The sequence below is a fragment of the Silene latifolia genome, chromosome Y (genome assembly GCF_048544455.1).
Source record: "Silene latifolia isolate original U9 population chromosome Y, ASM4854445v1, whole genome shotgun sequence".
In the NCBI taxonomy this organism is placed as follows: Eukaryota; Viridiplantae; Streptophyta; class Magnoliopsida; order Caryophyllales; family Caryophyllaceae; genus Silene; species Silene latifolia.
Genome location: NC_133538.1, coordinates 138,187,160 through 138,259,248, shown reverse-complemented (window position 1 = coordinate 138,259,248; position 72,089 = coordinate 138,187,160). Strand labels below are relative to the sequence as shown.

At 39.6% G+C, this 72,089-nt stretch overlaps 3 protein-coding genes across 9 annotated transcripts; 2 read left to right on the top strand and 1 right to left on the bottom strand.

Moving 5' to 3' along the window:
* The first annotated feature begins 21,155 nt into the window (after nucleotides 1-21,155).
* On the top strand, nucleotides 21,156-24,589 carry LOC141633365 (uncharacterized). Its single transcript, XM_074445856.1, has 8 exons — nucleotides 21,156-21,346; nucleotides 22,083-22,360; nucleotides 22,469-22,527; nucleotides 23,088-23,147; nucleotides 23,242-23,311; nucleotides 23,678-23,747; nucleotides 24,147-24,173; nucleotides 24,263-24,589. Exons 2-8 carry the CDS (start codon nucleotides 22,163-22,165, stop codon nucleotides 24,310-24,312), a joined length of 534 nt encoding a protein of 177 aa, XP_074301957.1. The 5' UTR covers nucleotides 21,156-21,346; nucleotides 22,083-22,162; the 3' UTR covers nucleotides 24,313-24,589.
* Nucleotides 24,590-25,174: 585 nt separating this feature from the next.
* On the top strand, nucleotides 25,175-28,509 carry LOC141633364 (uncharacterized). 7 transcript variants are annotated; one of them, XM_074445853.1, is made up of 6 exons: nucleotides 25,175-25,341; nucleotides 25,504-25,744; nucleotides 27,321-27,390; nucleotides 27,467-27,661; nucleotides 27,770-27,968; nucleotides 28,067-28,509. In XM_074445853.1, the coding sequence occupies exons 1-4, from the start codon at nucleotides 25,255-25,257 to the stop codon at nucleotides 27,504-27,506; spliced, it is 438 nt and encodes a 145-aa protein (XP_074301954.1). In that variant the 5' UTR covers nucleotides 25,175-25,254; the 3' UTR covers nucleotides 27,507-27,661; nucleotides 27,770-27,968; nucleotides 28,067-28,509. The 7 variants fall into 7 exon arrangements, 4 of the variants coding, with proteins under 4 accessions (XP_074301954.1, XP_074301955.1, XP_074301953.1 ...); XM_074445854.1 differs by having other exon boundaries at nucleotides 27,321-27,661; nucleotides 27,764-27,968; XR_012538137.1 differs by lacking the exon at nucleotides 27,321-27,390 and having other exon boundaries at nucleotides 25,224-25,341; nucleotides 27,764-27,968.
* Nucleotides 28,510-29,821: 1,312 nt separating this feature from the next.
* LOC141633363 (putative calcium-binding protein CML18) lies at nucleotides 29,822-30,882 on the bottom strand. The gene has a single exon (XM_074445851.1). The coding sequence runs from the start codon at nucleotides 30,594-30,596 to the stop codon at nucleotides 30,090-30,092; it is 507 nt and encodes a 168-aa protein (XP_074301952.1). The 5' UTR covers nucleotides 30,597-30,882; the 3' UTR covers nucleotides 29,822-30,089.
* Nucleotides 30,883-72,089: the final 41,207 nt, after the last annotated feature.

Below are 72,089 nucleotides of genomic sequence, written 5' to 3'. Positions count from 1 at the left end.
TTGTGCCTTCGTATTGCTTGTTGTTGCATTGTTGTGAACGACTCTTTGCCTTCACTTTACTAACAAGCCGTGTTTGTGGGATCGACACTAGGATCCCGACTCACACCCCGAGACCCGAGTATCGTGCTAGTGGGCGATCCCTCACTAGTACGAAGATCCTTGTCGCTTGCATCTTGCCTTGAGACGGGCAAGGGTGCGCGCCACGGTCCGGCAAAAGTAGCGGACCGTGACATTTGGTATCAGAGCCCGGTCTTCGGACGGGTTTCTGCACGCCGCATTTGTTCATCGAGATCGAGAAAATGGGCGAAACAATCGAGGACCGAGTGGATGCCTTAGAGGACGCAATCGACGTCAAACTTCCCAAACTCGAGGACATCGTTATGCGGATGGCTGCGAGCCTCGAGGAGTTGCAAAAGACGGTTTGTGACCTTGAGACGAAGGTGGACGAGATAGACACCCGCATCCAAGCGATCAGTGGTGCGATCCCCGACGATCGGGAGGAAGAGATCAATCATCTGCATCGAAAAGTCGAGATGTTAGAGAACACTTGCGCCACGCTCGTGAAAGCGGTGACCAATGACGGGAAATCTGTGGGGAGCCATAAGGTGAAGGCACCTCCACCTCGTGCCTACGATGGGGCGAGGGATTCGAAAGCGGTGGATAACTTTATCTTCGATATGGAGCAATACTTTCGAGTAAGTGGGCTCGACGAAGACGCGGAAGTTGTCACGACAAGCATGTATCTAGTCGACGATGCCAAGATGTGGTGGAGGGCTAGGTACAAGGAAATCGATGCGGGCACGATTACGGTGACATCGTGGGCCGACTTCAAGAGGATCTTGAAGGATCACTTCTACCCCGAGAACACGGAGTTTGTTGCTCGGAAGAAGTTGAAGGAAATCAAGCACACCAAATCAATCCGAGAATATGTGAGGGAATTCTCAGCGTGCATGCTCGAGATTACCGAAATGTCCGAGACGGATAGGACATTCGAATTCATTGACGGGTTGAAGAGGTGGGCACAACAGGAGGTCATGAGGCAGAATCCCATAACTCTGTCCTCGGCCATATCAGCTGCGGAACGCCTGCTCGACTTTCACGGGGAGCGAGAGGCACCAAGAGTGGTGGCACCAACGGGGAATACTGGTGCGTCACAGAGTGGGTACAATGGACAAAGGCCACAAAACAGCGCCATTTCAGTTGGGAACAGTCGGTTCCGCTCGCAAGGAAGTCAAGCCCAATCGGCGAGCACTACAAACTCGCCCTCAAGCTCGTCTTCGAAGGCGGGAAACTCTCTTGCTTCTTCAAACGAAGAGACCGTTCGCGTGTTTTGTGTGCAAGGGTCCTCACAAGATGGCCGATTGTCCGAACAAAGCGGAATTCAATGCCATGTTCAAGCAGATGCCGAAAGGGGCTCAAGAACGTCTTGATGGGGCGTTGGCCGACTATCACCAAGAGTGTAACGAAGACTCGAGTGATGGGGAAGACCAACCACGGATGGGCTCACTTCAAAGGATCAGCGCGATGGGGAAGTACAAAGATTCCTCCGCCAAGAAATCCAACGGGCTCATGTACGTGGACTTGATGGTGAATGGGAAGCAAGCACGAGCCTTGATCGACTCGGGCGCCTCCCACAACTTTGTTACGAAAGAGGAAGCTGATCGGTTGGGGCTAGTTCTCATGGGATGCTAACAAGCTTCTGGCCAATGGGAAAATGAGACGCGTCCAAGGAGTGGCTAAGAAGGTCGCGGTCCAAGTGGGTGAGTGGGCAGGGGAGCTCGACTTCACCACCGTGTAACACCCCCATACTCCAAGTGCCTTACCAGGACCACTCAGGTATAAGGATACTACCATCTCGGTTGCCCGAGGTACTGAATATCATAAGACAATAAAGAAACGTACTTTTAAAGTAATTATAGATTAAGTGATTACATGTTTAAACCAAAACTAATAAAAGGAATTACAAGGTTCTCATAGGTCTACAGCTAAAACTATCAAAGCTACTAGACTTCGTCGACACAATGAAGACTTCTAACCGCCACGTGATGACTCATCCCTATCCCATACGCGTCATATCACACCTGCTCAATAACTGCTCACCACCCCCGAATGGATCACCACAGTTTTTAAAACATTTAAACGGGGTCAGTACTAATCACACAATTCAATACATATATCAACAATAAGATAAACAGACAGCTGAACTGTCACACACACACACACACACACACCACCAACTCCCATCGTCTCAATACTGACTGTCCACTGGACCAGCCCTGCCAGTGGGGGACCGCAGCCGTTCCCACCTAAGCCCCGCTCATCGTACGAGCGATAACCCTGTCCCATTAATGTGCACATCCCCTTCCGTGGCGGGTTCCACGAAGGGCGAAACTAGGGCGTGAAGTCACTCCCGCAAGTGACCCCACTCAGCCGAGAACGCATCTTGAGAACCATCAACAACCAATCACAATCACAATCACAATCACAATCATCATATCAAACAACTAACTACAGCACATCACCAATATCCCATTATGGGACTAATACTGAGTAGGAAATCCTACCTGGAAAGCACAACACGCAGACGGTATCTACAGCTGTATCAAAACGGCTCCTCTACGAATTCTCCTCCTATCATACAGCACATAAAGACTACACATCACAAACTACACACCAAAACCCCCAATTCCTAAATTAGGGTTTAACCAATCTTAACAAAACATTATAAAAACTATATTAAAAGCTTACCCTCGACGCAAGGAATCCAACGACACGAAAAACGACAAGAACCGACCGTCTGAACTCCGGGAATTGCTAAGAATGCGATTAGGAAGATGAACTTGTTGCTTTCTCTCTTAAACAGGGATTTAGGTTTTGTAAAAGTGATTTAAAACAATGACGACGAAACTTAAATACCTTAATCGCATAATTAACAAAACCCAAGAAAACTCCCCGTAAAACCGGACACTCGATCGAGTACCCGAGGTACTCGATCGAGTACCCCCTTACTCGATCGAGTGCCCCAGCTACTCGATCGAGTACCCAACAGGTCAGAAACTATTTTATTTCGCAACTTGCTCTTACTCGACAGAGTAAGGGCTACTCGATAGAGTACCCCAAGACTTATAAATACGGAGTATTACAGTCTTCCCTCCTTAAAAAGAACTTCGTCCCCGAAGTTCAACCCATACATAAAAAAAAACAACCATACTGACTCGACCAAGACACAACAACTTAGCTAAGGACTCAAGAACTCGACCGAACATAGAACATGAACTCTTAACACCCACTCCACCAACTATGTTTACTTCCACAACATGACTCACTATACCGTATCTACCACATATATATCTCTCACGATACCAACTCCATACATAACCAACTACCATCCTCTAATGCTGCTAGTTCCATAATATCATCAACTATCAAATCCAATACCAAGACACTCATAGACATCAAACGGAATGTTACATTCTACCACTCTTAAAAGGAACTTCGTCCTCGAAGTTTACTCACACTCGTAACCTCATCATCCAACTGTCAATACTAGCGAAATATTCTCACACTCCTAAACATCACGCTACTACAAGCACGGTCATGACCTTTAATAAAATCACCCACAACACGAATCGATCTTTTATTCTACATCAAGACTCAACTTCCGAATATATTACCATATGTATAGCCATCAAAATCTGTTTTATCGCATCCTACTCCTCTTAAGACAAATGTTACGTCCTCGTAACTCACTAATACCAAACCATATCTATATCTCATTACCCTCTGTACCACCACATGTCAAAGATAACCGTCTATAACCCAAACACTCACCATTCTTATATCCAAGGCTCCCATACATAAACATTTCCCATTCCTCAACTCATTCGGCAAACAAGACCTAACCTATACCATAAACTCGTAGCAAATCACCATACCCACTCTTCATTATTACTGCCAAACAACATACCTCTCTACGTAAGGCACTTATCTCCCAGAAGCATAACTCACGATCCGCACTCGTTACGTACACGCACACTAGATCCTCAAATTCTTTCTTTCATTACCGCAAAATTCATACACAACTTAACATGACACTAATTTCCCCAACACCCTACACTCACTGTCTCAACAAAAGATTATGAACTACCTGCCGCTTTCAGCTCATTACAACACATGTTCCACGAATCCTTTCCCATTATCATGTCTACCGATGTCTCATCTGCAAACAAGATCAAAATTACCGTAACAACCTCTCACAACCGTGTCCCATCAACAGATTATCACTATCCCATGACAACAACGAAACATATACAACTCTATTTCACATCATACTCTACCTCATTCCCGACTTAACCTGGTAAAGAAAACATGAATAAACAAGACAACTGTCTATCAGCACAAACTGAAACTCGCAGAGAGCAACATCAAACAAAACAACAATCTATATATAACTGGTAGGTACTTTCGAAACTCGAATCATAATCATCCCGCCTACTCCACCACAACCGGTGACGGCATCACAACACCGCCACCAATAGCCACACCGTAGTGCGAAAATACCCGCATCACAACACTAAATATCGTGCCCGGATCACCACCCGAGGCACCACAACCACACCGATAGACATCACAACGCATACAATTCCCATAAATACGACTCAAAGATAACTTCTCGAGACAAGAAAAACTTACTTAAATCCACCTTATTAAATCACCACGCAACATATTATATGGATAAACAGATAAGCATCTCATGAACATCATCTCTACCATTTCACGGAATACACATGTGTTATCAATACACATAAAATTATAACTAGCCATGTCAAATCAATTAAATTATTACCTTTTTGGATATCATTAAATTAAATTACCGTGTCCAACATATATATTACCGAACATTCATAAAACAACTTTATAATTATCTCACCGTACCACTTCTTGTGAGGTCAGAACCTCACACAAACATTTACACATATCATAGACCCATAATCACAACCAACTAGTCAATCCTGACCACGTAAGTTACCACTCGAAAAAGGTTACCTGCTGCCCGAGTTTAACTCATATGCCCCTCATGTAACACCCAGGATTTGTAGGAGCGTTGTTGACTGACCATGTTGACTAAACAGACCTTAGGAATGATGGGTGAGAGATCAGACTGGTAATAGGAGACATTTTGATTAGTTACTCGACCTAGCGGAGGCCACTCGGCCGAGTACCACCAGTACTCGACCGAGTGGAGTCTACTCGGCCGAGTATTCCTATACTCGACCGAGTATGGCGGCTGTCGACGCGTTATTATAAATGCGAGTTCGCGAGATTCATTTCTATTTTCTCATCTCCTCGACAGTTCCTCTTTCTCTAACCCTAGACCATCCCCTTATTCTATCACTCCATAGCCTCATACCTCTAAGGAGTTAGCCTAACCCCTACCATGGGAACGTCGGGACTTGCGGAGCAAGGAGGTCGTGAATGGTGGTTGTCTATGTCGTCACCGATGTGCAAGGTTAGGTAAGTTGCTGCCTTGGGTCCTTTTGAGTGATTATTTGAGTATAGTTGTGTAATAGGATATGGTTACCATTGTTAGGGTGCTTAATGGAGTTGCGCGTGGCTATGAATGGAAGTCTTTCATGCTTTGTTATGAGGTAGGGTCTCCCTACTCAGTCTACTGTTAATTGAATTGAATTTATGATTGTATTGTGAATCATGGCTATCCGCTGATCATCGGAGTATAGTGGTTGTGGTAATGTTGACGTTGTCGTGTGACAATTTGTGATGTTGTGATTGAGATTGTGGTGGAGTCACTTGCGGGAGTGGCTTCACACCCTAGTTCGCCCTCCGTGGAACCCGCCACGGGAGGGGATGTGCACATTAAGGGACGGGGATCATTAGTCGCTCGTGAGGAGCTGGACTAGGTGGGGATGGGCTGCGGTCACCCACTGGCGGCGAGGATTACCTGTTGCGATGGGTAATCTGGCAGGACTACACACTCCGTGTGTAGTCGGTGTGTATACGAGGTGGTGAGTTGGGATAGTGGATGATCAGCTATTTACTTTATTGTCTTATCTTATATTTGATTAGTCAGTACTGACCCCGTGTTGTTTTGTGGTATCTGCGGTGATCCATTCGGGGATGGTGAGCAGTTGGCTTAGCAGGTATTGTTGATTACTGCTGCTGGGATTGGAGGGATCGAGTCATCACGCTACTGGTCTAGAGATGTAGAATCACAAGTGTTGTAATTGAACTGTATTTTAGGGAAACTTGAATAGAATGGTGGTTGTAATAGATTCTCTAATGATATAATATGGTTCTTGTATTGTCTAATTTGATCTACCTCCTCGGGAAACCGAGATGGTGACATCGTCATACACTGGAATGATCCTTGGTAAGGCGTCCTGGTGTACGGGGGTGTTACAAAGTGGTATCAGAGCCGACGATTTTGGAACCTGAACTAAGGAAAATAATGAACATAGGGTGTCAATTAAAATGAACCTGGTGTATGTACGTTGGGAGCCCCAGCCGATGCTAGATTTTGGGTGAGTAGGCGCCCTCATTTCAAAATCATGGCCCCATCGGACTTAAGCCAGACACGGGAAAAGGGTAGCTAGTGTGAGTCGTGGGTTGCTAAGTGTTGCGTGCTGTGTGCATCCATTGTGTGTGTATCTATTACTAGAGTGATAGGTGTTAGTTAAATGTGTAGAAAAGTGGAAGTGAATATGGAATTGTTGCAATGTGTGATCAGTGACAACTTAATCAATTTGTTTCATTTGGAACGTGTTAGGTGTGAAATTATTGTATTACAAATGTGAATAAGGTGTATGTTTGGTGATTAGCAGAAGTGGAAATGATGTGATATAGAGCTAAACCTAGTAATTACCGTAATTGGATTGTGACATGTGCCTTAGGGGTACAAAGAAAATAGTTTCTTGGTATAGTGAGGGATAAAGTGAAAGTGATGATTGTTTGGAGATGAAGGTGCGGATATACGTGTTGTTGTGTGTTTACGTGGTAGGAATCGGCTTTAATTGTGACGAGCGGAATCCGGAACTCCGAACGATGTTATTTGATTTTGCAGGAACAGTGAAAAGTTACGACTCCTTCCTTATTTCGAAAATTAGATTGAGTAGATGCGAGTACTCGACCGAGTGGACCAAACTCGGCCGAGTGTCAGGTTACATAACCAAGTGCCCATTTTGTTAGAATAATAATCTATTCTGGTCTTCAAAACTCGACCGAGTAAGAATGGTACTCGACCGAGTACTGCACACTCGGCCGAGTATCGTAAGCACTCGACCGAGTAGTGAACACTCGGCCGAGTATTCCCAACACTCGACCGAGTGTTGCTGTAGCAGGCCAATTTCGGGTTATACAAAAACCCTAAATTCGTGCCTTTCTTTCTTATTTCCGCCTCCCATCTTCATCTTTTCTTCTCTCTAAAACTCCATACTCCTCTTCTCTCAAGCTTTTGGGTAAAATCTTGGTGTCACACTTGTCCTTAGTTGCCCTAACTCAGTTTAAGGTAAGATTTAAACTCAAATTCCTTTATTGTTTTCAAAGGCATTGTGTATTAGTATACTATACTTCGATTTCTTGTTAAAAACAATTGAAATTCAGTCTTAAACTTATTAATTGATCGAATTCGACTTCATATAGGCTTTGTGTACACTTTTGGTTGATTATCTTATGATGTAGGGTTATCAAAAACGAAATTCGCATTGTTATAAATTAGTATTCTCTGGTTTGAAGTGATTTGGAATTGGAACCATATGAACATTAAATAGTTGGTGATTTTTCTGATAAGTTGTCCTAAAAATATTGTTCTTAAATCGGTATACAAGTGAAACAGTCCGTCTTTGTGCTGAGAGTTTCCAATGTCAATCCTTTGTTAAAGATAATTTTCTTGCAGTATGGTGAAAACTAGAGGTTTACCCAACAAGAGACCTCGCGGGAATGTCCAACTCGAGGTTGGGCAAGGTAGCAGTGGACCGGTTGTACCGCCGGTGGAGGCACATCCATCGGTAATTTTTGCTAACTTCGATCATCGTAAAGCTTTTGTGGCTCTTATGCGTCGCCCTTTTCGCCCCACCCGTTGTGTCAACCCTAGTATTCTTGAGACTCTGGGGATTAAGGAAGACATAGTTCACATTTTCAAGATTTTGGGCATGGAGGGGTTGTATCACTTGAGAAAGAAATCATACCCCCACTTGACCTTGGAGTTTTTGAGCTCTTTTGTTTATGATAGGAAGGGCAAGACCGTCTCTTTTCGTCTCATGAATGAGGACCATGAGCTTACCCTTGATGAGTTGGCTGACCATTTGGGTTTAGAGGCCGAGGATGATGACTACCTTAGTGACGTAGCCAAGAACAGTGGTGCACCTCAGTACCTTCCTTATTTGACTGGCAGACCCGCCCCTACCGTCAGTGCCATGTTGATTAATGATATCCAACACGTTTCCCTTCGTATGTTTCTAAGGATGTTGACCTGTCTGCTTTACTCGAGAGAGGACGTGAGTAAGCTCAATTCTCACGAAGTCATGCTCCTTGTGTCCTACCTTAACCTCCACCGCCGGAAACCGTTTTACTACAGTGCTCCTGGTATAGTGTGCTCTAGTCTGGAGCGCATGGCACAGTCTGAGACCCGATTTGTTGCTTGCGGGGCCATAGTGACCCGCCTAGCTCAGCGACTGACCGACTTTGAGGCCCCACCTCCTGAGGGGAATGCGTATGTTGAGGTTGTACCCACCATGGACGCTCAATACTGGCGTCAGAACCGATGGTTGAGGAAGATGGATGATGGGTCGTATGCTTGGAGGGTGAGAGGTACTATGTGGATGGTGCTTCCGGACCCAGCTCACCTTCCTGTTGTTGATCATTTGGCCGAGTGGGAGCCTTGTGGCATTCCTAGACCTGAGCCCCAGACTTACCTGATTGACCCGCGGATCCTTCTGGACTTACCTGAGCCTGTCACCGTGCATGAGGGGCAGCAGCAGGCACCTCCCCCACCTAGGGAGCGTCGTGGAGTTAGGCAGCCTAGGGTAGACCCAGTTGTGTCTGAGCCCTCTTACTCTGTCCCCGACTCTTACCCTTACCACCCCTACCAGTTCTCGCCGTACCCTACGGTGCATGACCCTAGGATGCAGCCTCATGAGATGGCTGAGCGGATCTCTTCTACTTTGGTGCTCCGCAACCTTCATGAGATGACCCTTAATCAGGGCATCGGGGGCGATTGGCACGGCACACTGTCTGGTGGAGAGGACCAGGAGTGGATACGGGAGTGTTCCACAGTTATGGGGTGGACCCGAGTTTCTGGAGACCTCTAGAGGAGACCGAGTTTGGCTACCTCGCGGGACCGTGGGGAGCCAACTCCGGCGATCACCGGGAGGGGACTACTCGGCGGCGACGGGTTTTCCAGGTGCGGGGAGTTCGAGTGCGAGTACCTGCGGCGCGGTGGCGGTGATGACATGGAGGAGGGTCCTCGTTGCTGATCTTGGATGTTAGACTGATTTAGTTGATTTCTTGGATGTTAGACTCATTTGGTGGTGATAGACTTGTTTTGTTGTGTCAGATTTATTATCTCTTCTTTAGATGTTGCTTTCGGTATTTGGTATTTTTCGTTGGATGACTGTATCTGGCCATAAGGCCGTTAGTTAGCTAATTATCGTAGGCAGATGTGTGGAAGGTCGACTCTGGTTGGGATTTGTTATGTTTGTTACTGCCGCGGAAAGTATTGTGCAGGTTAATTGTGAATACTCTATGTAAAATCGTTAAAACGCCCTCTGGATATGAAAACTCGGCCGAGTATACGCCGTACTCGACCGAGTAGAGCTCACTCGGCCGAGTAAACAAATTCACTCGACCGAGTATTGCTCACTCGACCGAGTAGCCCTCATACTCGGCCGAATGTTGAGGTAACAGAAGGCACAGGTGAAGTTTATATGATAACTGTATAGAGGAGTGGTTCCTGTCGTATCACGTTATTTTATACCATAATAATCCGCATAGGTGAATGATAGTTATACCATGGATACGTGATTGAGAATGTTTTGTGTTACGACATTGCTTGGTTGTCAGGAACTTGAGTGGTTTCAGGGAGGAAGACTCGAACCATTGAAATTATGTGAAAGGTAACACCTTACGCAACCAGCGTAGTGGTTGTAATAAGTTTTATATGGAGATATGTTTGGTTACAGTGATAATTACCTCAACGATTTTCGCGTCCACTTTTGCCATTTCTCATTAATTATACGGACCGTGTCATACGTTATTAGGTTGCTGTAATGTTTTGGTCCTTATGAGTCACGAGTATGTAGTGTCATAATCTGGGGTATGCTACAAGGGTCTATGAGTAATGTCACCGTCATGGGGTGCGCGTTAGCTTTAGTTAATAGTGAACTTCGGGGACGAAGTTCCTTTAAGAGGGGAAGAGTAATGTCGCAGAATTAAGTATTTAATTATGTAAGATGTATGTTTAGTTATACCTATGATTTTGGAATCACATGTATGTAGTTAACATTCGAAATTTATGTTCATGTTTCCTTGAAGCGATAGCTTATGTCGATGTTTCCTTGACGCAATAGCTATGTGGTATTCGAGTAATATAAAGATTATACTATACACGGGGGTCTCAACTCAAGTGTTATGACAAGTATTTTATTTATGAAAGATGTATCTTAATTATGTATAAGTAGTTAATTTTATGAAATATTTAGAATCATACGTATGTTAGGTGTGCTCACATTCGGGATTACTGGTTTACAATTATGTCTTCTTTAAGCTGCATCTATGTTGTATTCAATTAATATGAAAAGTTTTATGGCGCAAGGGTATCAAGTAATATGAAGATTCGATTCAATTGATGATAAATGATATACGTGTTCGGAATGTGGTGATGGTGTATTTATGTGCTTCGCAATGGTGTATCGCTTTGCATTTGTGTATTTAATATAAACGTATGGAACGTGGTAGTACAAGTGTGTATGGTTTTCTTACATTGTGTAAAGCGTTGCAATTGCATATTTGTGTAGGTATAGGGCGAATACTGTTTTGAGAATGGGTTTATGTTTGGGAAGGTAGCTGTGATAGGTGATTGTTGTGGAGTAAGATGGCTAATGGTAATGTATGGATAGTGTGAATTTGTGTACCTTTGTGAAGGTGGTTAAGGTCATGGTACGTAATCTTGCGGGGAATGTTGTGCGGGCTGAACTTCGGGGACGAAGTTCTTTTAAGGGGGGAAGACTGTAACACCCAGGATTTGTAGGAGCGTTGTTGACTGACCATGTTGACTAAACAGACCTTAGGAATGATGGGTGAGAGATCAGACTGGTAATAGGAGACATTTTGATTAGTTACTCGACCTAGCGGAGGCCACTCGGCCGAGTACCACCAGTACTCGACCGAGTGGAGTCTACTCGGCCGAGTATTCCTATACTCGACCGAGTATGGCGGCTGTCGACGCGTTATTATAAATGCGAGTTCGCGAGATTCATTTCTATTTTCTCATCTCCTCGACAGTTCCTCTTTCTCTAACCCTAGACCATCCCCTTATTCTATCACTCCATAGCCTCATACCTCTAAGGAGTTAGCCTAACCCCTACCATGGGAACGTCGGGACTTGCGGAGCAAGGAGGTCGTGAATGGTGGTTGTCTATGTCGTCACCGATGTGCAAGGTTAGGTAAGTTGCTGCCTTGGGTCCTTTTGAGTGATTATTTGAGTATAGTTGTGTAATAGGATATGGTTACCATTGTTAGGGTGCTTAATGGAGTCGCGCGTGGCTATGAATGGAAGTCTTTCATGCTTTGTTATGAGGTAGGGTCTCCTACTCGCTCATCATTAATTGAATTGAATTTATGATTGTATTGTGAATCATGGCTATCCGCTGATCATCGGAGTATAGTGGTTGTGGTAATGTTGACGTTGTCGTGTGACAGCTGTGATGTTGTGATTGAGATTGTGGTGGAGTCACTTGCGGGAGTGGCTTCACACCCTAGTTCGCCCTCCGTGGAACCCGCCACGGGAGGGGATGTGCACATTAAGGGACAGGGACTGTTAGTCGCTCGTGAGGAGCTGGACTAGGTGGGGATGGGCTGCGGTCACCCACTGGCGGCGAGGATTACCTGTTGCGATGGGTAATCTGGCAGGACTACACACTCCGTGTGTAGTCGGTGTGTATACGAGGTGGTGAGTTGGGATAGTGGATGATCAGCTATTTACTTTATTGTCTTATCTTATATTTGATTAGTCAGTACTGACCCCGTGTTGTTTTGTGGTATCTGCGGTGATCCATTCGGGGATGGTGAGCAGTTGGCTTAGCAGGTATTGTTGATTACTGCTGCTGGGATTGGAGGGATCGAGTCATCACGCTACTGGTCTAGAGATGTAGAATCACAAGTGTTGTAATTGAACTGTATTTTAGGGAAACTTGAATAGAATGGTGGTTGTAATAGATTCTCTAATGATATAATATGGTTCTTGTATTGTCTAATTTGATCTACCTCCTCGGGAAACCGAGATGGTGACATCGTCATACACTGGAATGATCCTTGGTAAGGCGTCCTGGTGTACGGGGGTGTTACACCTCATAACATATTCCCCCATTCGCACAACCATCACTTCCTGCCAAATATAACCGTACCTTTACTATTCAACTAATAGCGTCCGCCTCATCTAACCACATCTTATACCCTCTCACAATCATACACAACAATCAGGTCCCTACCAAATCAACCTCTTTAGAATTGCTACCTATCTAATATACCATCACTCTTAACCACTAGTGATAACACCACAATGCCACCGCTGCTCGTATATCAAATCTCTTACACTCATATCAAAATAACATGGTTTTTCTCCTATTTTTGGTTAACATTGCAAATAACGAACATCAAACCCATCCACAAAATTACCTCAACATTATTCCCAATGCTATCTTATTTGTATTGTCATCCAACTCTCCACCAAATATCTCGTATCGTGCCAATACTCCACCAACTTATTACTCCCCTAATTCCTCGAAACTCATTACCAATCATGTTGTCCTGAAACTCCTATATAACCTTTAGCTAACATCCTCGTGATACCATCACATATTTCGATGATTCCTTATCTTTATATCACATAGCTCCGGTGAACATTTTCCTCAGCTTACTTTTATCCTTCTTTTCTCTTTACACTCAATAATACCAATTAATAGTTCAACTCCTTATTCCTTCTAGCTAACTCTTTAGAAATCTGGTTACCCCTTCGTTGCTCCAAAACTTAGTTCCATTATTTTCTACCGACATCATCTCACTCTTTCTTCCCATGGATCTCCTCTTATTATGCTATCACTCATACTTGCCACTAATCTATCCATAGAACCAACGTTTAATGTTCAAACAATTGCATCCCCCTTTTTACATCTCTAGAAATCAGAATTCATTTAATACCGTTAATTACCCAAGGAAATCACACAGTAGTTTCATCTTTTAATAAACCAAACCTCCCAAACTCACTCACTGTCTATAAATACACCTCGCGACATGTCTCCACAAAGTTCACTATATATTACTCTTCTCAACCCCTTTAAACGAACTTTCACTACATAAATCCATAACCCACACGACTCCTAACCATTCCCTCCTTAACTCTTTACACATCTCAAGCTGCCACTATCCACATTCTTACTTTCAATCTTTTCATTCTCACGTTCATTATACTCACATCATCCCTTGCCTATATTCACTTATTTTTACATTGCTCAACACACAATCATATCACTCATCCCGTCTCGCACAACGTGCGCCATGCCTCAATAAACTATACCAATCTTCCTTTTCTTTTTCCACCATCTATCGTAATCACATATAACTCATGACCTCCCCACCGAACTCATACTCATCATAGTGCCACTCTTTACATCATAAGATTGGGTAACTTACGCTTCAGGACCAACACATACGTAAAACAATGCATAAAGAAATAATACAACACCTTTGAATTAAACATAATATGCAACGAATGTCAAAAAGATAGACATATGACCCGAAATACGCATATGACCTGCACAGACCCCACTCGATCGAGTACCAGAACCTACTCGATCGAGTGCCCAACATGCTCGATCGAGTGCCCCGACTCCAGAACCCAAACAGACCTTCGATCTCGACTTACTCGACCGAGTAGCCCGGCTACTCGATCGAGTGACCCCATACTCGATCGAGTGCCCGAGGTACTCGATCGAGTGCCCAAAAACACGATTCTGGTCAAAATAACGACAAGTACCCACTCGATCGAATTATGCAGACTCGCGAATACTACCCGCATGTTATCTCACATACCCCAACGTACTATGCATTCATTATTATTTCAACGTTATGATTACAACTACGCATTCAAATCTGCGCGACTCCTCATACAATTAACAAAATAATCTACTTCGTGTTATCAAGTGCCACGTTATAAACATCCATCATGCTTTTCATCCAATTCGTTATATAAAACACTTATCATTGAACCTCTATTCTTCATGTTACTACTTACCAAAAGCCAAACACTACCATCTATCATGCTCATATAACATTCAACTTTCAATCATGTATTACCCGCATGTTTTAAATTTTCATAACTTTTCATAACACAAATCACACCCATACACTACAAATCCTATTTCCAGGTTGCTAATACAACAACATTACAATTCCACTTCATCACACATCATCATATACGAACTACTTTCTTTTTCTACCATATCATTCATCATTCTCATATACTTTTCCAACGATTCCAACCATCATGTCAACCAACTATCATGCAACATGCTTTCAACAAACCATATACAAGACCAATTAACATACACGTCGCACATATACACACGGACTCCACGTTCCCATACCATGTGACTGGCTTAAGTATCATGGGGCCAAGATTTTGAAGTGAGGGCGCCTACTCACCCAAAACCTAGCATCAGCCGGGGCTCCCATTACACATACACCAGGTTCATTTTATTAGACTCCCTATGTTCATTATGTTCATTTGTTACAGTTCCAAAATCGTCGCTCGATACCATTTGTAACACCCCCATACTCCAAGTGCCTTACCAGGACCACTCAGGTATAAGGATACTACCATCTCGGTTGCCGAGGTACTGAATATCATAAGACAATAAAGAAACGTACTTTTAAAGTAATTATAGATTAAGTGATTACATGTTCAAACCAAAACTAATAAAAGGAATTACAAGGTTCTCATACGGTCTACAACTAAAACTATCAAAGCTACTAGACTTCGTCTGACACAGCGGAAGACTTCTAACTGCCACGTGATGACTCATCCCAGCTATCCCATACGCGTCATATCACACCTGCTCAATAACTGCTCACCACCCCCGAATGGATCACCACGATTTTAAAACATTTAAACGGGTCAGTACTAATCACACAATTCAATACATATATCAACAATAAGATAAACAGACAAATTGACTGTCACACACACACACACACACCACCAACTCCCATCGTCTCAATCTTGACCGTCCACCGGACCAGCCACGCCGATGGGGGACCGCAGCCATTCCCACATAAGCCCCGCTCATCGTACGAGCGATAACCCCGTCCCATTAATGTGCACATCCCCTTCCGTGGCGGGTTCCACGAAGGGCGAAACTAGGGCGTGAAGTCACTCCCGCAAGTGACCCCACTCAACCGAGAACGCATCTCGAGAACCATCAACAACCAATCACAATCACAATCACAATCACAATCATCATATCAAACAACTAACTACAAACACATCACCAATATCCCATTATGGGACTAATACGAGTAGGAAATCCTACCCGAAAGCACAACACGCAGACGGTATCTACAGCTGTATCAAAATGGCTCCTCTACGAATTCTCCTCCTATCATACAACACATAAAGACTACACATCACAAACTACACACCAAAACCCCCAATTCCTAAATTAGGGTTTAACCAATCTTAACAAAACATTATAAAAACTATATTAAAAGCTTACCCTCGACGCAAGGAATCCAACGACACGAAAAACGACAAGAACCGACCGTCTGAACTCCGGGAATTGCTAAGAATGCGATTAGGAAGATGAACTTGTTGCTTTCTCTCTTAAACAGGGATTTAGGTTTTGTAAAAGTGATTTAAAACAATGACGACGAAACTTAAATACCTTAATCGCTTAATTAACAAAACCCGAGAAAACTCCCCGTAAAACCGGACACTCGATCGAGTACCCGAGGTACTCGATCGAGTACCCCCTTACTCGATCGAGTGCCCCAGCTACTCGATCGAGTACCCAACAGGTCAGAAACTATTTTATTTCGCAACTTGCTCTTACTCGACAGAGTAAGGGCTACTCGATAGAGTACCCCAAGACTTATAAATACGGAGTATTACACACCGTTCCGCTGGATGACTTCAAGTTAGTACTCGAGATGCAGTTCTTTCAGAAAGCATTGGTGGTATTGAAACCGAGTGACGGATCGATGCTACTAATGGGGTCTATCGTAGTGAAGACGGTAGGCGTGAAGACAAGGGGCAGCATCGAATTTCGGCTATGAGGGTGATACCGATGCCGAAACAAGGGATGCGACCTTGGAGAATGCCTAAAGGTTCGGTGGAGCCGAGGGCGAACAAGACCCAGGCTAACTACGATGCTAAGTGGCCTGGGGGACGAAAGAAGAGTCTACCCCCTCACCGAGGAGTAGACAATGAGGGCCGAGATGCCCAAAGAAGTAGGCCTCGTACCATCAGGGGGCCGCATCGATGTGCTGAATCGACGTCCTGGTTTGCGGGTCGATCGACCCGGAGATAGGGCCTCGTACCATCGGGGGCCGCGTCGATGTCTTTGAATCGACGTCCTGGTTTGCGGGTCGGTCGACCCAAGAGAGAAGGCCTCGTATCATCGGGGGGGCCGCGCCGAAATGCGATTCGGCGTCCGGAGATCTCACATTCCCTTGAATGCGGTCTTTGAAGTGACGAGAGACAAGATGAAGGTCCGTTGGGGCCGATGCTTGAAGGAATCCTGAGAGAGGACTTTTCAAGCAGCGGCAAAGTGGACGTTCCCGAGAGACAAGGAGCACGTGGTGAACTTGGAGAACATGATGTTCGGCAGCTTCTATGTCAAGGAACTCCAGCCTATCCTTGAGGGGACGAAGAGGCCAGTCATTGTTTGGGACGAAACGCACATTCAAGCCGAGTTGTACAAGCCAATCCCCAACACTGCATGGACAGTCAGAGCTCACCGAGGATGTCTCACTGAAGCACCATTCAAGATTTTTTGTGTTGCCGAGGGCGGCAACAGATTAGGTGGGGGAGAGTGTGACGATCCGCACACTTGAACCCTTAGATTTATTTACGCTTATGTAATTTCATTTACCTTGTACATTTGTAGTAAGTATTTTCTTAGTAGTTTTAGAATAGGTTTCCATAAATAGGTATATCGTTATTCTGAACTAAACTTGTAAAATCAATGTTTCCTGCTACCAAGATGTAAATATCAAATTTCCCTCTTTAGGGAGTACTAGTGAATGAAAATCTACTTCCTACCTTGTGCCTTCGTATTGCTTGTTGTAGCATTGTTGTGAACGACTCTTTGCCTTCACTTTACTAACAAGCCGTGTTTGTGGGATCGACACTAGGATCCCGACTCACACCCCGAGACCCGAGTATCGTGCTAGTGGGCGATCCCTCACTAGTACGAAGATCCTTGTCGCTTGCATCTTGCCTTGAGACGGGCAAGGGTGCGCGCCACGGTCCGGCAAAAGTAGCGGACCGTGACACTTAGCTATCGGTTGGGTATTCCTTTGTTTTCGATACCTGGTCCGTACTCTGCTTGCTCTCGGGTCTTCGATGGAGATATCTTCGGGGATCATGCTGTGCCGTGTGCTGGTGACGTTGGTATCAAACATCGACATAACCTGGTTCGTGACACCCTTTTCGATATCTGCTTCCGATCTGGGATCTCTGCTGGTAAGAAGGTCGATATTGGTCTGATTGATGCGCATAACCGGTCCTTGCGTCCTACTGATTTAGTGCTTTACTCTTGGGATAGGGGTCGAGATGTGTGTGTAGACCTGACTGGGTCTTCCCCTTTGACTCAATCTGGGATGTATGATTTCGTACCCGGACGTGTGGTGATTGATGCTGCTCGGCAATGCGCCAAGTATCAAGGCTTATGTTCGGCAATCGGTTATGGTTTCTTACCTTTTTCTTTCTCCTCTTTGGGGGAGTTGGAGGCGATGCCATTGCACTGCTCAAGCGGATTCAGAAATATTCTCTGTCTTAGGATGCCTGGAGCGCGCGCTGCTGCTTTTATTTTTACTAGACTTAGCTTTGTTATTGCTAAGGGAGTGTGTGCCTAGATTGTATCTCGGCTGCTCACCAATTTCTTGTAAACTTTTGATTGATTAATAAAAGTTTGCGGTTTAAAAAAAAATAAAAATAATAACAATAACAATAACAATAACAATAACAATAACAATAACAATAACAATAACAATAACAATAACAATAACAATAACAATAACAATAACAATAACAATAACAATAACAATAACAATAATAATAATAATAATAATAATAATAATAATAATAATAATAATAATATTTAAGTTAAATTAATTTAAGTTAATTTAAATTCGGATCGTGTAAGTTCAATTCAGAACCTATAAGTTCAGTTCAGATCCTATAAGTTAAGTTCAGTTTAGATCCTATAAGTTCAGTTCAGATCCTATAAGTTCAGTTCAGTTCAGATCAGATCTTATAAGTTCAGTTCAGATCCTATAAGTTCAGTTCAGTTCAAATCAAATTCATTTCAGTCCAAAAGAACAAAGCCTGGTTGCTTTGAGAAACGGGAGTATGGGACAGATGCGCAAATGGGCAAGCGTTAATGCCCAAAAGAGGGGCAAATTATATCCTACTCCCAGGAGTAGGGAGAAGTATACTCCCATAGAAGTTATAAACAAAATTAAAAAATAAAAGAAAAAGAAAAATAGTTAACTACCCAGTACATGAATAACTACCACTACTTATTCATTGTACGTTTCTTTTTCTATTCCAAATTACTCAACTTATCAATTTAAAATCATATAAAATTCATCAAATATATAGTTTCATTTGGTCGTACTCAAATTTACGAAGTTAATAGTTCATAGACATTAAATTAAACCACCATATTCATTGAAATTAAAAATGAATATAATAGGGTTATTGAGTGAATATGACATTAAATCTCTCATATTCATAAAATTGTACTATCATATTCACTGAGCTCAAAGTGAATATGATAGTGTCATATTGTGAATATGACACTACATAATACAAATTCATCAAATTACACTATCATATTCACTGAATTCAAAGTGAATATAATAGTGTCATATTGTGAATATGACATTCCATAATACATATTCATCAAATTATACTATCATATTCACTAAATTCAAATTGAATATAATAGTGTTATATGATGAATATTACATTAAATGACATGTATTCATCAAACTAAATTATCATATTCACTAAATTAAAAGTGAATATGATACTCTCATATGATGAATCACACCGCCCCAAAATCATAAAACTAACAATGAATAATTAGAGACAAAATATAAAAATCAATTCAATTAATACACTTACCTGATAAGTTAGAAGATAATCAATCAAAATACAAATCTAGGATTACAAAACTAATAGGTTTGGAAGGAAAATTAAATTTTATGCATAATTTTTTTTGTAATTATGAACGATCTAGGTATGAAAGGGGAGGAAAAAGGGTTTATACCAAGCGTTGTTAACTGCTTAATATTTTGAGTGAATTTTTTATCTTTTAATTTTATTTATTTTGTTTTTAATAGTGAGGCCCTGTTCTTTTGGACTTAAAGTTGCTGAACTTAACTTAATTTTTCTGAATTTAACTTAATTTTGCTGAACTTTTCTGAACTTAATTTTGCTGAATTTTTCTGAACTTAATTTTACTGAACTTAATTTTGCTGAACTTTTCTGAACTTAATTTTGCTGAACTTAATTTTGTTGAATTTAACTTATAATTGCTTAACTTTCTGAATTAAAAGAATCTTATTTAAATTAACTTAATTTAATTTCTTAACTACTACTACTACTACTACTACTACTACTACTACTACTACTACTACTAATAATAATAATAATAATAATAATAATAATAAAAAAATAAAGAAATATAACTTAAAACACAAGACACAAGTAAAGATAATAAAATACTTTCTTTATATAAATTAATATGTTCGTACACATTACCTAATATATAAAAATAAAAAGTAAATCACATTTTACTTTTTTTTCTTCTTCTAATCATCCAGTTCCATATTATCATCTTCCTCGTCACTTTCTTCATCTTCATTTGAGCTCACCCCGTCAAATCCATTGCCTCGTCAAATGTTTTTGACTATGTTATTTCGCACCTTGTACATAACTTTTTTCCGCTTCTAAACATGCCTGAATCTGTTGTCCCTAGAACGTTCTCATATTGAATAACAGGTATCCCAAGAGTATGCATCCGTGTAAAATTATGAAGTGTGAAAGTAGAAACAATAATGGACATTTGATACTAAGGATGACATTTGAGGCATAACTTTTAGCATCTTCCACCTTTTTTTCAATTGACCAAATGTCATTTCAACTTTCGTTCTCAATGACGAATGTTGGTAATTAAAATGCTCTAACATTCCTTCGGGCGGTCTATGTTTAAATTCAGACATATGACATCTAAGATTTGCTTTTTTATCTCGCTAATAGGAGACAAATATCCTATTGTATTCGGGGTTGAAATAAATACCTTTTTTTTTTTGAAAAAATATAGAATAATAATTAATCTCGGATTGTTTATACGATTTGAACGAAAATCGTAGCTTTTTTTAAAACTCGTCAATATTATGAAACTTATAATTTTGCTTAACTTTTCTGAACTTAATTTTGCTGAACTTTTCTGAACTTAATTTTGCTGAACTTAATTTTTCTGAACTTAACTTAACTCATAGGAGTTGAACTTTTCTGAACTTAACTTAATTTTGCTGAACTTAACTTAACTCATAGGAGCTGAACTTTTCTGAACTTAATTTAATTTTTGCTGAACTTAACTTAAAGAGAGTGACTTTAAGTCTAAGTCCAAAAAAACAGGGCCTAAGAAGTATCATACCTGGGTGAGTGGGTGTATGGTATAAGAATTGCAAAAGAGGAGAAAGGCAATGTTTAGGGGGTTTTTCTCCTGGCAATCTTTCCCACTGTTATTCTCCGGAGTATGCTCATTTTCTCAGGCGACCAACATTTCCTCCATTTTCTCTTCCAATCTTCATTAATCTCTAATTCGTAAGTCGTTTTGCTCTTTCATTACTTCATTCTGCTGCTGCTTGCTAACCTCTTACTCCCTCCGTCTCAATCATTTATTTACTTTGATTAAAATAATCCGGCTGGAGGCGAATACTATTCTCTGCAATTCCCATCGCTATATCGCCATTGCGATCTTCACTTGTTGAACCATGACTATCACCATTGTTACCTTTCTTCTAATCACTTGACCTTTATGCTCTATAGATTGCTCACTGTAACGCCTTTTTTGTTCTTTCTCCTCCAGTCCTCCATGTCATACATACTTATTTGATTGAATGATATTATTCATCGTTTCCGTTTCGCCCTAGTGGAATCGTTCTAGGTTAGCTGAAATTTATTTAATCAATACCGATCGCTTGTATCTTACGCACCCTGATGCATTATCAGTATTCATCAGTATCTTGTCAATTTTAATTCCGATTTCTAGTTCTGTTTACGTCATATTCAAGTTGATGCATTAGTTTATATCAGTATCTTGTCGATTTCGATTTCTAATTTTGTTTGTGTCATAAGCAGCCTGATGCATTTACATATAGTTACTTGTCGATTTTAATTTTTAGTTTTGTTTGTCATAGGCAGCCTGATGGATTAGTACACTTCAGTATCTTGTCAATTTCTATGCCTAATTTTGTTTGCTAATACATCAGTACCTTGTCGATTTCAAGTACTGTACTAATTTTGAGCAACTGTGGTCTGTGGGTACACCTGATTTTAGGTAGCTGCTGACGGTTTGTAGAAGCAGAGATTTGTTGCTTGTTCTTGTAGTTGTCATTTGGCAATACTTTCAACCTGATCATGTTGGACTTGACATGGCTTAGTGCACTTCTAGTTGGGGCTGGATGCCTTGCATTCGGCTACTTTATTGGTGCTCGCCGTCAAGCTCGTTTCCTTGTTTCTACTCAAGCGTCTAATAAAATTGTGAGCAAGAAGAACCGGGCCCAAGATCCCCTTGAGATTGAGAAACTTGCTGACATTATTGAAGATTTCAAAATGGTGCGCAACTATTCTTTTCGGTTGTTAATTTGTGTTGAAATGCTGCATGCTATGTTAAAATCACCTCGTTGTTTATGTGAATTTCTTCATGTTGGTGTGTCTTAAAAGGTATTGGTAGTGAGGAATGACTTGAAGATGGGTAAAGGGAAGATTGCTGCCCAATGCAGGTAGCACACTTCCTTGAATCATGCATGTTGAACACGTTTCGCTCTGATCTTTACAGAGTAGTATTGTTGATCCTCATGCTGGTACAATCAATCGTATGGTCCTCTTAATTTAGTATATTAACTCTATGCAGCCTGCAGATGCATTCATTTATATTTGTTTGTTAAAAAAGGGTAAAACCTGCAACCGCTACTTTTAGTGTGCACTTGGTAAAACTGCGTGTGTTTCGTTTCATTTTTGTAACCTCTCAGGAGTATTTTCTTTTCTTTATTAAAATCCATGCCATGTTTAGGACTTGCAGCTACAAAACATCATTCGTAGATGTACAAGGAGGGACTTCTTTTTACACTTTAAATGTCAAATGGACTACTCCAATACGCTAAAGCTAGTGTTTCCTAACAATGATTACTTTTTGTGCCAATTGTTGTCTTCTTTCCCTTCTTTGTGCATGAAAAATAATGATTTTGAGTTGTCTCCGTTTTCTTTTTTCCGTTGGTCATCCATGACCTTATTCCACGTGATTATCTGCTGGTTATTTGATTTCTTTTGTACTCTGCTTCAGCCACGCAACTCTCGGCCTCTTCAAAAAGCTTCAAAACAGAGCACCGAAAGCGTTGAATAGGTGTGCAAACTTGCTTTGATAGATTGCCCTATTAAATTCTAATTTTGCAACTATCTAGTCTACATTGTCTCTCTTTGTGTGTGTCCACATGCAGGTGGGAGATGTGTGGTCAGGTTAAAGTGGTTGTCAAAACGGAAAGTGAGGAGGATATGCTGGCTTTACAGGTGAGAACAGTAAATATATACCCTGTGTACAAAACCAATAACATTTCCGAATCTCTTGATGGCGTTCGATTAATTGAGTTCATTCAGAAGAAATGGTATTGTTTGATGAATCAAAGAAAGCAATGAGTTATCTTTCCGAATAATTACAACTTTATACAAGAATACATTATACATGTAGAAATATGGAAACATTTGTTTTGACTCTTGATCAACCAAACGCGATAATTTTGATATTTGTATCTTTAATCTTTATATCTATATGGAGAGATTAATGGTGAAAGTTGACTATCAAAGAATATCGATTTCTATTTGAATCATCGCTTGGCTTTGGGAGCTTCTATTCACTGATGTTTATTCTGGGCACAGGGGAGGGCCAAGTCTACACATTTGCCGACACATATAACAATAGACGCTGGAAGAACCCAGATAGCACCAAGTAAGCTGCTCATCTTGTTCACAACGTTATAGCCTGTAGAGTTCAAGCATATGGATATAAAATATTTCTTATTTGAAAATCAGTGCTATTTAGAATAGTTGTTTGAGACTATTACATTGGGAAAATGTTGTCAAGTCGTGTCATCATGCTTATATTATTGCCGAGTTATTCTTGAAGCTTCTCAGCTTAACATATCATTCATTTTTAAGGTTGTCTGAAGTCTTAATATTTTGAAGTGGACTAGAAGTGGAAAATGAATTATTAACAGGTTTAAAATAGTCTTCTTAATGTGGTAGACTTCTAAAGCTGTTTGTTAGCATGTTTTCCTGGTTTTTAGCTGAACCAGATGGTTTAAGGCTGTCGTGTTGCTAAAGCACATGCTTTACTCTAATTTTGCAGATTCCCGAACTGTCATGGCGATTCTTGGTATGTATCTGTCTCCATGATATGTCTTGAAGTTGGATCCATAATTTTTCTTAGGCCGTATATCTTATAATAATATTAATATATTTCAGGGCCTGCTGAAATGGTTGACGATGTCACTGGAGGGCTCAAGCTATTATGATGGTGCATTTTTTTACTGTTGGTGACGTTGAATCAAGAAATGACTTCTCAACTTTCTTCTAATATGCAATGGCAGACTGGTGGAGGCATGGTATCTTCGTGGTGCAGTGTAGTAACTGGAGGCTGGGGATGTATTTGGTGGTAATTTGGCACTTGGTTCTTGTATTAGCGGTGGTGTGGCATTTGATGTAACCCAGTACCCTAATTTATTATTTTGAAATTATGATTATGAATTCAAGATGTTCCGGGTGTAATTCCAGAGCAGTTATTTGTTACCACCCGTGCTTGTAGAATGACGTCCTTGGTTGAATCCTCCTTGCGGTCTCCTGAAACAATGAACAATTACTTGGTGAAGTATATATTGTAGAGAGATAAGGAAGATGTTACCAGATGAATAGTGATTCTTAGGTTAAATTGTGGATCCCCTCCTCAATGAGAGTTGAGGAGTATTTATGACTTTCACCTTTGTCACGTGGCCAAGTGGCCAGTGGCTAGCGGGTGGAAAGATCGATCTACCCCTCGGCCGGGGACCCATGGCGAGCCGGCGGGCCCGTTGACTCACCGCCGAGGGTCTTGGATATGAGTTCGCGGATGTGTGCCTCGGTGGCTAGTTTTCCCCGCCGAGGCACAAGAGACAGCCGACAATGGCGTCGGTTAGGGGTTTGTCTAGCGGATTGACTTTCTTTGTGGATATCTTTGACCTTTATATGTTGACTGACCAATGGGTCTGAATATCCCATCACAAGAGATTCTGCAAAATATGAATTACGCTGTTTTGTTAATTAGATTATCGTTGTTGTCGACATGTCGAGCTATACCATGTTGATGGAGTAGTTTAATTGCATAACCTTTCTATGACTAATATAATGTCATATAATAATGGTGGTGGGCAGTCCAGTTGTGATGAGATCTAACTTAATCCTGTTGTGTCAGGTCATGTTACATGTTTATTTTTTTTAATCACAGATTTGTAACGGGAAACTCGTGGTTCACGTCAAAGTACGTGATTCTCAACTCTCCAAGAAAGTTGGTGAGAGATTACTTCTCCGTTTGTCTTGTTAGTAAGCACAAGTTGACTAGTACTAGTATACTACTATAGTTAATAAATAAGAAATGTGCACCACTCATCCCTTTCCAAATACTGGTCCATTTCTATTGGAGCCCTCCTCCATTTCCCTCTCTGTCTGTGCAGGGAATCATGGCTGTCGGATATCAGAGGGCGATGATGTTTATAGTGGTGGTGATGACGATGCTGGTGCAGCGCAGTTTGCAGCTGAGATCCAGTCATCCTATGCACCAGATTGTGGATAAGGTTAACCATTGTGGTGGTCCTTACATTGGACTTGTCCTGGCTTTTCCTTATGAAGAAGTCCCTCTTCAAGCTTCTGGTCTTTTTGTGCCAAACCCCAAATTTCCAGTCGTCCATCTTTCTGGTACTGTATTTTTCTCTTTTTCTCCATATCTCTCCAATTCGATATCTAGCACTCTTATCCACTTGCCATTTCGTATCATCTATCAAATCTTTGGTATCTGTCTTGATTCCGTATGCACAGCGGTTGTGCTGCTTGCTCAAAAAGGCTGCTTTGCTCATCATTCATCAAACAAACTGTTGTATTGACAACACAAGTTTAAATTATACTCCATAGTGTTGTATGAGCTGGTTGATGTTGCTACTGTTAACATTAACATTAACATTACCCCAGTGCCTCAATGGCTCCCGCAAATTGCGGGGTAAAGGGGGGTCGGATGTAGTGTACTAGAGCTGATCAAAAGCGGGCTTGGGCCGGACATGGGCCGGGCCTAGCTGCTAAAAAAGTGTCCGGTGGGCCGTATTTAATAGCACGAGCCCGCTAAGCGGGCCATTTTCCACTGTCCGTACCCGCCCACTTCAAGAGAGCGGGCTGGCCCATGGGCCTGACTAAAATAAAATATAAAAATTAGTGTTTCTATTAAAACACGAGTTTGTTATAGCTACAATCCCCTAAATCTTAACAATTATCTTTAAAAGTTTACCCTTAAAAAAGTATACTAATTTTCAAAAGATAAGTTTACTAATTTTGGAAAAAACACAAGTTTGGCAATGCTCTACTACAAACATCAAAAGTTCATTTTTACCTCGGTATTTGTGCGGCACTGTTAGCGGTTAGTTACATACACTCCCGTGTAAATACTTGAAAGGTACTATCTTTATACGACAATCCCGTTAGCATGTCCAATCTCGGAGAATCTTTATACGACAAGTGTAAATACCGACAATCTCTCACTTATACGCAAGGCATAAGTATTCATTTGCGCTACCTAATTGATTTAGAGTGTACAAATTGCAAATGAAATGAAATGAGCAGAGAACGTCTGAGATTGAGGGTTTGAGGACTTTTATGAGGTTACTAATAATAGCGGGCCTAGCGGGCCGTCCATGGGCAATTTTGTTTAGTCCAAGCCCGTCCATTTATTCTAGCGGGCCGAATTTTCTTGTCCGTTACCCGTTTAATTTTTGTTTTTTCTTGTCCAAGCCCGCTATTTTAGCGGGCCGAACGGGTCGGCCCGCACTTGATCAGCTGTAGGATGTACGCAGCCTTACCCTTGTGTTAGCAACACAAAGAGGCTGTTTCCGAATGACCCAAGATGAAAATTGCGTGGAGAACTGCATCGAAGGACCGCCACTTCACAAAAGAAAGAAGCGCAATCACTTTAGTGAGCCATTTTGATTTATTCTATTATAATCCATAACCAAAGAGTAATGAGTCTTTGGCTCGGAAATATGGAAACATGTTGCTACTGTCTGAGTTCTAAATTGATTTTCTGGCCGTGATGTTTAGGTAGGACATTCAACATTGGGAAAATAAAAAATGTGGATGTAATCTATGTAATGACTGTCGAGCAAACGGCAAGTCCCTTCTATCATCACCTCCCTGATCATACGCTTAACTCATTTAGTTAAGCGTGTTACCTACCTTGTCGTCTATGATTTCCTCGACTTGATTGTATATCCTATTGGGGTGCTCTCAGGTAAATGCAGCTCTTACTGTACAAGCGCGTGCCATATTCTTTTGCATTTACCAGCTCCTGGAAATGGCTGGTGAGCGAAGTCACTTCACAAAGAAATCTCTACTTCAGGCATTCAGATAACATTTCATTGTTGCTGCGGTTTTCAGGAATTCGGATCAACAGAGAGGAAGGGTGAAAAGGAAATGAGATTTGGAGCTTTCAATGTTCCACGAGGAGGAGATAATTTACTATACAAGATAGAGTTCACTCCAGTGCAGCTCTACTCCAATGAGTGCGCAATGCAAGAGCTCTTCTGGTATCCAGTTGACCCTCAGTGGTATAATATCGCTAAGCAGCTCGAGGTATTACCTTTTCTATCATCAAATATAACAAGCTAGATAGTTACATGTGTTCGAACTCCGAATGCTAAGAATTGTATCTGAACGAGAGTTTACAAATGAAAGTCACAGATTTATGGACAATTGACAAGGAATGCAATTGGAAAGGTGTTTAAATGAGAGTTTGTGCGCGCCTAGAGAGCCAAAAGTAACCTTGGGTTTGAAAGGTTCAACAGCCAACATGTTTGTGGCTAACAATGCCTATTCAAACTTCCTTTTCAAAGAATTCAGCATATCAACAGCTGATGAAGAGAGTGCTGCAGTCGTATTGGTTAGTCATATGCAAACCAACCCTCGATTTTCTTTCGTAGCTTAGCTTCTTATCCCACATCTTTAGGCCATTATCGGTTTCCTGTTTTCACTTCGCAGACGTGCCTTTCGAATGCAGTGCCGTGTATTGTTTTTCGTGGCATTTCAGACGTTCCAGGTGGAGACGAACTTTCAATGGCCGGCCTTAGTTCTTTAGCAGCTATCAACGCTTTTAAGGTTGCCGTCAAGTTTATAGAGATAATTAGCAACACACACACATATACAACTAGTCAATCATAATGAGCAGCTCCCGAATGGTATGGAATAATGTAAACGGGGAACAGGTAACAAGCGATGCACATTCCAAAAACTTAAAGGGAGACCATTGTATTCGCACAACAAAGGAGACCATTGTATTCGCATGACGACTTCATTCTTTCTGATGTACATCATTTGATGATAATTACACTAATAATGATGTATGGATATATGTGTTGCAAAAACTATGAATATTAAAGGGCTAGTTAGCCCAGATCAATAATAAGCTTTGATGACGTTTCAACTTACGCCAATGTGTGAACAAAAAGTACTCGTATTGTCGTACTCAAAGTGTTTGATCATTTCAGCAGGTTCAGAAACGGACATTTTCATGTGGTGAGTATGTCATAGAAGGAAATGCAGAACCGATGATCACAGTTAAGGCAGTTGATTCCTTGCTACCAAGGTCTAGTCCACTGAAGAGAGGGGAAAACAAAGCAAGTAGGAAATCATGTTCTTTGTAGCTAATACTAACCAATAATGAGTGTATGTTCCCCATGGTTTGTTTCAAGTAAGTAAACATTTCGGAGCATTTCACATCACAAAAAGTAATGGAGAATCCTATGGCTACGCTACAAGCGTAAATATTGTAGCAGAGGGTGTTAGACTGAAATAGGATAAATATAAGGGTATCAAAGGCTCAGAGTTTCTTCAGTATATTTGACTAACAGTAAAGATCATTAACAAGAACAAGACAACCTAAGCATGATCCAATAATACCTTGATACTAAGGAGAGTCAGTTGAATTAGTTCAGAAACGGTAGAGTATTTAGATGATGACCACGAGATATCTTTGCAAAATTATTAGACAAGTTAAGCTATGATGACGCTTCGGTTACTCCAACGTGTGAATACTCGTATTCAAAGTGCTAGATCATTCAGCAGGTTTTGAAATTGGATATTTTCACGTGGTGAGTATGACCACACACCCCGGAAAATGTATGCCAATGCAGAACCGAGGATCATAAGCAAGTAGCAGATTCCTAGCTACTAAGTTCTACTAAGTTCTAGTCTAATTCAGTATATTTGACTAACCGCAAATATCAACCACAAGAACAAGACAGCCTTAGCATGGTTCATTCTACCTTGATACCAAGGAGAATCAGTAGAATTAGAATTAACACAGAGACGACCTAGAGTAGTTAGAAGATGGCTAGGAAATGTCATTGCAAAATTATTATACACAATATTGAGAAATGAGAATTGAGAGCACTACAGTAAGGCTGCGCATTCATGCAGTACTTCAAAACTAACAGTTGCGAACATGCAGAACTTGCCAGGTTTAATGTGTTACCTTTGAACCAAACGACTACTTAACTTTGGGACGGTTTCATATAGGCAGTAACTAATGCGTTGAGAAAAAGTTTACATGATCGCATATGCTACGAGTACACAATAGTTTCAGATAAATGTAGTGTCATGCTAACATGGTCGCATATGCTACGACTCCTACAAGTACACGATGGTCTCATATAATGTCAATGTTAAGTCCATGTTTTGAGAACAATGTCACATAACAAAACCATACAGCGCAACACAAACACAAAGAAACACCGATACAAACAAACATTATAAACATAATATAGTCCTCCTCAATGTTTGATCAAACAATACACCAATTAGGCAGGCAATTACACTAAAACAACGTCTTCAATAGATGCACTGATTGAATAAATAAATATACACAAAATTATAACTCCAAATAATCCATTAAACCCAAATAAACCAGAAAAAAAAAAAAAAAAAAAAAAAACAGCAACAAAACACTAAAACAAAAGAATAAATACCGGTTTTTTTTTCGACATTGAAGCCGAAAATGATTGGGTTAAGCCCAAGAATTATCAAAAGCAGCAGAAGTAATAGCCATAGAAAACTCATGAAAACTGATACAACCATCGCCATCGGTATCGGCTTCCTTAATCATACCAGTGAGTTCATCAGCGGTCAAAGCATGACCAAGTTTAGCCATTGAATGAGCCAGTTCTGCGGCGGTAATGTAACCATTATGATCCCTATCAAACATGTTGAAAAGCTGTTTAAGCTGTTGTTCAGAGTAAGGACATTTTGCAGGGATTAAGTCAGGTGCTACTAATGCTATGAATTCTGAGAATTCAATCATTCCATTGTTGTTTTTATCTGCAGCTTGTATTAATGCTTCTATTTGTTCTTCACTTGGTTTCAATCCTAATGATCTTAATAACGACCCGAGTTCCAGTTGGGTCAGTTTTCCGTCGTTGTTACGATCAAATGTTCGGAATATTTCTCGTAATTCTGAGATCTGTTCGTCGTCTAGTTTCACTCCTTCGCCGCCGGCTTGTTTGTCACTGCTCATTGTTTCGTTTTGTTTTGTTTTTCTGGGGAATTTTGGGATTTGAGAAATTGATTGATTTGGGGATTTTGATGGGTTGAAATTGATTGGATTTTGATGATGATTAATTGATTATGAGCTTAAAAATCGGATCAAAGGAGAGGGATTTCGGATCTGGGAATGTTTTTTGAGGAATCAGAAATTGGGGAAAATGAGAGGAAAGTCAGCGACAATGGCGCCTGTCTTCCATAATTGACGATTTCTTTAACATCTTTTAACCATCACAATCATAACAGTTATACTACATTAATTCTGCGGTACGTAGCGGTTACTCTCGTATAAAACCATTGTTTATACTGAAAATTCACGCGGAATTACTTAATTTTTTTTCGGGAAAAAAATTCAAGTGGTACCCTCGAACTTTGTTATTTTACATATGTTATCCAACTTTTTAAGTTTGTACACAAGATATCTTTGAGATTTGATTTTCAAGCACAATCTGCCCTTTTTATCGTTCTTAAAATATTCAATAGATCATAAAGCATACACCAGAAATTGGAATTGACTAATTTTCTTTTTAAATTGATTACCTCTTTGAGATCTATAAATTGATAAAACAAAAATGGTCATTCAGAAATTGAAGATCAAATATATGGTTGATTTAAGATTTCGTTAAAAAAAATCCTATAAAATGTCAGTCGACAATTTTTTCTCTCTCAAATCGTAGATTATGACGAGATAATCATTTTAGGAAAAAAAATTGGCCGATTCTGAATTTCGGTCTATGAATTATGCGCAATTGAGTTTTTTATAGCGACAAAAAAGGGCATGTTGTGCAAGAAAATCAAACATGGAGGGTATAAACTTAAAAAGTTGGATATCACGTGCAAAATGATAAAATTCGAGGGTATCACGTGAATTTTCCGTTTGTTTTATCCAGAAATTTTAAGAGACTATAACTCATATTCTTTTTTTTTTTTTTTTTTTTTTTTTTTTTTTAACGAGCAATATCTTTCATTAGCAGCTTAGGGCGATATACCTTTGAGAGACCAAACCTCGAGAGATACGCGACAGCACGGTAAGCTGGCACTCTCTTTTAACAGAACCTGAAGGTCCCCGTGCAATAACCGCATACTGCCCATTAGACCTGGCAAAAGCAACCCGACCCGAAAAAGCTGACCCGAGACCCGAAGTGACCAAAAGGTCCCGGACTACATCACCCGAATGTGACCCGAAAACCCAAATTGACCCGTCCCGACCCGAACATGACCCAAGCTTTCTTGACCCGAACTGGCCTGACCCGAAAATGACCCGATCCGAAACCACCAAACCCGAAAATGACCCGACAAAATATAACTCTAATTGAACCGAAAGACCTGAAATGACAATTTCTCTATTATTCATTGATCCGAAAACGACCCGACCCGAAACAACCCGACCCGCTTGACCCGGAACGGACCCGACCAACAAAATCAAAACAGACCCGAAACCGGAAATGACCCGTGCCGACCCGACTTAACCCGAAATCAATGAGAAACCCGAACTGACCCGACCCGTTGACCCATTTTGCCAGGTCTACAGTGCCCATGCAGGGAGTCGAACCCGGGAAATTACCACCATGTATTTGCATATCTTTACAAATTACAAATAACCACCACGTATTTGCATATCTTTACAAATTACCACCATGTATTTGCGTTTTTACAAATAACCCCCGAACTTCAATGTATACTCCCCAATCACCACCGTGTTTTTATTCCGAGTATCGTTTTTCTTATTTTCCGTCTTGTTAAGTGAAGATTAACACTAAATATCAAGATTACCCTCATTGAGTCCCTCTCTCGACATTTCCTTCTTTCATATGAACCCTAAATCCCTAATTTCTGAAATCCCCAATTAAAAAGATCTCTTATATGTTTCAAGTTAGATGAATGATCCAATTATTTCCGAGGAGTTATTTGTGATTCGTCCACAAGATCTTCGAAATGACTTAAATCCTTAAAAGTCACAAACATGAAAGCATATATGTAAGTTTACATCTTTAGTTATGGCCTTATGGGTACCTATGGACTATGGCTTATGTCAACTACTAAATCAACAAACCTGTAATCTTCCTCAATCAATAAATAGCACCATACACTTAAATCATTAATTTGAGGAAGCTTCCAGCAAAGAAGATGAATGTGATGTCAACCGTTGCAGGTTATGTCTTCGAGCTCCTCATGATAGCACAATGGCAAACTAGCTAGTTTTAGTTCCTAGAAGAATCGTCCCAGCCAAAAGTGGTGCCAGAGTTGCTGGTTGGGGATTATCAGTTATAGTGTATAGTAATACCTCAAATTTGAATGTCTGATATACGCAGGCTCCTCTCTTGTACTATAGATTGAAGTATGATCTTTTTTATTGGTGATTTCTGAAATTAAATTGGGGATCTAGATTTATATGAAATAAAGAACGGTTGACAGGGAGTGAGTCAATGAGGGTAATCTTGGTATTTAGCTTAAATCATTACTTAACAAGACGGAGAATAAGAAAAGCGATACTCGGATAAAAATACGGTCGTGATTTGGGAGTATACTTTGAAGTTCGGGGGTTATTTGTAAAAACGCAACTACATGGTGGTAATTTGTAAAAGTACGCAAATACGTGGTGGTTATTTGTAATTTTTCCTAATTTTTATATAAAAACTTATACCATTTGACAAAAAAACATCGTAAAAAAAGTATGAAAATTATATAATTAGATTTGCGGTAAAAAAATGTTATCATTAGAATATTGGTTTCATATCATTTGCACATATTTTAATTATGACTAAAAATAGAAAAAAAAAGTACGAATATTAAGAGATAATATAGTATTTGCTTATTATTAAATCGGGTTGGATGTCAAAGTAGGTTCGAAAATTATGGTGTATTTCTAACTTCTAAGTATATTATTCGTTCCACATTGAAAAATAATGGAGGTGTTATGATACCACATATAAATAGTTGAATTGTTCCACATCAGAAAATTATCATAAGGTGGAGTGATCTCATGATTATAAATAGGATTCATCCTTGAAACTTATTTATCAACCCAAAATATTTTGAGTCTCTCAAACATTGCTTTAGAGAGCTCTTATATATTTTAAGTCTCTCAAATATTGTCTTAGATAGCTCTTATAAGAGTTTTTATTAACGGCTTGCTTCAGTTATAACAATAACATACAAATATTAATCACGTAAATAATTATAAAGGCGATTACATATTAGTGATATTATAATAATATGATTATTTTAAGACAATCGATAGTATAAATAACTTCATTTATGTCAAAATCACAACTTAAAATAAAATGTTGCTAAATATACGTAAATTGGTTATTAATTTGTCATAAATAATGATAATCTCTACACTAAGATAGAAAATTTATAAAATAAAATAAAATCAGATGTTATTGTAACACCTCCTTCTTACCAGACCAAGGTAATTGGGAGATGTTACCATCTCGGTTTTCCGAGGCAGTGAAATTGGAATTACAATTAAGAAACTTCACTAAATAAATAACAAGTTTAGTGATTACATAAATGTAAACAAATGAATAAGGTGAACTATACAAATTACAAGTCGAATACCATCTATGTCATCTATGTTATGCTACTCGACTCCGAGTCCAAGGCACGACCCAAATCCCGATCACGTCAACAAGCAAAACATGTACTCAACCTGCTCCCCATATGATCGGAAATATCATATGGATCGACACAGACCACCCCGGAAATAGGTGACAATTACACAGACACACAAACGTCAGTTTCAATAAATGAATATAGTGTGACTCAACTCAAAGTGTGTGAGTATGCAACATGACTATAACATGAATAAGACGCTATCAAATAACAACCACTCCGGTACCGGGACACACCCAGACGTACCCACAACCACCACGGTACAAGGACACGCCCAGATATACCGACAACCACACTAGTACCGGGACATGCCCAGACATACCAACAAGCACAAATAGGTACCGGGACACGCCCAGACGTACCGAGTCCAGAAGCCAACGGGATCCCCTGCCAGACGTCGTCTCTCAACCACACGAGTCCCTCCGTAACTCAAGTCATTAATGTGCACATCCCTCTTGGAGTTGGAAGCTCCAAGAGGCGACTCAAGCGTAAAACGGTCTCCCAACCGTCTTACGTCTCCTCAATAACCAAGTAACACCACCAATGATCTCCAACACAACATAACAATGACCATACATGAAAAATGCAACACAACATCAATTATATGACTTATCATGAAATCAATCCCAGCATATCATGGATAAAACTTTCTCAAATACCAGCATGTTATCCCAATCGACTCATACATAAAAATGATGATGCAAGACACAAATATGCACAAAAAATATTGAAACCGAGTAGGATAAACCTACCTTTTAGCATTCTTCACAGCAACTCGAATCCCACATGATTCCGTCTCACAAGACCATCTTAGTCCTATACAATACCACATAATAACTATCACAAATCATCCTACATTATAACATAATACAAAATCCCTTATTATTACCCACTAATTATCCTTATTATTCATATTAATTACTAACTAATTAACCCAAGTGAAAACCTCCAAAATTAGGGTTAAAACTTAAACAAAGAGGAGTGAGAATCAACTTACAAAGTGTAGATGATGAAGAAAAAGATGAGAGGGTTTTAGAGAGAAGGGAGAGGATTTGGAGTGATAAGGAAGAAGATAGAATGAATGAAGATAAGGGGATAAGATATCTTTATCCCGTGTTTTGATTCAGCGCCACTCGATCGAGTGGCAAGTCCACTCGGTCGAGTGTCACTTACTCGATCGAGTGCCGAGTCCACTCGGTCGAGTGACTTTCACTCGGTCGAGTGCAACGCAGTTCTCAACAATGACCAGTTTTCGTAAAATAGTCATATCTCACTTGTTTCTTGGTCATTTTGGGCGTGTGACCTACCGTTGTAATCGTAAGAGAACAAGCTATCACCTCCAATTTGAATCACATCAATACCATGTCTATATCTAAAGTTATGATAGTTTTAAGACGACTCTTCTATAGGCGGACATTATAACAACTCCACTAAATCTAGTATAGGTTATACTCGGTCCCCTTTATAGTTACTCCTTCCATACCACACCAATGGTAACATGGACCCACTTTTCTCCTCACAAAAAGTGCGTCCATGTTACCATTGGTGTGGTATGGAGGGAGTATAATTCACTCCCGAGTGGTCTCTCGTCTAGCATAAGATCTTATCACGCATCCCAAGATTTCTTTGCGGGTCTCAAAATATCCGGGTGTTACAGTTATATAAAAAGATCGTGAATACACAAATAAATTAATAATTAGCTTTTTACTTTGATAAATAGTAGAACTAAATCTTTTTAACTTTTAAATATAGGTAATTATTATACCTCATAATGTAACACCCCACGGTAATTGAAGAGGTCCAGTAATAGGCTTAAATGACTAGTGCTTAAGAGGATTGGAAGTACTACTCATATCAACAAAGTGCACTTTCTTTTATGGTCATCCATGCAAAAGAACTCCATAGTTAAGCGTGCTTGGCTGAGAGTAATCTTAGGATGGGTGACCTCCTGGGAAGGTTCCCGGGATGCGCATGAATGAGGACAAAATGCGCTATAAAGGACCTGTGTTGATATGTGGGCCATGTACACAGCCTGGTGAGCTATCATAAGTAACCGCTCCCGACCCGGTTTGGGCCGGGGTGTTACAAGTGGTATCAGAGCAACCCTGCGACCGTGTGGTGATCGGAGGCAGTTGTTATACGCTCCTGGAGGCAGTGGTTATACGCTCCATTGTAATCACACACCTAGCGGGGGAGGATTCTGGGTTAGCGGTTATGCTCCCAGGCGCAACGAGGACGTTGTGTCCTTCAAGTGGGGTGATTGTAACACCCTACGGTAATTGAAGAGGTCCAGTGATAGGCTTAAATGACTAGTGCTTAAAAGGATTGGAAGTACTACTCATATTAACAAAGTGCACTTTCTTTTATGGTCATCCATGCAAAAGAACTCCATAGTTAAGCGTGCTTGGCTGAGAGTAGTCTTAGGATGGGTGACCTCCTGGGAAGGTTCCCGGGATGCGCATGAGTGAGGACACAATGCGCTATAAAGAACCCGTGTTGATCCGTGGGCCATGTACACAGCCTGGTGAGCTATCATATGTAACCGCTCCCGACTCGTTTTGGGCCGGGGTGTTACACATAACATTTGAGTAAGACTAAAACACAACGTTATTTTTAACCATTTATCGAAATCGCACGAGAAAAAAAAATATTTTACATTTATTTATACATTTTATTGATTCCTCCTTTTCATATTAAAATTCGTGGTAGGAAAAATAAATAAACATATGTAACTAAAATAATTAGATTAGTAAAAATACTTATTCTATATTCCCAAAGATCAATAATTGCATAAGCTAGGTGGGTGATCCTATGATATAGTTAAAAAAAATATGAAAATAATATAATTAAATTTATGGTAAAAAATTGTTATCATTAAAGTATATAATTCATATTATTTGCGCATATTACAGATGATATACTTCTTAGTATGTTATATATCCTAAATTGAACGTATAAATAATAGAATTGTCCCACATTGAAAGATTAGTATAAGGTGGATGATCCTATGATTATAAATAGAATGCATCCTTGAAACTTAGGTATCAACCCAAAATATTTTGAGTCTCTCAAGTATTGTCTCAGAGACCTCTTACAATATGATATAAAAAATAATGTGGAGAATGTTTTAATTATTATAATACACAATTCTTATATTATATTTAAGTGATGTTTATAATTTTTATATAAACACTTATACATTTCATTTGACAAACAAATATCGTAAAAAACAAAAATTATGGAAATTATATAATTAGATCCGTGGTAAAAAAAAATGCTACCATTAGAGTATATATTTCTTATTATTTACACATATTTTAATTATGATAAAAAAAATAGAAAAAAAAAACGTACGAACATAGTATGTTATATGTCCCACATTGAAAAATAATATAGATATGGTAATACCATTAGAGTATATATCGTCCCAAACGTACGAACAAACCCTAAGGGACGATAAAACCCAAGAACCCTTGGCTCAGAATACAATGCAATATTAGTAATACCCTTTTGCAATAACTCCTCAACAATCCTCTCTATTATAGCTTTACCGAGCCCAATTCCTTGGAAAGTAGGGTCCACAACCACATCCCATATAATAGCATTGAACACCCCATCACCCGTGGCTCGTCCGAAGGCCACGGGTTTTTCTGTCTTCAAGTACTCCACCCACAGCAAAGAATCCGTGTGTGCCAACGCCACTCGTATCTTGTCTGTGTCACGCCGCGGGAATCCCACTGCTGCAAAAACTGTGTTCAGGTGGTCCAGGTTCAGCCCGTCAATGGTGCGCCGGATAGCAAATCCTCGTGACTCAAGCTCGCTGTCGGGGACTGCGTAGGAGGTGATGGTGGTGGGGAGTTGAGCTGATATGGTGATTCTTTGAGTATGTGGACGTAGGTGTGTTTTTGTTTGGATGAGGAAGGGTGTAGATAATATGCTATGAGTATGACCAATCATTTTTTGCTGCTTTTTTTTTGGACTGGTAAAGGGAGATGTGGCTCAGGCCTCAGTGTATATGTCCCAAGACTCTAGTCCCAATCACACATTTCAGTCGGGTTACTTGGTTAATGGGGCGGGTACAAGTTTAGATATTGAATTTTACACAAATTTTTGTTTCAAATGGATCATTTTCGTCTTTTTAAAAGGACGGGATTTTGTCACCATTTTAATTTTATAGTCAAATGTAACCACCACAATTCAGCTAGTTTTACGGCATATAATAACTTATTTTTCAAAAGTGGTCACATTTGGCATTAAGTGTGTGTTTGGTGATAGAGAAAGAGACTAGGTCGTTAAATGCTAGAATTAACCTATCAAATTAACAATTTATAAACCAAACTCAACTCTACGCTATGCAATTAAGAATAGTAGTAAAGGAAAGTAAGGGTCAAACCCAAGAGAAGGGATTTAAGACTAAAAACTTGAATTTAGACTAATGAAAATGAACAAAGCACAAGACTATGCACAAACTATGGGTATTAACAATGAACAACAAAAGAGAGACATATATGAAGAATTGGCATGGAGAAAACAAGTAACAAAATGTAAGAGATGTGATTTTTCCTATGAAACAAGGTAACAAACACTTGGTATGCAAGTAACAATTATAAGAGGTGAGAACTTGGTATAATCCTACAAGTTTCAACTTTTCTCAAAGCAAGACTCTTTTCTCTCCAATTTCATTTACCCAACAACAATCCTCAAGCAAATGATTACCACTATCTAAGCCAACAATGATAATCCTACTTAAACTACAAATTCTAACATTAAACCATGTAGGAATTGTAGCCAAGAGCATGAAGAGCAAACCAAGAGGAAAGTAAATGGGATATCACAAAGATATGTCCAAGCCAACAAATCCAATGATATAATCAATTTCTACTCACAAAGGTTGATACATTAAACCAAGATATCAATAATTATGAGATGCTTCAACAAGTTATCACAAAAGCAAGGAACTTTGCAATAAACAAGCAATAGATGAACATTAAAGAGGCAAGGGTAATTACTTCTCACAACAAAACATTCATCATGGCATTAAAACTTAGAAATTGAAATAAATGAAAGAGTAGAGATTAAGGAGTCAATACAATGATAAAGATGAAAGCTTGCAATGGATTACACCAAGTAGGGAAGGATTTAGCCTTCCATAGTCTTCATAAACCCAACAACTAAGCAAAGATTACAACTTTGAATGAAAATTGTCTTCTAAATTATTACAAGATTAGAACCCTAAATATGAGATTAGATGAGATGATAGGATGGTAGGTGAATCCTTTAGGTCTTCAAACTCTCGGGTATATATATGGCTTCACGAAAACCTAGAAAGATCTCCAATTAAGAAGCCCAAAGAGAAGATTAGAAAACCCGTATAGCAGAGCTGCGCATGCTGCGCAAGAACTGTTCTTGCTTGCGCAATCGTGCGCACCTGCTCACCCTGTTTGCGCAGGCTGCGCACATGCTCGCATTTTTGGACTTCTATTTTCCAAGAGCTAGACCTCTTCAAATGCTTTCATTTCTTCTAATCTTCATTTCTACTTCTCCCAACTGGTTTTCGGGTTACAAGTGATCCTCTCGTGCCTTGTCTTGACCTTTGAAAGGTGCTCTATTGCCTCTCGGGTTCCGTGCATTAAGATCGAGTGTCCAACCGAGGTAAAGTGCACAAGTTACCACATCATACCCAATTGCCAAATGCTAGGAAAAGCATACTAAAAGACCCATATTAAAAGACATGAGGGTGATAAAATCACCCTCTTAGACCGACACAAAACATTACTATCAAACTCCCCCACACTTAGAATTTTGCTAGTCCCGAGCAAAACCCGAAACAAGCAAACATGAATTCTATAAGAGAGTGTAGGAGTGAATGATCACTCTTCCCTTTCCTCTTCCTCCTTATATTTCCCTCAAAACACAACCACCAATTAAAAAGAAAAGAATTTGACTCAAATTTGACACAACTCTTCACTCACTCCCCCGCCTTATGTCTCCCTCAAACAAGGACACGACACACCACCAACTCCGACTTATCACGCAACTCCACCCTTCTTATATCACCAAAGTAGAAGTGGTCACTCTTGCCTTATCCCAAGGCAATAGCAAAGTGACCTAAACAATCCTCCAAATCATTCATCTTCCCCTTATATCACCCCATTATCACTCCAAGCAATGCAAGTTATGCTACTAAGTTGGCCAAACACCAATAAAGATCAACAACCACTACTACAAATCCAGGCAACTACAACGCCCCTTTAACAACGATTATTCACGAAAATCACAATAGACGTTGTAGAATGTATGGCACGAATTTTACTAAAATAAATTACAACGGGTATGGTTATAAAAACCGTTGTTATAAGTTTTAACAACGGGTAACACATGCACAACCGTTGTTAATAATTTGGCGCAAAATTGACGCAAAGTTAGTGAAAAGTAATCACAACGGTTACTTTTGAAACCCGTTGTTGTTTAATAACCGTTGTCAATACCTTCCATACTATAAACCACACAAACACAAGTCTGCTACAGCCACAAAACACAAACCTTAATACACAAACACAAACACAGCAGACAAACACAAACACAAACACAAACACAAACACAAAACACACACTTTCTCTCTTTCTCATCGTCTCTTTCTCTCTTTATCATCGTCGCTTTATCTTCTCACCGTCACTGTTGATTTCATCGTCTAATTATCAGGTAAATCTCGCCGTCACTGTTGGTTTCATCGTCTTTCATAGTCATTATTTTCTTTTTCTAATTATTTCATTTGCATGTGTATGTGTTTTTATCGACCATTATATTATTTCTTTAAGTATTATTCGCTTAATTAGCTAGTAAAACAAATTAAATAAACTAAAACAAAGAAGAAGCAAGATGATAGAGATGAATGCATATATATATATATATATATATATATATATATATATATATATATATATATATATATATATATATATATATATATATATATATATATATATATATATATATATATATATATATAGTGATAAGTTCTTCTAAGTCCTTAATATCTTTTGAGTCCCTAAGTCTTTATTAGGGCCCTTGGATTAGGAGAATGGAGAGTGGAGATTTGCCTACTTTAAGCCCATTATAGGCGTGAAAAAAAAAAAGGAAATAGGGTGAGCGGGAGAGAGAAGGGATGTGTCGACAATTGGCTATTACCCACTGTGCACACACAAACACATGCATAATCACTCAAGAACCTTCCTCAACACATTTCTAAACATACTCCACCAAAACACAATTTGAAAAAAACTCATCGATCGGGCGAAAATTGAGAGCAAATCCAACTTTCTTCATTTCCCATCTTCCTTTATCAGCTTGCATTATCAGCTTCCTTGATCATCTTCCATTATTATCCTCGAAGCTCAGAAACAAACAACAAGACCAACGTCCAACGTAAAAAATGACGGATTTGCAAATGGTTCCATTTGGCCATGGTAATTATTGGATTGTTTTTTTATTTTCTTCATGTTAGTTTATATATCATATTTTTATGAAAACATTAGGTTAGATATTAACAGTTCTTTAAATATGATGAGGAAGTGTGTTTTAGGTTATTTTTTAAGCTTGTTTTTTATTATGTAAAATCTGTAAATCCACTCTTTTAACATGAACTCCATCATTATGGAGTTCAATATCAACTCTGTGAATAATAAGTTAAACTTCTCCATGATGGAAGTTAAACTCTGTGAATAATAAGTTCAACATCATAGTGTCAGGCTTGAAATTTATAACAGTGAATTCGATGAAATTGTAATTTTAACTCGCAAAAAGGTGTGATTTTAAGCCACCAAAGTATTATTGTAATTATTATGGTAGAATTGAATTTCAAAAGTGTAATATTTGTATCTTAAATTGAAATTGTCAATATCGTAAGTATAACTTATAAAAGTGTAATTATATCGATAAAAGTATAATTTTAACAGTAAAAGTGTTATTGTAAGAGACAAAATATGACATTTTCAAACTCAGTAATTGTTATAATTACAAGTATAATTGTAACAGAACAAAAAAGTGTAATTATAACAACCAAATGGTTTATTGTAATGAAAAAGCAAGTTTTGAAACTGTAATTGTAATAATAAAAAGTATAATTCTAACAGATTGGACTGTAATTTTAACAGGTTAAATTGTTATTATAACAGGCAAAAGTTCTAAATTTGTAAACATTAATTCTTACTAGTAAAAGTGTGATTGCAAAAGACAATTTCTGTAAGTTTTCAAACTGTAATTCTAATAGAAACAAGTATAATTGTAACACGAAAAAGTGTAATTTTAACAACCAAAGGGTTGATTGTAATGAAAAAAGTCAAGTTTATAAACTAGAATTTTAATAGTAGAAAGTATAATTCTAACAGGAAAAAGTGTAATTATAACTACGAAAAGTGTAATTTTAAGAAATATATAATTTGAACAAATATATGGGTTACTTTAAGTTGTTATGAAAACAATTGATAATAATTACGCTATTGTCAGATAATATTGAGCACAATGGAAAACGAAAGCCGAACGAAGAAGAATTTTGCAAAGATGTTGAAGCTAAGTTCACCCCCTATGTTGGTCAGGAATTCCTGGAAATAGAGGAAGCAAGACATTTTATAGGATTTATCTTTGTTGCTTGTGGTTTTGATGTGCGTAAGTACACGACTAAGAGATGGCGTGGAGGGGAGATCAAATCTAAACTGTTGGTTTGCAACCGGGAGGGGTTCAAACAGAAGGGACAATTGGAGTGTAGTGGCGGCCAGGACTCAGGTAGGAGACACAAAGTCAGGCGTGTTGGTTGCAAAGCGAGGATTAGGCTGTTCTTGATGAAGGGGGAATTACGAATTGACAGATTCCACAGTGGGCACAACCATGAACTCGTATCAGCCAGAGATAGAGAGTTCCAAAAGTTGGCATGCAACATAACAAACTATCACAAAATGATAATCCTTTATAATTCAAGGGTGAGTTAATTAAAATTACACTTGTTTTGATTAAAATTACACTTGTTTATGTTATAATTTCACTTTAATTTGTTAGAATTACACTTTTGTCAACTAAAATGACACTTTTTGCGTCTACAATTACATTTTTTCTTGTTAAAAGAACACTTTTCTTTTTTTGAACTTATACATTTGTATCTGTTTTCTCTATCAGCCAGAGATAGAGAGTTTCAAAAGTTGGCATGCAACATAACAGACTATCACAAAATGATAATCCTTTATAATTCAAGGCTGAGTTGATTGGAATTACACTTTTCTTGATAGTCAATTACACTTGTTTATGTTATAATTTCACTTTATTTTGTTAGAATTACACTTTTGTCATCTAAAATGACACTTTTTGAGTCTACAATTACATTTTCTATTGTTAAAACAACACTTTTCTTTATTTGAACTGATATATTTGTATCTGTTTTAATTATGTTTTTGATGATTAAAATCCGTACATCTAAAAGATTGTCAATAATCAACAGCTGAAGATAGGAGCTACGAAGACTTACAAAATTCTGAAAGAACATGTTAATGGGTTTGAAAACATCGGTGCTAGTTTGAATTCTTTTAAGAACTTTCACAGGGATGTGAAATGCTACATTCATGAACGGGACGGTCAGATGTTCGTGGACCACTTTAAGGAATTGGCTGTTACTAGACCAGGGTTCTTCTTTGACTATGATGTTGATTATGACGGTAGCCTTAGTAAAGCTATATGGGCCGACGGGATCGCTAGAAGGAACTACTCGATTTTGGGGATGCGGTGTCATTCGACCCGACGTATTCCACCAATAAGTATGACATGTCATTCACACCTTTCACGGGGTTGATAATCATAAACGGTCAGTCACTTTACGGGAGCGCTTGTTGCTCATGAAGATGCGGACTCGTTTAAATGGGTGTTCACCCGTTTTAAGGTGCGATGGGTGGCAAAGAGCCTAAGTACATTATCACCGATCGGATGCTTTGGTATTCTTAAAGCGGTGCCATTGGTGTTCAAGACAAATGACGCCACCGCTATTGTATGTGGCATATCATGAACAAGGTTCCAAGCAAGTATGGAATGGCGAGAGATGATTATTCAAAGGTTTCTAAAGAAATTGAATGCCATAATATGGGATGAAGACATTGAAGCGGCAGAGTTCGATGCAAAATAGGAAGAAATTGGCAGGGAACACAATGTTAATAACATTGACTGGTTCCAAGAAATGTACGCTAAAAGGAAGCAGTGGGTTATGGCTCATTGTAGGGACCTAGATATGGGAGGTGTTATGAGGACAACCCAAAGATCAGAGAGCGAAAATAGTTTTTTTAAGAGATTTGAGAGTAAGTCAGAACATTAGTTGAGTTTACGATGCGTTTTTTGACAGCGATGGACCAAAAAGACACACACACAAACAGATTGACAACCGTAATGATACGCTTTCCTGAAATATCAACGCATCTAGCTATTGAAGTGCACGGGGCGGAAGTGTACAGTCATAAAGTATTCGAGGAATTTAAAGAAGAGGCCAAGTGCTCAATTGGTACTTGTAAAAGTAGAGGATTCACTGAGTGTGGCTCTTTAGAAGTGACCACTGTAAGAGATGCAAACAGGGAGAGAAATTATGAGGTCACATACTGCCCATGTATCATTATGTAGCATTTGTTTACTAAAATTATACTTTTATCCGTTAAAATTATACTTTTGTTGATTAGATTTACACCTAGGGTTGTTAGAATTATACGTTGGGTTGTTAAAATAATACTTTGGTTTGCTAAAGTTATACTTTAATCCGTTAAAATTACACTTTTATTGACTAGTATTACACTTTGGGTAGTTAAAATTATAAATTGATTAAAGTTATACTTTTATCCGTTACAATCACACTTTTATTGATTAAAATGCTACTTTTGTGTATTACAGTCACACTTTCATCTGACTGATTGAACTAACATATTACTCTATATTGTTGAACTAGATACATTGAAAGCCACTTGTAGCTGCAGAATGCTTGAGAGGAAAGGCATTATTTGCCGGCATGTCATATGGATTTACTCATCAAACGGAGTGAAGATTATTCCAGAACAATGTATTGTTAAAAGATGGTGTAAAGATGCAAGGTTGTCTAAAATGTTCGATTGTAATGATGAAGCAACTGAGGACGTTGACATAATAGATGGAAAACAGATTGCGATGTCAGTAATGTGGTCGGAGATTCATCAGACAGTTGGGTTGCTCATGGGCAAATTGAAGAATGATGTCGAGAACTTCTCTAGTCTAATTAGACAGTTTAAGGAGAAACTCTCACCATTAGTGATACCCGTCGCTGTGAGTACCAAAGATAAAATTTATAATCTCCTATTAAGACTAACCTAGGCTAGTGGTAACAGGGTCAAACCACAAGGAGGCAGTTGTAAATTCTAGTTGTTTTATGATCAGTCCGAGGTAACTATTATGGGGGTTGATTTGAATTGTTCTATAGCTAAAAACAATAAAAGGAAAATAAACTAAAAATATGATTTAAACAGATAAAAGAAGGGTACTAGGATGGTCGGGTCATTACGACTTTTCGGCAGCAAAGAAACTAAGTCGGTCTGAATTAAACACGGGTAAGGCGGGAAATAAGAGGTCCTCTCGGTCCACTCCTAACAAATAGCATCTCTCGATCTCGCTATAGGTCCCTAATGTCACTAATACTAACTTTCGTCCTGAAAAGTGACTAACGGTCTAAACTTTACCTATCTTTCGATCTCAGCATAGTTTAGTCATTTTAATTGATGGTCAAATAACTTTCCCTATCTTTCGATCTAATGGGTCACCACAAAAAAAAGGTATCTAACTCGGTCGCATGCATTCGATTTGTTAAATACAAGATTAAAGACAATTAAAACGAGGGATAACCTTACAAGGTCAATCGATCGACCAACAAGGTCGATCGATCGATCGACACGCTGTTCAGGCCGTGTCTAATCTAGTGCCGCCTATGCCATAAATCGCCTACACCCTAGCACTAAAGATTTAGCTACTCATGCTAAAGATGAAGACAACAATGAAACTAATAACAACTACTGAATTCATGCTTTAAAATAAATAACAACGATGATAAGACGATAATTGGCTTTGGGGCACTTAACTATCAAACCTATACTGACAATAAAAGCAAAACAATAAACTCAATACTAGGGCAGAAGAAATACCGAGATTCAAGAGGAAAGATTAAGAACAATGGCAGAATTTCCAATGCTAAAATTGATAACCCAAAACCCTAACTCGGAAATAAGCTAAATTATTGTGATGTGAAACTTAATGTATTCTCTGATATATTATTCGATACCAAAACTAGATGCTGGTGTTACGTTATATAGCAATCAACGCAACAACTTATTTCTAAAACCTAAACTTCACGGGCTTTCTAAATCTCGTCTGGAATCGAAATCTGGTCGATCGACTGAAGAGGCTGGTCGATCGACTGCTCCTCAGCAACAGTAGCTTCTGGAACCCGAGCCTTGGTCGATCGACCGACAAGGCTGGTCGGTCGACTGGCTAAGCTGCTACTTGACTTCTTTTAACTCGTGGACTTGTCTTTCGGGCCTTGGATTGCGCACCAAGCTCGTTCCTTAAGCAATTCCTTTACGTCATTTGCAATGCAGATTACTCGGGGACGGATTTGGCTCGATTTCCGCTCAATTCTTCACATTTCTGCAATAAAGTACAAAAACACGAAAGTAGAGGAAAATAGGGAAATATAGGCATATATTGCACATTTGAGCTCTGAAATGCGTGTAGAAAAGAGTGTGAAACATCGTATTTTAGACACGCATCAAATCTCCCCAAACCAAACCTTGCTTGTCCCCAAGCAAGAACTAGACTCGATCTAACGACCTAATGGAACGAGTTCAATCTCAGAGCGATTTGCAAACTGTTAAACCTAAACCGATTTAATGCACAACCAACAATCAACTAGTAATGTGAATCATGCAAACGAGTAATAAAGTCGTCAAAAACTGCTGCACCCTTGACTATAGAGACTTACCAAATTGGACTCTCACGGGTCGCTCAAATCACTCAATTAAGCACAGGTGATATAAATGTAAGATAGAAAGAATTAATTTTGTAGTGACCCTCACCTAACTACGACCTATGAGGACATGCCAGCAATAAAATATGAAAACGACCTCTACAACCGTACATATGCATTCCAACCGAACAGATGACCAATGACACATGCCGAGGTATATATGGGATATGTGAGGTATGGGTAAGAAGAGGCAAAACATTTTATGGTAGAGTGGAGGTACAGGTGATCAAGCTAGTACCAAAACGGAACCAAAGGACAATATCCAACTTCTTTCTCATAATCAAGTGAAACGGTGCTATAACAAGCACAAAACTCACAATCTCCAAACTATCAAATCAATAAAACTCCCCATAGAATATAAACGAAACATGGGAGCAAAAATCGCCAAAAGATAAGGATTAAATTATGCGAATTGACTTTTTTTTCTTTTTTTTTCCCTTCGAACTGCAGTCGATCGACTATATTGGGCAGTCGATCGACCCATTTGAACAGTACAGAACCTCTTTTCTTTTTCGAATCTTTTTTTTTTTCATCTTCTTTTTTTTTTCTTTTTGTTTCTTTCTTTCCTTTTTCTTTCATTTCATTTCCCAACTATCGTCTCAACAGAGCATATGCTACCAAAAACTGAGTAACAATCCCAAAAACACAGACTACTAGCTTGACAAGGGACAGGCTATGTGTAGGATGTAGTAAATAGGACAAAAAGGATATTTTTGGCATAGTGACGCTTATGGGTAAAATGAGAAAAGGAAACCTCTACCAAATGTGTCAATAAACCACAAACCGAATGCATGCAGGTATTAAGTAGATCAAATTCATATTCATGCAAATTAAGGAAACATGTCTCATAAGGAGTACTACTCACATTCCTAAATGAACTGGTCATGAATGTCACCATTATAGGCTCTAAAAACTCGTAAATATGATGTAGCTTGCCAATTTTCAAAGTCAAGTCTCAAGTTAAGCAAGAAATGTAACGAAAACTCGTAGATATGCATTTATGATTCTGCTAATAACATGTAAGTCAAGCAAGGCTCAGGCAAAACAGGTGCAAATGCAAAATCATCCTTGAAATACTACCGTTCCGACTCGACCTATATGCTAAAATAAACGTGCATTTTATGGAAATTTTTGAAATTTTTCAATTTTTATTTGAATTTTTGATATATGTGAAAATGAAATAAACAATGCAAACCAAAATTTAAACGTGAATGCAAACAAATGAATGAAGTGCGACGCAAAACCCTTCCCCAAACCAAATCGCACAATGTCCCCATTGTGCAAAATCATATGATGAAAGCAAAGAGAAATGGGAATTTGCGAGAAAAAGGAAATAAAAACACAATGACAGAAAGTAAAGACTTGGGAACTCACAAGACTTTAAGCGCAGCAAAGGAAACCTCCCCAAACCAGCGTGAGCTAGGAGGTTTCAGTAGCCAGCAGTGCTACCAACAAGAGTGCCTGAAAGACAGAAAACACCACGCATAAGACCGAAGAAAGCAATTTTGAAGCGTAAGTATTGTGCGCTAATGAGACAAAAGAAGAAATAGATAATTCGACGGAAAATAAAGTAGAGTAGAAAACTCCCTTAGATCCGCATATCGACCAAACACAAATAGGGAGAGGTCGTGAACGAATATAGCAACAGCAGTGGTCGATCGACTTAAAGAGGCAGTCGATCGACCAGGTGGCGAGAACAGTAGCTCCTGTAAACCTGCAATTCAGTCGATCGACCAATGGTGCCAGTCGATCGACTGAAAACACTGCTGCAGTGTCTTTTTTCTTCGTAATTGCTCAATGATTTGAGCTAATAAGCTCTAAATACCTGCAAAAACACAATAGTACGTGCCAAAAATTGCGCAAAACCCAGAACGAAGTCTAAAACACTTGAAAATCCTAAGCAAACGAAATAAAAGCGAAGTTTTCGCGCACACAAAAGCAATAGAAAATAGTTCGAAAGCAATAAAATGAAGTTTATAACGAACTTGATCAACTAATAGTTGATCAAAAAGGACCACGGTATGGCCCATTTCGTTGGCTTCTGGCTACTATAGGTAGCCTCAATGGTGCTCATATTATCAGTTGCACCTTTCTTAGCTTCGACAGCCGGAGAACTCAATGGATCAATCTCGTCATCTCCCCAATCAAGGGCTCCCTCGGAATCGTCGGAATCAAGATCAGCCCATCTCACCTTGGCTGGCTCATCTTCCACTTCCTCATCAGTCCCATAGCTTAGGCATCCAAGACCTCCTCTTTGAACGATAGGTTTTGTCGCAGATGGAGTATCCAACGGCTCTTCCTTCCCCAAACCAGCTCCTGCATTATCTAAAATAATAGATTCTTCCTCCTTCTTGCTCCCAATCTGGGGCGGAGGGGTTAATACAGCAGTAGTAATAGGGACAGTCGATTCAGGAAGAACAAAGTACGATCTCTTTTCAGAGACCGTATTACAAGTAACAGGCCACATGGCGTCCTTCTTTTTAGCAGGTTGGGCAAAAATGATAGAATGTTTCCCAACCTTGAAGGTCAAGGTTCCTAAACCGACATCAATAACTGCACCAGCAGTGTGCAGAAACGGCCTACCCAAAATGATGGGAATATGGTCATCCTCAGGCATATCAAGGACAACAAAGTCGACAGGGAAGAAAAACTTCCCTATCTGGACGGGTATGTCCTCTAGGACTCCTATGGGCTCGACCGCAGATCGGTCAGCCATCTGAACTGTCATTTCTGTGATAGCAAACCGGGTCAACTTGAGTTTCCTAGCTAAACTCAAGGGCATGACACTTATACTGGCCCCTAAGTCGCACAATGCCTTCTCACTTGAGAAGGTACCTATTTTGCAAGGGACAGAAAAGCTGCCCGGGTCCTCTAACTTAAGGGGCGCAGTGTGAGACAGATAAGAACAAGACTCCTTGGTGAGTGCGACAGTATGCACTGTTTCAAGTGACCGCTTTTTTGACAACAGTTGCTTCATAAATTTAGTGTAGGCGGGTACTTGGTTAACTAACTCAAGGAAGGGGACTTGCACATTCAAACTACGGATAACTTTCTCAAACTTATTGAAAGATACCTGTTCTTTGGTCGGCACGAGTCTCTCCGGATATGGGGCTGTAAGGAGCACCTTAGCCCTCTCTTCTAAGTCGCGTGTGCCGGTATCCTTGGACTTAGGCTGAAAGTCCGTCACTTTCTCTTTGTTGAAGCTAGATCCCTCCTCGCACTGACCGTCTCAAATGAGACCCATTGACCGTCATTGGATCGAACTTGGAGCCGGATCGACCCATCAACTCGGTCTTCCCTAAAATCTTCGGATCGTAGTACCCCGAAACAAGTGATCTCGTAGATTAGTTGGCATTAAAGGACGAAACTCTTCAACATCAGCGGTGATATTGGTCGATCGACCTCCCTCCTCGCCGATCGATCAAGGTTTGCCTGATTCGAAGCTCACGGAACCGTGTTTCGATCGATCGACTAGGTACTTGATCGATCGCTTTTCTGGCGACGTCTTGTTCTTTGAATTGTTCGTTGAAGCTTTCTCTTGGCTTGTTTCTGGCTCATCTTTCTCGACAGCATCCTCAACCATGGCAGGACCATCAAGGGTGGACCCGCTCCTCAAGGTGATGGCATTTAGGATCTCCTTTTGTTCGGGTTGAGTGGGTAAGTGTCCGGGAGCTCGAGTGTTGCTTTTACTAGCCCGTTGAGCAATTTGGCTCTCAAGTAACTTCATCCCTACCTCTCTTGCTTGGGACTCCTTTAGCAACAAATTCTTAAGCTCGGAGAACTCAGAGTTTTGTGATTGTTGTTGTTGCGGCACATAAGGAGGCTTCGGTATTCTTGTTGCTTTTGATGAGGCGGCACATATGGTTGTTCTTTGTGGCGGAGGTTGAGTTGGGTTTTGGACATTCTGGCTCCTCCAACTCAAGTTCGGATGCGGTGGCTCGTAGTAGGTGTTGTTCGCCTATAGTGTTGAAAGGCGACAAGAAGATTCAAAGGGACTAGGGCGTTCTTGAGACATGGCCCTCAACTCCACACCTTTCACAAAGGAAGGGACCGTCGACACAAAGATTGACTTGGTATATCCCACCCTTAGAGGCTCCTCCTAGCTCATACTTGTCAAATCTCGCGGTGAGAGCCTCAAGTGCAGCAACAGAGGAAGATTCAGCAGCTCTCCTCTGGTTCCCTCTCGAATTCCCATACTCGGCCTTGTGGGTAGCTAGATCGTCAATGATCTTCCACCCCTTGGTTGCTCCCAAATTTTCAGCGAATCTTCCATTGGCGTGACAGATCCAAAATGGCCCTCTGATCATCGTACAACCCATTGTAGAAATGATTGCACAAACTCCACTTAGCAAACCCATGGTGCGGTATGGTTCGCACCAACTTCTTGAATCGGACCCATGCCTCATGGAAATTTTCATCTGGCCCTTGCTTAAAACCCGTGATTTGGGCTCTAATAGCGATCGTTCTTGAAGCAGAGAAGTACTTCTTGTAGAACGCCAATGCCAATGTATTCCAATCGGTGATCTCCCGAGCGGCTCGGTCCCGGATCTCTATACCATTCCCTTGCGATCGCGAAGGTAGAAGATGAACATTGTCTCCTTGATCTGGTCCCGGGTCACGCCACCGGTGGGGGAATGGAGCAGCGAGAGTCTATGAAGGTCTCCATGTGCTTAGCTGCATCTTCGTTTCCAGCTCCCCAAACCGATTTCTCTCAACCATAGTGATGTAGGCGGGCTTTGGTTCGAATTTTCTGCATCTCCCGTGGTTCGAACCCCTTGTATAAGTTGTCGGCTGTCGGCTCGAAAAACTAGCTATACTTGCCTCCTCGGCCATGACTGGAATTTCTGGGAAAATAACTGTTTCGGCTGAAGAGGTGGGTGAAGACTGTTGGTCTTCCTCAAACAGATCGTGCTCAAGATAGCTTGACAGAGTACTCAGCTCTTCCTCTGTCGACAATATCCTTCGTGCTCGTCTCAACCCGCGCAAGGATTTCTCTATCTCAAAGTCAAATGGTAATAATTCTCCACCCTGTGACCTGCGCATAAGATGAAACTACAACAAGAATATAAGAAAAGTTTAAGGAACAAAAGTCCCTTAAACTGAGAAAGACTGAAAATAAAAACAACTAAAATTAGGACTATTGCCTCCCCGGCAACGGCGCCAAAATTTGATACCCGTCGCTGTGAGTACCAAAGATAAAATTTATAATCTTCTATTAAGACTAACCTAGGCTAGTGGTAACAGGGTCGAACCACAAGGAGGCAGTTGTAAATTCTAGTTGTTTTATGATCAGTCCGAGGTAACTATTATGGGGGTTGATTTGAATTGTTCTATAGCTAAAAACAATAAAAGGAAAATAAACTAAAAATATGATTTAAACAGATAAAAGAAGGGTACTAGGATGGTCGGGTCATTACTGACTTCTAAGGAAAAACTAAGTCGGTCTGAATTAAACACGGGTAAGGCAGGAAATAAGAGGTCCTCTCGGTCCACTCCTAACAAATAGCATCTCTCGATCTCGCTATAGGTCCCTAATGTCACTAATACTAACTTTCGTCCTGAAAAGTGACTAACGGTCTAAACTTTACCTATCTTTCGATCTCAGCATAGTTTAGTCATTTTAATTGATGGTCAAATAACTTTCCCTATCTTTCGATCTAATGGGTCAGTCACAAAAAAAAGGTATCTAACTGGTCGCATGCATTCGATTTGTTAAATACAAGATTAAAGACAATTAAAACGAGGGATAACCTTACAAGGTCAGTCGATCGACCAACAAGGTCGATCGATCGACCGACACGCGGTTCAGGCCGTGTCTAATCTAGTGCCGCCTATGCCATAAATCGCCTACATCCTAGCACTAAAGATTTAGCTACTCATGCTAAAGATGAAGACAACAATGAAACTAATAACAACTACTGAATTCATGCTTTAAAATAAATAACAACGATGATAAGACGATAATTGGCTTTGGGGCACTTAACTATCAAACCTATACTGACAATAAAAGCAAAACAATAAACTCAATACTAGGGCAGAAGAAATACCGAGATTCAAGAGGAAAGATTAAGAACAATGGCAGAATTTCCAATGCTAAAATTGATAACCCAAAACCCTAACTCGGAAATAAGCTAAATTATTGTGATGTGAAACTTAATGTATTCTCTGATATATTATTCGATACCAAAACTAGATGCTGGTGTTACGTTATATAGCAATCAACGCAACAACTTATTTCTAAAACCTAAACTTCACGGGCTTTCTAAATCTCGTCTGGAATCGAAATCGTCGATCGATCAAGAGGTCGGTCGATCGATCGCTCCTCAAAGAATACAAGTAGCTTCTGGAACCCGAGCCTTGGTCGATCGACCGACAAGGCTGGTCGGTCGACTGGCTAAGCTGCTACTTGACTTCTTTTAACTCGTGGACTTGTCTTTCGGGCCTTGGATTGCGCACCAAGCTCGTTCCTTAAGCAATTCCTTTACGTCATTTGCAATGCAGATTACTCGGGGACGGATTTGGCTCGATTTCCGCTCAATTCTTCACATTTCTGCAATAAAGTACAAAAACACGAAAGTAGAGGAAAATAGGGAAATATAGGCATATATTGCACATTTGAGCTCTGAAATGCGTGTAGAAAAGAGTGTGAAACATCGTATTTTAGACACGCATCAATTAGGATCACAATTGAATAAACGACAACAGTTGGAGAAAATTCTTGGATGTTCTCCTAGTGAGGAGATAACCATTTTGCCGCCCAAGAAATCCAAGAACAAAGGGAGCGGAAAGAGAATGTTGTCGAAGAAGGAAAAAGCAGTTGCTTTGGCAAGGAAGCCAAAACGTATGTGTAAAAATTGCAAGCGATTAGCTAACCATGACAAAAGGAACTGCCCTAACCCATTCGCAGAGCACCCGCCAGTGTCGCAATCATCAGAAACCTCGTCGGAAGAAGAAGAAGATGGAGAAGACGAAGAAGAAGGAGAAGAAGACGAAGAAGAAGAAGAAGAAGGCATCTTAGAATAATCAATTTAATACGTAATAAGTAGTGCAATTTTTTGGGATGTCTACACAAAATACGAGGTACAACATGATGTTTCGTATTGTGTTTAGACATCAAACTGCCAGGAAGACAACTGGTCGCCATTGGTATTACAATGTATTTTGATGAAGTATTTTTTATTAGACGACACAGTTATAATGTGCAAATTCAGAACGTTGAAATTTTCACTCTTGGCTATTATGACAAATTATGTTCTTCAAAGTACACATAGTTATTATTGCTCCATCTTTCAGATAGGTAAAACAACATTACTATCTTTTCATAAATAAAACTACTAAAATGACACTTTTGCCTTTTAAAATTACATTTATATTTTATGTAATGTAAGGTCTATCTGTCACTGCTATGGCCTGTTAGAATTACACTTCTGACGGTTAGAATTACACTTTTGTGTATTACAGTCACACTTTCTTCTGACTGATTTAACTAACATATTACTCTATATTGTTGAAGTAGATACATTGAAAGACAGTTGTGGCTGCATCTTGCTTGAGAGGAAAAGGCATTCTTTTATAGAATGTTATAAGATTATTTACACAAAAACTAACTGTCTATATTAAGGTTGCTAACATCTGCAAATAATACCAAGTATGAAATAAGTGTTTACATAGCCAAGGGAATATTCCCACAAAAATAGAACTACTAAATTAAGGTTGTTATTTTTTCACATTGGCACGGGGTCATCTACGCTTCGTTGTAATACCTTCCACAATTTGTCCTTCGTGCTAACAAAAGCTTTGACCTTCTCGAGCACACCTTCGCGCAAAATGTTCATGTCTGCCAGAACGAGGGTAGCTACTAGCTGGATCACCAAATAGCGCCGTGATTTCTTCTTCTCGAGGTCTTCATGCTGAAAAGGAAGACCCTCGTATAAGAGCATCGCCATCATGGTGAACAGACCCGACTCTGGTTGGTTGAGAGTTGGTGACATCCCGCTGAAAGGTATCTGGCGCAACACATAATTAGGAATTTCCCGTGCCCTAGTGTTCTTCTTTTCCTTATCCCGTGATTCTAAATAATCACTCACTGCGCTAGACCGCAAAATGTACATAATTACCTTATAAAAACGATTGAACAAAAAGATAGCATTCGGAAGAAAGCGATCGACAATAACTTACAATTAAACGCGCTGCTTTTTGCCAAATCTGCGACTTTTTCAAGTCGAATGCCTTTGCCCGTCCAGCAAAGTCAATCGTATTTGATTTGTGATTGATACATACGCATGCAAAATGGTCGTCAATGCGAACGGGACAAATAGCAAGTCTTTTTCAAGTTAACGGTGCGATCATCATTGCGACGATGAAGGTGTCCCAGATCTGGTACATGTCGTCATAGTTGCTGTCTGATTGAGTGCCTGGTTGCTCAAACGTCCCGAGCATACGCAACAGTAAATCCTTGAAAAGGCAATAGTGAACATGATTAATGTGGTTACATTGTCACCCAAAATTACACTATTGTCCCTTAAAATTACACTTCACACGGTTAGAATGACACTTTTGTGGATTAAAAGAACTAAAGTGAAACATTCACATAATAACACTGTAATTAAGAAAAGTGTCATTCTAAGTAACAAAGGTGTAATAGAAGTGGACATAAATATTATGCAATGATAAATGGAATTACCATGTGACGTATACCAAAGAATGACATCCTCATTTGGTCGCCATATTCCTCCTTCTCCAAATGGTTCATCGAATCGACCAAAGACTCGATCACATTTAACGACATAAGGTTTTCGTGCATCAAGGACATAATGTCTTTTCTCCGGCGTTGCGTGACGGGTGTACCTGCATCACCACTGCTCACCGACTCCGTAATATTAAAGAAGTCGTTAATTAAAGTAAAATAAATGCGAAAAATAAACTGAGTATCCTTGATTAAAGAAGTAGTCAATTAAGCCGATTGACATGACCGTTCATCAAAAGTGTGGTCATCTAACAAGCAATAGCGGCAACATGCTTCCTCCGTTTTTAATATCCTTTATTAACGCTTGGTTGCCCAGAGCGACTTCGACACCACATTTGTGTTGAGACCACCTCTACCACGATCGAGAGAGCAGCCCAACCCGTCCCCCTTTCCACGGGGATGGCTCTTAACGAGGATAGCGCTTTAACGATGGAATGCGCATGGCAACAAAGCGTCGCCTCCATAACGGGCTCTTCAAATTCAGATTCGCGAGCACGTTTTGTGGACTCCGCCCTATGTCACCATCTGTTTTCCTCTTAACAAAGATTCAACTTTCTTGTCAACGGATGTCCAGCGATCGTTTTGAAAAAACCAACCCTCGTCGGGATATCTTCTCTCGATATCGTTAATGTCACAGAGGACGAGTGTTGCGGCAATCTCAAAGACGGTACAAACTCATAGCATCCTCTTTCCCGAGGTCACATTGAAAAGGGCTTCCGCGGTAGAACATCATATGTAGCATCATGAAAACGCCACGCCTTTTCTCGAATACCCTCGACCTTGCACAATGAACTCAATGTTGACAATCTTGAACCCGCCGACCTTTGCCCCTTAGACACCCTTTAGACACCAAATACTTCCCCATTATATTTGCCTGAACATGAAAAAACGTCAGTGTGTTAACGTAGTATGACCCATGTAAATTGGTTGACTTCTGGATATCGGACACTTAACGAAATACGCGCTATCCCTCCGTAAGGGAGCGTTTCTATTGGGTCATCGTACTTGCGGTTGTCGAGGTAGTCAATCTGCTCGGTGAGAAAGTTGATGCACACGCAGCTGTAGTGATCACCGTCGCCAGATAACACGGGCAGAAAGATCTGCACCGTGTGCCGCTAAGATCAGAACAAGGAAAACTTAAAAACCATGAGACAAGATTACATGTTTTGTTACCTACCATGTCCGTATCAAGCTGGAATGGTGCACGACAGGTTTCAGCCCAGGCATCCCAGCCACCATAAATGTCTTCGTCTTTGTTCAACACTTTCCCAAGCTTTTGAGCGTTCCAAATATACCTTGCGGGGTCCTTTAATTTGAAAAGTGTTAAATGCGTGAACAGATAATTAAAAGAGCTATTTTATAAAAATAAAGTGAACCTTTAACCAAAAAAAGTGTTAGAATAAACTCAGAAGGGAGATGTTAAAAGTATAATTTAAACAATCAAAAGTGTAATTCTAACGGCAAAAAGTATCATTTTAACGGACAAATGTGCAATTTTAACATACAAACCAACTTTTTAACTTTAAAAAGTATTATTCTAACGGACAAATGTGTAATTTTAACACACAAAGGTAACATTTTAACTTACAGTGTGACTTAGTCCAAAGAAAGAACGGGATATGTCTGAAGGTTTCATGATGTGGTTGAGTAGCAAGCACCAACCATCAATAACACTTGTCATGATTTGCTCCCGAGGGTTCAAAGTTGCAATATCTTCCCGGGTAATGAAATAAAACTCGCTGAATTGGACCAATCATTCCCTACAACAACAAAATGTAATTAGCCATCAAATATATATATAATTAGGAATGTTAAGGGCCTCTTGTAAAGAATAATACACTTACAACTCGTTAAACGCGTCTGACTGATTGAACGCATAGTCAATCACATATTTCCCGTCATCGAACATTGGCACTAGAGCTCCCGATCAATGCTAGGTTTCTCATCGCAAAGCACAAATCGTGGATTAGGTGCCCCACAATCAATAGAACACCCAAGGTTCTCAATGACGTGATCCATGCATGGTAAGGGCTCACTCGAGTGAAGTAAAAAAGGATGGTAGCTCGGATCACCGTGAGGGACGTACGGGGCCGGACAAGAATGTCGGCGTTCTCGCCTCTGTACTACGTCACCAAGTTACCTCTCTTCTCTCGATAGTCCCTTCCGAAGACTTCCAAGAACATCCTCAATCGCCGCATCCGTAATAAAAATAGTGTTATTTCATCATCGGTAAGTAAGTGTAATCGTGGCGAGAAGAAGAAAGTATAATTTAGTAGACAAAATTATAATTCAAACAAAATAGAGTGTTATTTTATCACAAATAAGTGTAATTTTAACTAAAAATAGTCTAATTCTAGAAGACAAAAGTGTAATTGTAAGCTACAAAAGTATAATTTTAACTTAAAAAAGTGTAGTTTTAGTAGAGAAAATTGTAATTCTAACTGAATAAAGTGTGATTTTAACTAACAATTGTCTAATTGCAGCAGAGAAAAGTGTCATTCTAAGCCAAAAAAGTGTTACTGTAAATAACAAAAGTGTAACTTTAAAAGAGAAAAATTTAATTCTAACTAAATAACTTCATCCACGGCATTACCTCCGTGATCCTTCAGTGCAGCCCCATCCACCACCTTCTCTACCACCTGTCCGAGAACTTATATCCAAATTTGGCTCATCATTATTCCAACCCTCCTCATTTTCAATGCACGATATATTGGGTGCTCCTGAATAACGTTTACGTCCGCGAGAAGAATATACAAGACTTGTCCATTCTACGTCCATAAATTCCTTTGCTCGCAATGCATATACATATTCCGGCTGCTCGTTTCCCTTTAACAACCGCTCGTCGCTGGTTGCGCCTCCGCCGTTTCCCCCCACCCTCTTCATAATGTTGTTTGGCTGCGCGCTCTCGCATCACATATCTCAAAGAGAGAGAATAGGAACCGAGTGGCGGGGGGGCAACTTCGTGTCCCGAACTTCCGCCAAAGCATTATCCGCCTTCTCGGGCTCCCGATCGGCCCACTAAATTCCAAAGATTTAGAATCCACTTGTACAAAGATCGTCTAGTGTTGCAGAAACCACTATTGAACTTGAACATTGGAGACCAGGTTCAGCATTACCCTTCCCAATCTTGTCATCATCCTTGTCCGCCTCGGCGTTCAGAACTTCACTCACATGCACAACCGCTCCCGTAGCGTCGGAGGCCACATTCACCAATTCTCTTACCTCTCCAATTCCATGGTCTTCTCTGGCCGGCATTTCTGCTCGGCGATGCCTTCAATAATCTCCGCAGACGAAATCAGCCGTTGAGTGACGGGTGGATCAGCGTCGGTGGGCCCATCGTCCTCATTTTTATTGTCAGCTATCTCAATATCCCTGGCCACATGCACGTCCATATCCATCGTCTGCTCTTCTTCCTTTGCAGCTGCAGCATTCGCATAGAACTTCTTCTCAGCCTCATCAAGCTCTTCTTTTGAATATATATCTTCGAGAATTTCCCTTGTCAAATTTTGGTGGTTCTTTAACAGCCACCGCTTTCTATCTACCTTCCTCCTTCTCAAATAACGAAATCTCACGAGTACTACCAACATCCACGTCGGTGTCCTTACTCGTACTCGTCTCTCTGCAGCGTGAGTCCGCAAAATTCAGCCGAGCCGTAAAATTGCACGGCCTCCATTATCTGTTGTGTAGACACCTCCAGTGCTTTCTCACTAGCTGCTTCATCCGAAACAATTGAGGCGGCCACCGGGTCTTCACGGTTTGTACCAACATCTACAGTCACCTCTTTCTCATTATCGGATCCATCATCCTCCATATCATCACCATCCTCCTCATCGTCAACATTATCACCATCCTCGTCATCTCCCTCGTCCTCATCACCATTGTCCTCCTCTTCATCATCGTCACCAACATGCTGCTCGTACCCGTCGTCATCTACCTCATCATTCTGATACTGATCACTTGGACTTTGTTGCAGAACAGGTGCTGATTTCAGGGAATGATTCATTCGTTCAGCTATCTCCTGCATTTCCACAGCATAATCCTTCATCCTTTGGCTTTGAAAGAATGATTGCGTGCATTGTGTAGCGACAGGGTCATTAGAATGGTTCATCCCTCCTGTTAACCTTTTGAGCGTCATGGCTGCATCTGCATACCATGAATAGAAGACAGTAGCATTCCTTTGCATCTTCAAGTAAAGCTCATGCACATCCTACATTAAAATACAGATAATTGGACAATTGTTCAGTCAAAAGTGTTCATTCAAAAGTATAATTTTAACCTTAACAACTGTAATTCTAAGGTCAAAAAGTATAATTCTAACGGACGAAAGTGTAATTGTAAGCTACAACAGTAAAATATTAACTTTAAAAAGTATAATTTTAAAGGACAAAAGTGTAATTGTAACATACAAAAGTATAATTTTAACTTTAAAAAGTATAATTTTAACTGACAACCTTGTAATTTAAGCAATTACTGATTAATATTGCAATTACAAATGTAGTGTAATTGTAGTGAAAGAAAAAGTAACTTTAAAACATTAAAATTAGCCTTGTCAAATAAACAAATAGCACTTACATCTACAGCCCGAGCTTTCAACTCCTCGTCATCATCAACACCAGAAGGGAGTTCAATCTCGATGAACTTCTTCCTGTCTGTAGTTGAAGTCACTTGTAATGCCGCATCACTAACCACATTTCCAAGGGCCAACACTTGGCTGTCATTAGGCACCCCACCAATGCTTAACAGTTCTTTTTGAAGGCACCGAGGATACTTGACCAAGGACCAAGTTAGCCGACCCAAACGGTTCTTGTCAAGCTCACCATGTAGTCAGTCGAAAGTCACGGTCCCAAGTGCTTAATGAGAGGCGATCTGTGGCGACAACTCTTACCACGGAAATCGAAACGTTGAAAGTACGTAATCATTAAGAATGGGATACACCCCAAAGTCATATTTATTTTCACCGATGTCTGCCGACCTTCACCAAATTTTCCAGCACATAAGTACACCAATCGTTTGCGTAATCGAGTCCACATCTTCAACTCTCAAAAGCTTGAAGTCAACCCCACCGTATGATGTTGGAGTTAGGAATGATGACATTGCGAGCGGAACAAACGACTGCGAATGCGGACCTCCTTTTTTTTTTTTTTAAAAATATCTTGGAAGACAATTCCTAAATTAATGCCTTCGTTAACCCCTTTTATGTTGTACGCTTTTCGCCATTTATCTTTCAATTGCTTATTCTCCGGCGCTTGAGAATCCTTTTGGCGCCCCGTAGGTACTAGATCAAGAGTTTTAGGACCAAGTGGTAACATAAAACAATCATACACGTCATGCTTGGTGACCATGAACTCCTTATCCTTGGCCCGAAAAATATACGATTCATCACCAATGCTTTCGAAAATCTTTAACATGACCCATCGGATATGTTTTGAGCTTAAGCTCCATAATACCACCGAAACCGATCCTCCGTACCGCATCTCGCTGTGCATCATTAAGCTTTTCAACGAGCTCAACCAACCGCTTTCTTGGCCGGCACACAGCCACCTTTGCTATTTTCTTCGTGTCTGGTTTGGCCGGGTTTTGGCAACAACAAGCTCCTTACTCAACTTAACAGGCACCTTTGCTTTTTTGGACTTGCCTGATTTACCCTCATTTCCACCGACATCCGTTAACATTACTCAAAATTAATTGTTACATACAACAAAAAATAAGACAAAAAGAAAAGTTAAAATTGTAGCAAAGATAAAGTGTAATTATAGCAAAATACAAGTGTAATTCTAATAAAATAAAGTGTTGTTTTAACAGCAAACAGAAAAAACTCTCAAAAAAAAAAAGTGTGATTGTAGCAAAGACAAAGTGTTATTTTAACAAACAAAAATGTAATTGTAGCAGAGGAAAGTGTAATTCTAACAAAATAAAGTGTTATTTTAACAGTAACAAAGTGACATTTTAACGAGAAAAAGTGTGATTTTAGCTGACAAAAGTGTAATTCTAACAAGATAAAGTGTTATTTTTACAGGCAAAGTGTAATTTTAGCAAAAAAAGTCTAATTGTAGCAAAGATAAAGTGTTATTTTAGCAACAAAAGTGTGATTCTAACAAAAGGGTAATCAAAAGTGGGATTTGTAGCAGAATAAAGTGTTATTCTAGCTTACAAAAGTGTAATTCTAACAAAATACAAAGTGTTATTTTAACAGCAACATGTGACATTTTTACGAAAAAGAGTGTGATTTTAGTCGACAAAAGTGTAATTCTAACAAGATAAAGTGTTATTTTAACAAACTACAGTGTAATTTTAGCAAAGAAAAGTGTAATTGTAGCAGCATAAAGTGTTATTTTAGCAACAAAAGTGTAATTCTAACAAAAGGGTAATCAAAAGTGGGATTTCTCCAAAAAAAAGTGGATAAACTGTAATTTTAACAAAGAAAGAGTAATTATTAGCAACAAAAGTAGGATTTTTCAAAAAAATATGACTAATCTTAATGAATATGAACATATATGCTCAAAACGTTAGTTGACAAAATACAGTGATAAAAAATAACTGTCGTACATGTCCTAAATGTGCTAAAAATAACTGGCTAATCAAAATGAAGAAACCAAAAACAGTGATCAAATAGAACATTACATCAACAATGGTGACAAAGTACAGTGATCAAATACAGTCCAATAACATAACAATGTCCAATAAATTAAAAAAAATGTCTAAATAAATGAAGAGAACAAATAATAAAACTCTAAAAACCCAAAAAAAAATCATAAAACTCTAAAACCCCCCAAAAAAATTACCTTCTAAAGTGATTGAAAGGACGACAATGGCAGTTTGCAAGTGAGCAAAGAAAATGGAGAAAAAAACGATAATAAGGTAACACAAAAGCGATAAAATTGGGGGATTTTTATAGCAATTTCGTCTTAAGCAGTTGAAATGAATGTGGTTTAATTTGGGGGAAATGTTTTGGGGGAAAATTAATTTTGAATAATAGAGAGATGGAAAGTGGGGGGAAGTTTTTAGGACGTGTGTGAGTGATGTTTTGATTGACAAGCTGCATGCATGCTAATACCCTATGAATGGTAGGAGGAGGAGAGAGGTAATTATTTTAGCCATTAGAATAATATTATTAGTTGCTTTTTACTTTTAATCTAAGCCATTCAATAACATGATCTAAGGGATGACAATAGAACTCATGGACTCAAGTGTAAGACATGGACTTAGATGATCTTATTACTATATATATATATATATATATATATATATATATATATATATATATATATATATATATATATATATATATATATATATATATATATATATATATATATATATATATATATATATATATATATATATATATATATATAATAAATACATAAATTAAAAAAAATTACATTAATAAAAATGCAATTCTTATATTTTCATAGAGGGTCTTATTCTCCTCTATGATATCCGTCCTCTCCTCCTTGTCTATTTGGAGGTTCCGTTCGTGATTGCTTGCTATATCGTCATATAGCCGCAATCGCTGCTTCGCTTGCTCTGTCAAGCCATCTTCTTTGGCGTCCTTCAAAATGGATCGAGCATCCGCAAGGTAGCTCCTGAAACTGTCCTCAATGTGGAGCAACCGGCGGATGAAACCGTTGTTGTTCTCGATCATAGTAAGAGTCTTAAGGATGATATCATTCATTTTGTTGGAGTTTGGAGTTTGTTTTGAAAGATTAAGTAGGGTTTATTTGGAGTTTGTTTTAGCAGTTAGGGTTTGGAGATGTATAGTGAGATAATGGAATGTTAGTTGAGATAATGCATGTATTTATACTAAGCAATGTGTGGTTTGAGTTGTTTTTTAATTAATATATATGTTAGGACGTTGTGCCATAATCATCATAATATATCTCTCTCTGCTGCTTCAAATCTTATTACTAACCCTTCTCATTCCATATTGTCCGTTCATATGCACAGGGATGGCAGTAATAATGCATGCATCAGAATTATAACGGGCCGTAATTATGCATGCATCTAGTAATATTTTTTTTTTTAAGAACAAACAACAACGGTTATTTATAAAAAACCCGTTGTCTTTAGTTATAACAACGGTTTTGTATATTACAACCCGTTGTTATAACTTTCCCCCCAAAATTGAGTCACATTTTGCACAACGGGTTTTTGTACTTAAAACCGTTGTTAATACTTTTAACAACGGGTTCCTTAAGAAACCAACCGTTTTTAAAACCTTTTACAACGGACGCTTTAACAACGTCCGCTTTTTTAATATAACAACGGTTTTTAACCGTTGTTATAGCCTGTATCTGCAGTAGTGAACCTAGTAGCCAACATGAAAAACCACCAATTTGAAACAATTTTCTTTGACTCAAAAAGAAATTAAATCCTAAACCTAACCTCATTCCAAGACCCTCCTTATTGCTCCCTTCTTATCCCTCCATCTTTTTGGTGTTGCATTTTTCAATTTTTCGATTTTTTTTGTTTGAAAATCCCTCATTTTGCCTAAGGTGCCATTTCGGGTTTTCACCTTAGCTTTTTCCTTTCCTCTCATCGGTGGCTCGCAACTCGATTCTTCATTTTGCCCAGAATGCCCTTTCGGGTTTTCATTCCGTCCTCGGCCACCTTTTCCAATCTTGCCTAGGTGTCCACCCTTGTGGGTTTTCACCTAGCCGAAATTTTCAATTTTTTTTTATTTGCATTGACAAGAAGGACAATTTACATATGTTACAATTTCTCACTCCCCCACACTTAAATCTCACATTGTCCTCAATGTGGAGGAGTGCCAACTTCTTCAAAGGTTTTAGTTGGAGGGGCCCGAGTTTTCTCCACGCTCATATGCCCCCCGGTTGTTTCTTCTTCTTTCTCTTCTTTCTTTTTCTTGCTTGGCCCTCATGTAGGCCTCATTGACTTGAGTTTCATCAATGGTGGGTTGATAGGTTGGTTCATTTTGGTGGAGAGTCATTCCGAAAAGGCCTTGAATGAGGCCAAAGGAGTCTTCATGGGCTCGAGCATCATAGTAAGAATCCTCAAGGTATTGGTGGTGCCTTTCGTTTTGCACCCCAAATTGGTGGCTCACTTGTTCACGCCACTTATTTTGCTCTTGCCACATTGCTTGATTTTCCGCCCAAGCCTTAGCACTTTGTTGCTGCCACGCATAAGACTCCTCTTGCCTCTTAGCAATCCCCTCAAGCATTTTTTGTTGAGCCAATTCGACCTCATCTCCCAACCTTTTGTGCTCTTGAAACGCACTACGAAATTGCTCCAAACTCTCCAATCTTGGCCCTTGTTGTTGTTGCCAAGAATGGGAGCTCTCAACCCGCCTACTAATCGCTTGCAAAGTCCCTCGGGTATCCTCAAAATATTGGAACATTTTGTGTTACCATGGTTCCATGGTTGGAGTGGAGGAATCCCCGGCCTCATATATAGGAGTGTCTTGAGGCGGTTGGTAGGACGAAGGAATATGTGGGGTATCATGGAATCCCCCCTCAATGATCTCAACCTCTCTCTCCTCCTCTTGTTGGGGGCCATGAGAAGATTCAACCGATCTTCTCTTCCGCATTCTTTGTGGGGGTGGGTTGGGGAGGTTGCCCTCGGCGGGGCAAAAGAAATCCCGAGCTCTTGGTCCACTTGGAAGGGGGCCATTCAATGGTAGCTTCATATATTGGACACCCCCTTCCTCCAACCAATGACAACTCCATGGGACCGTGTCCAAGGGATGGATCATATGGGTCTCCACCAACCCCGCTTCATTGTAAAGGTTATTCCCCCACACTCGAGGTTGTTCATCCGGAATAGCACCAACCAAGCTAGCCACAAAAAGAGTGACCAAACCTCCACAATTAATGCTCCCTTTCTTTTCTCTTTGCTTTGATGCACCAACCACAAAAAGCTTTGCCCAATCCGGCACCCCCTCCCCCTCGGGCAACATTGCCCAAATGCACTCACGGACCCCCTCATTTAGTTTTGTAGGTTCCCCCATCGTAAAGAAGAAGCACGAAATCATACGTGTAAGAATCCGGATGGGGGGGTTTGTGATGGAGGAGATCTTGTCATTGTTTGTCATGTGCGTTTTCCCCGTGAGTGCACACCAAGTATCGTTCAAGGCCATTCCCGGTGGGTTGATGGAGGAAGGTGGTTTAGTAATCCTCAAAATCTCCCTCACCCTCTCAAAGGTTAGAGTGTGCCATGTCTTGTTCAACCGAAAACTCACCCTAGCACTCTCTCTTTCCCCCGTGATTTGGATGGTAGAAAGGAACTCTAAGGTGTAGGTGGGGTATGTGTGTGGTTGGAGGTTCATGTACCTCTCTAATCGTACCTTAGTGAGGAAGGCAAGGGTTTGGTCAAAGATACCCATGTCCCTCAAGGTCCCCGGGTGAAGGAATTTTGACACCGGCAAGGGTTTACTCTCAAGGAATTTAAAGAAAGTCTTGGTTTGCGAGCGTAACCCTTCATCCCCTTTAAAAGGCCTAGGTGGTGCATCGGGTTGAGGTTGGGTTGAGGACTCACCCTTTTTCTTTGATTTTCCCTTTCCAAGTCCAAAAACCATCTTGCTTTCTTTCAAAAATTTCAAAAACAACCAAAAATATGAAAATTTTTCTAATGGGCAATTCAACAAACACCTTGTGTGCACTAGCATAATCTTGAGTAGTTAAGGTAATTTTGTTGAATTTTGCCTTCCCTAACAGAAATGATTGCCAACAATCCCCAAATAATCAATTACAAGCAAGAATTCAACTCAACTACACAATGTAAATTGAATTAAATAAATTTAAGACAAAGAGAGTGAAGAAAGTTGTTATACCTTCCCGAAAATTCTCAAACTTGCTTGAATGAAGAAAAATGTTGCATAAAAATCCCTTTATAACCCAAAAATCCACTTGAAATAGCTTCAAATTAACCCGAAAAAAATTAGGGTTCTTGGGAGATTGGGGGATTTTTGTCAAAAATTGGGATGTTTGAAGGTGTTTTTGATATCAAAGATGAATTTGGTGAAGGATTTGGTGAAGAAGTTGAGGTTTTTTTGATGATAATAGATGATTTGGTTGGGTTTTGAATGAATGAAAGAAGTATTTTGGGGTTTTTGTCGATGAGAAGTTTGGTAAATAATGGGGTGGAAGACGGGATTGGGAAAGGCAAATAACCGAGATTACAGACCTGCGCAGGCTGCGCAAAATTAAGGGTTGCCTGCGCAATCGTGCGCACCTGCGCAAGTCTTATGCGCAGGCTGCGCCTAGCTTCGCAGTTTTGCTCTTGTTTCTTTTAATTGCATTTCCAATACTTAGCCATAATTTTGCTCTTGTTTCCCTTAATCCCTCTTCAAAACTCCTTCCAATGATCTTGTCTAGTAAACCCGACTCTCATCTCCTCTTGGCACGCCTTCCAAGAGGGTTCTTGCAAATCACTACATCATTTAACAAACCTCAAGTGCCTTTTTACATGTCAATGCAAATTAAATTAATTTAAACGAAATTAACATGCAAGTAAATAAATTGCGGAAATAAGCTACGCTAGGAAAGCAATTAAATTGGGATAGAATATTTACAAATTTGCCGTTATTTAATGTCGATGGCTCGACAAAGTCATTGTTGGAGATTTAATCTTTGTAAATTGGATCTTCTAAAAGAAGATCCTCTTCACCTTGCAACTCGATTCCCTTGAAGTAATGCTTCAACCTTTGCCCATTGACCTTTATCACTTTTCCCGAGGTCGGGTCTTCTACCTCCACCGCTCCATGCGGAAAGACTTTATTGACTTTGTAAGGCCCAAACCACCTCGACCTTAGCTTGCCGGGAAAATTCTTGAAACGACTTTGAAAAGCCAAAACATCTTCTCCCTCCTTAAAAACCCTTCTTGTTACTATCTTGTCATGCCAAGACCGAGCCTTTTCCTTGTAAATACTAGCATTGTCATAGGCATTGTGCCTAAGCTCTTCCAATTCTTGAATTTGAAGCTTTCGGTGCAATCCCGCCTCATCGACATTTTGATTGAAAGCTTTTATGGCCCAATAGGCTTTGTGTTCAACTTCTACGGGAAGGTGGCATCCCTTCCCATAAATTAGCCTATATGGAGACATGTCGATTGGGGTCTTATAAGCCGTTCTATAAGCCCATAGAGCATCTTCAAGCCTCTTGCTCTAATCTTTTCGGTCGGGATTGACCGTTCTTTCCAAGATATGCTTAATCTCCCGGTTAGAGACTTCCGCTTGGCCGTTTGTTTGGGGGTGATAGGCCGTAGAAATCTTGTGAAGCACACCATATTTTTGAAGCAAGGTTGAGATCACCTTGTTACAAAAATGAGTTCCCCTATCACTCACAATGGCCTTTGGGAAGCCGAACCTTGAGAATATGTTGCTCTTGACAAATGCCTTCACCGTTTTTGCATCATCACATCTCGTGGGTGTTGGGGCTGGTGTCCTCTACAGTTAGTGCAATAACATTTAAATCTCTAAAAGGATCAAAGGGTATACTTTTGTATTATTATCAGTTGGTCCACGTTTATCAATAACGGTTGGCTTGCTAGATAAGTTTGACGTTATTGTCATACAGATGGCGGTGATCAACTGGTCCCTAAAAGTCACACCTATAGGATACGTTTGAGAGATGTGACAGTATGAAAATACAGTCATGTTGATGCCTAATATGACTAAGCAGTTAGTCGGAGTTATTATTGACTAATAATTAGTCAAACGCGATGTTGAGATAATTATTTAATACGGATTAAATAATAATGGCTAAGACGAATTAAGCGGTTAATTCGTAAATTGAATATAAACGATTATATTTAATTAATGTATATTGAATTAATTATACAATATTGTCATTGTCGGACAAGTATTAATATATCGACTGAGTCATGTTACTGGTTGATATTTTAATAACCGATAACCGATGACGTAATAAAATCCCGTCATTTACATTTAGCGAAAATCGAGTCGGACCACGAGTTAAAATAAGGAGAAAGTGGAAAGCCCACTCTCTCCCATATACTCGGTTTGGCCGAATGAACAAAAGGAGAGGACTCTCTCCTTTTGACCTAATTCATTCATTTTTGCACAGAAAAATTAGGTTTTGGAGGCATTCTCTCTGAAACCTAGATCTCACATCGAAAACCTCACAAAAACTCTCTCAATATTGCAAGGCAATTAGAGAGTACTTTCTAGCACAAGGGGCATAGTCTCAGACGGTCTTGGGTGCAACGATTAGGAGGAAATCTATATTGATTTCTGTTCTTAGGCCGTATTCACAAAGGACCCGAGGTTAATTCTTATACCTTTATCGTTTCTCTTGTATTTTTCGTTTATGACAATAATCACATGTTAAAGTTACGTTATAGTCCTAAAATTTAAGGGTTTTATACGGATATTTCCCTACAAGTGGTATCAGAGCGAGGCCACATAAATTTTTCATTGTGATTTTCATAAAACGATTTGAAACGATGTTGTTTTGTCTAGAAAACCGTGCGGCCATATTTTTTTTACACGGCCTGTTTTCTGTTTTTTTGCATTGGAAGCCGTGCCATACGACTTACTGCTGATCAGACGATAGTCTCGTTTTACATTCGTTTTGTCTTTGCATATTGTTTTTGTAATCGATTTTCATTGCAATATGTTAATGTTTTATCAATTGTAGATTCATTTCTATACGGATTAGGTTTAATTTGCAATTGGTTTTATCAAATCGTTTTTGTTTGGGACTGTTGAATCTCTCGGCAATGCTGCTGAAAAATAAAAACTTTTTTTTTTTTGATATGTTTGTCACGGTTCAGCCGTGAAAGAAAAGAAATTTTTTTTTTTTCGTGTTTTTTATTTTTTTCGGCCATATCATGTGCATAATACGGATTTTGTGCATTCGCTTGATAGTGAAACGGTTCACTCACGTACCATTTAGTTATTTTAAAGTAATTTAAAGTAACGGATTATCATGAATTAAAATTAAGTTGATAGAAGCGGTTTTGTCACATGATTTTAATTGTTAAAAGGTGGTTTGGATAAATTTAACATAATTACGGAATTATGTCACGAATAAATTTTGTTTTTAGTTGATGCATTTTTATTTATTTATCGTTACTTTTGAATGCCATGAATATTTTTTTTACGTATTTAATTTTACAAGCGGTTGTAACTTAGTGTGGCCTTAGTAGAACGTGTTACCGTAATGATGGAACACGGTCTTGGTTGTATTTTGAGATCTCGCATCTCCGTTTTGATTTTTCCTTGTAATTACAGTTTTAATTTAGAATGTAAATAGGTTTATATTTTGTAAATTTTAAATTGTAATTTTGAGAAGACCAAAGATGGAGATCGGATGCTCACTCCCGCTGCATGGACAAAGATGGAACATCAAGACAAGCTTCTCGGGTCCAACGGTGGATTCCAAAGTTGTATTATGTTCTTTTTACTAGGATAGGCCACACTAGGACTTTTATTTACTTATTGCATTTTTATTTATGTTTTCATCGTAACGATAGTTTGCATCATTTTCCGCCTAAAACCAAACCACCTAATAATTGCATGAAAACTGACTCATATAGAGGTTACGCGTTAGTTTTCTATGATATACAGATATCACACGTTTTTATAAGCCATCACCTAAATTAATTCATTCATGCAATGCTAGTTTTTCGTTCACTTAAAATGAATTAAAACTAAGTTTATGGGATCTTCCTCGTATAACCAAAAATTGAGAATAGTCTTTATAGGTCAAACTCCAATGAATCCCTTCTTCGTCGGTAGGCATAATATGACCTCTTCTACGTCGGGTAAGTTGGAACTGATTGACCTATTTTATCTCAACACTATGGTCACTCGTACGATCCTGTGATTATGGTGGACTATAGATAGGATTTACGGAAATCTATCGACCAAGAGTTCTAACGATAGAACTAGCTAAACAGTTGGCTTATCAATTTACGGAAATTGAGTCTTGGGATCATTTGTATAATTCTTGAGGTAGATCGATTATACAAGTGCAATGAGTCTACACGTTAAAATGAATTTTAAATAGACTTAAATCACCTCGATGAGTTGCTTATTTCGTTTTGTTTTTCCTTTCTTTTCAGTGTAGATCACGATCACTTAAACTGCTAATAACAAAATGGTCAAGCGTCTTGACGACCCAATGCCAAGTGCCACATTGGACCGTGAGTCCTGGCTTCGGATCTTCATGAATCGAGATGAATCGCCTACTCGATCAAGAATGATGGATCAAACTTCGCGGACTGGGAGGCGGCATTACGGAATGTTGCCGCTGCTGACGGGAAGCTCAAATATCTGACAGAGCCCATCCCGTCAAACCCAAGCCCCACGGCTGGAGCTAACGAGATCTCCAAGTATAACGATTTCGTCATGGAAGCGGGTGCGATTAAAAACGTACTCATTTTTGCAATGGAATCCAATTTGCAGAAACGCTTCATAGCCCAAGGTGCAAACAAGATTTTCACCACGCTCACTAAGGAATTCTCTAAAGCACCGAGAATCGTGACCTATGAGCATACCACTCGCTTCTTTGATGCGAAACTCCAGAAGGGCCAACCGGTTAGCCCACACATTCTCAGCATGATTGAGAATGTCGAGAAACTGGAGGCGCTTGATTGTAAAATCAGCGAGAACATCGTGATTGACCGCATGCTTCATTCACTCCACGATGGTTTTGCGCTCTTTAGAGCGAATTACTATATGAATGATTTGAAGAAAAGTCCTCATGAACTACACTCCTACTCGTATGCAGGCCGAGAAGGATATGAAGTTTAGTGGGAGCTTGAAACAGGATGTTCTCGTTGTGTCAAACAAGGGCAAGGGTAAGGGCAAAGCTCAGGCAGACCTAGCGGTAGGTAAACCGAAGTTTAAGAAGTCGGGATCAGGTAAGAGTGGGCCTGGTGAGTCGAGCACCTCATCAAGCGCGACAAAGAGCAAGACTGGTAACATAGAATGCCATCATTGCCACAAGACTGGGCATTGGAGGCGTACATGTCCTGTATACCATGACGACATAAAAGCAGGTCGCGTTAATCCTGTTGGTATGTCTTCTTCTTCTTCTTTTATTCATATGATT

Bases quoted from the DNA above. Each gene is read 5' to 3' on its own strand.
- LOC141633365 (XM_074445856.1), top strand. From the start codon at position 22,163: ATGTTGGACTTGACATGGCTTAGTGCACTTCTAGTTGGGGCTGGATGC. The intron at 22,361-22,468 runs GTGCGCAACTAT...GTGTCTTAAAAG, and splicing joins TTATTGAAGATTTCAAAATG to GTATTGGTAGTGAGGAATGA. The intron at 23,148-23,241 runs GTGTGCAAACTT...GTCCACATGCAG, and splicing joins GCACCGAAAGCGTTGAATAG to GTGGGAGATGTGTGGTCAGG.
- LOC141633363 (XM_074445851.1), bottom strand. From the start codon at position 30,596: ATGAGCAGTGACAAACAAGCCGGCGGCGAAGGAGTGAAACTAGACGAC.
- LOC141633364 (XM_074445852.1), top strand. From the start codon at position 25,255: ATGTTTATTTTTTTTAATCACAGATTTGTAACGGGAAACTCGTGGTTC. The intron at 25,342-25,503 runs GTGAGAGATTAC...CTGTCTGTGCAG, and splicing joins TCAACTCTCCAAGAAAGTTG to GGAATCATGGCTGTCGGATA. The intron at 25,745-27,130 runs GTACTGTATTTT...CGTGATGTTTAG, and splicing joins TCCAGTCGTCCATCTTTCTG to GTAGGACATTCAACATTGGG.